This window comes from Sorghum bicolor, chromosome 4 (assembly GCF_000003195.3).
Source record: "Sorghum bicolor cultivar BTx623 chromosome 4, Sorghum_bicolor_NCBIv3, whole genome shotgun sequence".
Taxonomy (NCBI): Eukaryota; Viridiplantae; Streptophyta; class Magnoliopsida; order Poales; family Poaceae; genus Sorghum; species Sorghum bicolor.
In genome coordinates, this window is record NC_012873.2 from 10,030,804 (window position 1) to 10,102,892 (window position 72,089).

At 43.6% G+C, this 72,089-nt stretch overlaps 3 protein-coding genes and 2 long non-coding RNA genes across 6 annotated transcripts; 2 read left to right on the top strand and 3 right to left on the bottom strand.

Moving 5' to 3' along the window:
* Positions 173-2,018, bottom strand: LOC110434547. The gene is made up of 2 exons (XR_002452061.1): positions 823-2,018; positions 173-733 (listed from the first exon to the last, which is right to left on the bottom strand). It is a non-coding gene; the product is annotated as an uncharacterized LOC110434547 (long non-coding RNA).
* On the top strand, positions 4,470-7,080 carry LOC8085580 (cationic peroxidase 1). The gene is made up of 3 exons (XM_002451804.2): positions 4,470-4,769; positions 5,937-6,152; positions 6,282-7,080. Exons 1-3 carry the CDS (start codon positions 4,542-4,544, stop codon positions 6,801-6,803), a joined length of 966 nt encoding a protein of 321 aa, XP_002451849.1. The 5' UTR covers positions 4,470-4,541; the 3' UTR covers positions 6,804-7,080.
* On the top strand, positions 16,643-18,260 carry LOC8078308 (peroxidase P7). Its single transcript, XM_002451805.2, has 3 exons — positions 16,643-17,065; positions 17,142-17,336; positions 17,470-18,260. Exons 1-3 carry the CDS (start codon positions 16,841-16,843, stop codon positions 18,028-18,030), a joined length of 981 nt encoding a protein of 326 aa, XP_002451850.2. The 5' UTR covers positions 16,643-16,840; the 3' UTR covers positions 18,031-18,260.
* Positions 28,681-31,701, bottom strand: LOC8078309 (calmodulin-binding receptor kinase CaMRLK). Its single transcript, XM_002453549.2, has 2 exons — positions 29,865-31,701; positions 28,681-29,742 (listed from the first exon to the last, which is right to left on the bottom strand). Exons 1-2 carry the CDS (start codon positions 31,150-31,152, stop codon positions 29,042-29,044), a joined length of 1,989 nt encoding a protein of 662 aa, XP_002453594.1. The 5' UTR covers positions 31,153-31,701; the 3' UTR covers positions 28,681-29,041.
* On the bottom strand, positions 33,044-36,793 carry LOC110434673. Of its 2 annotated transcripts, XR_002452292.1 has the most exons (4): positions 36,372-36,791; positions 35,489-35,616; positions 33,842-34,679; positions 33,044-33,398 (listed from the first exon to the last, which is right to left on the bottom strand). It is a non-coding gene; the product is annotated as an uncharacterized LOC110434673 (long non-coding RNA). The 2 variants fall into 2 exon arrangements; XR_002452291.1 differs by having other exon boundaries at positions 33,842-35,616; positions 36,372-36,793.

Here is a 72,089-nt window from a genome sequence, read left to right on the forward strand (position 1 = left end):
CCTTCTTATTATTTTTTTATTTTCTTCCCCGAGTGGGGAAGCCACTTTGAAAATCTTTTTTATTATTTTTTGCTTTTCCATGTAAATAACAAAGCATATATATATATATATATATATATATATATATATATATATATATATATACATCATACACTACAAATCAACATTAATATATCACAAACCATATTTATATATATTTATATATCACAAACGACCAAATTTGTACGAAATTCACAATATATTACAAACCACACATTCAAAAGTACACATTATTCGAAGTTCACAAGTTCAATACATAAAAACGACTCCGAAGATGGCTCACGGTGACGGTCCAGTGTGCGATGCCGGCGAGGATTGGGACGCCCCAGCTTGTGATCCCGGCGTGTCGAAGCAGTGCAGGCATTATTTTTAGAATTAAAATACAAGATTTTTATCTTCTTGTAATTGAACACTTGCTATGGTAACGCACCTGTTGATCTCATCTTCTCTTAACCAATCTCTTACTATACGAAATCTGCACCAAACAACCAAGCTTATTGCAAGTATGTCTATTAGCTTTTCTGTTTTTCTGAAAATGACAAAAACAGCTGTTAAATTATAAAATTCATATAAAATTAAAACAATGTCTATGGAAGTGATAAATTTCAGGTTAGATAATTTATGATTCCTGCCTTGCCGCTACTCTTCATGGGCACGTGTGTTGCAATCGTATCCTTGAGCGTTGACTAGAAATCTGATGAAATAACAATCCAATTAACTTTGAGAATTACTTGTACACTAGACAAGCCATAGAATGATATAACTATATAAGTACTCAGGTACCTCGATATAATATCCTTGTAATGAAATTTTGAGGAACTGTTTCAACTTCTGATTATGCTTTTGCTGTGAATATTAATCATGAGAACTTAGTTCAACTTCAAAATCCTCATATATCATCAATGGATAATCTCTAAGTTCAGCTTTTCATTTTAAATGTAAGGACTAACTCCAACGTGCTCTAAAAAGCTCCAACATACTAAGTGTAGTAAACCTTGCCATAAATTAAATTTTAATACTATTAATTCATTTAATAAAATTTAAAGTTCAAATCTGGTACATTTATTAAGAAGGTAAAATAAAAAAAATAAGCACACACTCCATGGGGAGCGCGGCACCAGAATACACAACTAAAATTCAGAGCAACAGAGTAACCTGCTCAAGGGCCTGACATAAAACATAAAAAAGAGTGTGTAATTAGGAACTAGGCTAATTGACTAATTGACAGATTAGTTACACGAACTAGAGGGAACTGTAATCATGAAAGAACTAACTTTATGATTCCAATCTCTAAATATGTGAAACATAATATATACTAAACAAGTAGTAAATAAAATCACATGACGAGACGCCCTCCTCCTACACCATACACGCACGAGGCCTAATCCACACCGACTATAAACACCGGATTGAACATCATCCGAGTTCCCCAATGGCAAGATCCCATCAGCCAAACCCCAGTTTCTTAGTGCCCCAATTCAAATCGCCATTACCTAAATCGAGGTTTTTCATGCCGGAATCGAGATCCCGAGATCCTACTGCTGTAAATCCAAATCCCCATTACCTAAATCGAAGTTCTTTGTGCCGGGATCGAGATCCCGAGATCCCACCGCCGTCAATCCAAATCCCCATGGGGAGAGGAGGGCGCGGCCGTCGGCGGGCTGGGGAGGGGGCGCGACCGTCGCGGGCTGGAGACGGAGGGCGCCGAATAAGTGGCGGCGGCTGGCAGGGGCGCGGATCTAGAGGTTGCCGACCTGGTTGCGGCGGACGTCATGGGTGCGGACCTGCTGCTGCGGACGGCATGGGTGCGGAGCTGCTGCTGTGGACGGCATGGGTGCAGAGCTGCTGCGGCGGCGGGGCGGGCATGCGTGTGGAGCTCGGCGGCGCAGCGTGTGCGTGCGTGCGTGAGGAGCCGAGCGGGGGAGTCCGTGAGCGGTGCGTGCGTGCTGGTCGAGTGCGTGCAAGGGTGTTTGGGGCGGCTGGGGTGGGTCAGTAGTGTTTGGGGCTGGCTAGTTTTTTTAAAAAAAATTCTTCCCCGAGTTCTTTATCCTAACACTCGTGAAAAAACCTCTTCCCCGAGAGCCAGACAAGGCACTCGAAGAAGAATTTTTATTTTTTGGGTTTTTTTTACCCTATTTTTTGTGAGGTTTTCCCACATTATTTAAAACCACTTGTTCAATTTTGGGAAAATTTTAACCTTTTTTAATATATTTCATTAGTTTTTTCGTTCTGTTGATTTTTTTACATACTTCAAAATTGAACTACAGGTGCATAAATTAATAGAATTTCTTTATTCAAAAAATAATATTCATGATATTTGGTATATGTTGAGGCCATATCCAATAGCTCACATGAAATATCGAACATCTTGTTGTCATAACATGATGAACAACTTGTAGGAAAAGTGTTTTTAAATTATATAAAATTCGAACAAAATCTAAAAATCACGAAACTTGATTGGGTGTCATGTTATCACATCTATAGGCTATGGTAAAAATTTGAGAAGGTTTCAAATAAGGTGTCATGTTGGATGGTTAAAACTCAGACATCTCTGTATGTGATCATAAGTGATCACATGTAGAGATATCTGGGTTTTAGACATCTGATGTCACAACTTCTTCGAAAACTTCTCAATTTTTTACCATAGCCTCTACATGCAATAACATAACACCCAGACAAGTTTCATGATTTTTAGACTTCATTCGAATTTTTTATATTTAAAAACATTTTATCTATAAGTTGTTCTTCATGTTACGGCAACAAGATGCTCGACATTTCATGTGAACTCCTGAATACGGCCTCAACATACACCAAATATCATGAATATCATTTTTTGAATCAATAAATTCTATTATTTTATGAACCTGCAGTTCAAATTTGAAGTATGCAAAAAAAATCAAGGAAACAAAAAAAAACTAATGAAATATACTAAAAAAAGTTTAAATTTTCCCAAATTTAAACAAGAAGTTTTAAATAATGTGAGGAAGGCCTCAGAAAAAATAGAGCAAAAAAACAAAAAAATAAAAATTCTTCTCCGAGTGTCTTTCTTGGCTCTCGGGGAAGAGACCCTTCTCTGAGTGCTAGGCCCACGACACTCGGAGAAGCCAGCATTTTCTCCGAGAGCTATGTCATGGCACTCGGGAAAGGGCCTCTTCCCCGAGAGTTAAGTAAGGCACTCGGGGAAGATTTTTTTTTTATTTTTAGTTTAACGACACCGTTGAGTTAGGCCGCCAAGTAACACTTTTCTTCTTCTAGTGTGGCTCTTCCCCGAGTGTTACACTCGGGAAGGAGGGCCTTTACCGAGTGTTGCTCTTCCCCGAGAGCCAGGTATTTTGTGGCACTCGGGAAAACCTCTCTTCCCCGAGTGCAACACTCGGAGAAGATTGGCTTCCCCGAGTGCTCGATTTCTGGCTCTCGGGGAAGCCTGCGACACTCGGGAAATTTTGATTCTCCCGTAGTGCCTCCCTCACCTCCTACCACTCTACTGCTTCGGCATGACCGCACTCTGGTGCCCTACTTGCGCCTACCCGACCTACTTGTAGACTAAGGAGGCTCACCCTGTCCTGCCTATGCACGATGCTTCCTCCTCTTTCCCCGCAGGCCCTAATGCCCTATCCACGGCGGCCCCATCCTTTGTGCCCTTCGCCACAGCTCCCATACCCACGCCTCCCTAGTCAGGGCAAAAGGGTCTAGGTCCTGAGCTGTGACCAATGGAGCTATAGGGGAGCTGCTCTTTTTGCTCCATGCCATGCCGGTGCCTTGTGAGAGCGCAAAAAAGGAAACCTCAGATGAAAAACGTTTTAATTTTTCACCATTTGGTAAAAAAAAAGTGCTCCAAGCTGCTTCAAAAGTTGTTCGAGAATGGATCCTTACCAAAGCGCCTCTAATGTTCCACATATACGCGCACGTGCACATAGCCATGTCGTGGCAAGCGGATTGCAGCAGCCATGTGCGCTTTAGCAGCCAGAGAATAGCATTGCTGCCGCCAAGGCGTGCCTGCCGTCGCAAAAAGAAGGAACCAAAATTGGAGAACTATATTTGGTGGAAAAAGAACTTGGGTGGGTCGTGCACAAGCATGCCTGGTCGATCGTGAGTTCACGACTTCGAAATAAACAGAGTTTAATTAGCTGGCTAAGATTTCCTTCATGTACGAAATAATACGTGCTTGCGCTCGTATATATATTGTTATTTGGCTGAGCTGCGACGACATATATACTAGCTTAAGTCAAATGTTGTCATATATGGCCCTGAAGATCTTGTTCAGCTCAGCGCCAGCACAAGCCAAATATTGGAACATGCGAACACGTTGAAGGAAGCTGGAGACGACGATGACGACCTGCGGTGGTGCGCGTCTGCGTGCTGCCAGCAAAGGCATTTGTTCAAGTTCAATCAGGTATATATGCAACGAACTAATAAGTTGCTCTATAAATACAGAGACGTGTGAGCTCGTTCCAGCAGCCCCAAGGAAGAACCGATCCGTGCTAGCTAAAGCTAAGCTCGCCATGGCTGCTTCATCATCCACTACCACCACCGGCGGCCATTATATGTTCCTTGTCGCGCTCTCTCTTCTCTCCTTCGCCGCCTACGGGCAGCTCTCGGAACAATTCTACGCCGCAAAGTGCCCGTCGTTGGATCAAATCATCAAAGCAGAGGTGGATCGTACCTTGTCCGTGGATCGACGGATGGGCGCCTCCCTCCTCAGGCTCTTCTTCCATGACTGCTTTGTTCAGGTATTCTTTTATCTTATTATATTACTACTCCTTTAGCCTAATACCTAGACTCTTTTGTAATATATTTAAAAATAAAAATTTTGAATAAAAGATAGAATAAGCACTATATATATTTTCAATATAACACATGAAAAATTATAGCAATTAATAAGATTAAAAGTTGAAATATAAAGTATAGATTCATGGTGTCAAAGAAAATAGATAAGCTAGCTTATGTTTCAACTGGCTATATATCATGCTAGAGAAAAGTTAAATCCTAGATATTCTAACTAGAGATTCCAATAACAATAATGAAACCTCCACATTAACCCTCATGATACATGTTAGAAGAAACAAATCCTTGAAATTCTCACAAAATTATATTTACTCTTGACCTTCGAATTAGTGTACTCTAATAATTAATCATCATTGCGCTCGTGTACGTGAGTGCCTGTGTTTATAACTGGGTCTCGAAAAAAAAGGTCAAGCAATTATCCACCGATCTTAAGTGACATGGTGCATGTATAACTGTTACGCTAGCTATTGTAGTACTTAAGAGTGCAACCCTAGCAGCCTAAAATCTTTGATTTTAATGAGAGACAACATGAGAGTTTATAAAAGACACAGTATGCATAAGAGTTTGTCTAATTAACCTGAGGGGTAAACAAAATATGTTGCCACTAATAAAACTGAAATTTGTAAAAAAAACAAAATTTATTATAGATTCATGGAATCATAAGAGACATGGGCTGCAACATAAGCCATCATATATAGTTAGGCTAACGTCTATTATAACTAAAAAATGTATATTCTCAACAAAGAGCTATCTTGCAAAGGAAAAAAAATTGATACAAACGAAAAAGAACATATATATTGAGATTATTATCTACTATCTACTGATCTGTATATACAGTTTCATGCAATCTACCGATGATCTACCTATACATATATACGGCACTACAAAAATGGTGGAGTTCTCCTAGTGTTTTTAGTTAGTAATAAAACACTACCACTAGTCAAAACACTAGGGAATCCTCACTAGGAGGTATTTACTAGGGAAAGTTTATACTAATTTTTGAATGCTAAAACACTAGGAAAACCCCACACTACTAGGAGAAATTGAAAAATCTGGTTGTGCGGTATATCATGCACGAGCATGACGATGCATGGATGCCATTGGTCGTGCAGGGCTGCGACGCCTCGGTTCTTCTGGACGACGACGCGGCAAAGTCGATCACAAGCGAGAAGACGGCCGGCCCGAACGACAAGTCCCTACGCGGCTTCGACGTGATCGACCGGATCAAGGATCAAGTCGAGGCAGCCTGCGGCGTCCCCGGCGCCCGCGTCGGCGTTGTCTCCTGCGCAGACATCCTCGCCCTCGTTACCAAGCAAGCCGTCATCTACGTACGTAATTAATTTATGATTGTACACTAATTACAAAATAAACAAAAAAAATCCTATGTTAAATTTTAGCACCTCTAACCAAACACGCCCTATAAAACGGCTTTTGATGCATGCGCTATATATATGCAGCTCGCTGGACAACCAGGATGGGCTGGATGGTCGTTGTTACTCGGCCGGCGTGACTCCACGACGGCAAACAAGGATGAAGCAAACACCGTCCTCCCGTCGCCGAACTCAGAGCTCCCGACGCTCATCGAGGCATTCAAGAACAAGAATTTCACCGGCAGAGAGCTGGTAGCGCTGTCCGGCGCGCACACCATCGGCGTGGCGCAGTGCGGCAACGTCGACGAAACCCAGCGGCAGAAATGCATCGACGCCAATAACAACAACACCTTCCCGCTCGACGACGAGACGCCTGTGGACTTCGACAAGGGCTACTACGATAACCTGCTGCGGGACAAAGGCTTGCTGCACTCGGACCGCGTGCTCGTGGACAGCAACGATCTCAAGCTCCTCGTGCTGCAGTACGCGAGGAGAAAGGACCTTTTCTTCAAGGACTTCGCCAACGCGATGGAAAAGATGTCGTTGATGAGCGTGCTCACCGGAACTAATGGCGAGATCAGGCTCAACTGCAGTAGGGTTAACTATTAACTTTCTTTCTTATTTTGCCGCGAACCGGCACCGGCCGGTGCTACGAGTACAATGATCGAGTGTGTGCGCTTGAATTTTTTAAGTTTTTTTTTCGCGACGAAAGAAAAATCATATTAAATAATAGTAGGATACATGCATACGTTACAAGCACTCTGAATTAATTGTATCCATGCTACGGATAGTTCTAGATCTTAAAGCCAAACATGTACGACACTTTGCAGTATGGATAACCGCACAGACAAACACTCGTCAGAAGACTTCTTTGTGTTTTAGATAATGGATATTGTATACCCGGCTTCTTCTATCAAAAGATAGAATCAAACCAATTATTACAAAGTTCTGCCAGTGGGCACAAACACTTATGCAGTCTACCAGCGGAAAACCAAAACGAAATAAGGTTTAAACTAAACATGACCAAATATCTTGAGGACAACCACCCATTAGAACTAAAAAAATTGCAAAGCCGATGTCTCTAGGAACTGTCCAACTTGGACCAGTTGGTCCAGTTGGTCCCTCTGATCATCATGCCATTGTAGGATTGCCCACTGTCAGAGCCAGTACGTTTCCCTGAAGAGTACCAGCAAGAAAGTTTGAACAGATGCCTAACGAGCAACGGCCAATATTCATGTAGGTGGAGTTGAGAAATTTCTTCTTTCTTGTGTCCTTCTTCTTTTTGCCACCGAAGAATGAGGAAGACGGTTCCAAAACTTATTCTTCTTAGTCCTTCACCGTCCAGAAATAACAGTCCCTATGCTGTCATCAAACCGGTGAGGATGTCGACGCCGTAGTTGTTGCCCACAACTTTAAGCCGCCATGGAGAAAATAATTCCACCCTGCTCTCTAGCCGTCGCCGGAGAGAAAGAAGAGGAAATAAATCTCCAAAACCAAGAAAATTAGCATGGAGAGATCTTAATCCTAAAGACTCGATATACTAAGAAAAATTTATTAAAAACGATAGATCCCCCCTTCTTTTGGGCTCCGGCGATATGTTGGAGAAGGGAGGGAGGGGGACCAGTGGTAGTGAAGACGGGAGCGGCGGCGGCGGCATCGAGTCGGAGACCCAAGTGGCGGCTGGGTAGATCTGAATAGAAGGAAGGATGGGAATATCTTCTGTTCCCTGCCGGTAATTCCTGAGGACTGCAAGCGAGAATAATGATTTTAAGTCTTGGTGGGTGTTCATTCGTAGCTCTCCCAGGTCGTAGTCCTGTGTTTCCCCCTCCGTATAATAACTATATAACTGTGTGTCTATGGATGATGCCTAACACATTCTTTCATTCCCCAGTGATGAATAAATAGCTAAAAACTGTGTGTGTTTCCATTAGTTCCTTGAACTATTCAACCTTGCGAAACCCGAATACTCCTATGTGTATAAAACCCCATAGAAAAATGCAAATAACCTAATTATTACTAAGCAGCTTCAACCCCTGCCTACTTGCTTGGATGCAACAAAGAACAAGCATGCATATACCGATTGAAGGGTGCATGAAACCAAGTTGAGACCTTATTCTTACCATATACATCTATTCCTCTTTTATGTGATATTATGGAAATAAGCCTCTCCATTACTCCATAATCTACTTCTCCCTTTCTAGAACCAAATATCCCCCATTTTACTTGTAATCACCACAAATGTGAAGAAATTTTGATATTTGGTGATTTGGGTATGTATTGTAGAATATGGGCTCGTATATATAGGTCCACAAATCCCCCTTTTAGAATCAAACACCAAAAAGAAAGACATTAATAGCACACAGGATGATCAATTGTTGTGATTCTTTAGACGTGGAGTGAAATGAATCACAATAATTGACGCTCGCAATACATACTATAAGCTCACCCTAAGTGTATGCATACATATAGTGGAAGGCAAAGCATATGCATACCTAAACAATCAATTAAAGCATAAATAGGGAGTTTAATCTATATACTGCATGGAGACAACATATATGTATTGAAATGTAAACACTTCAAATTGATATCAAATTGAAGATTATTTTCTTCGAGTCCTTCCTCATCTCATTTTCCATACAATAATGGGATTAACACATGATAGGCTTAAAAATGTTATTAGTATAAAAATATCATATCATATATACTAACCTCTCCCTTGAAAGCCCAAGTTTGGTTTTGGTAACTAATGACACCAAGTTGCTAATGCCTTTGTGTGAAAGTGATTTGAGTTAGGCATAGCAACACAAGTGATGGAGAAGCATGTGACATGGAAAGGTGGCCACATGATCACAAAGAGATGGAGCATAAACATTGAAATGAAGTTCTTGGTGATCGAGCACTTGGTGACAAGGAGTAAAGTGATCAAGGCAAAAGGTATAAACATAGGGTTTGTTTTTGTTGGTCTAAGATAAGTAGAGAAGTGATTGACTGAATTTAGGATAGATAGCTGACTATCAAGAGGGGCAATCATGGTTATCTCGTGAATCAAGTGCTACTAGGTCAACATCTTGAGCATATGCATTAGGATCTAGTAAAGTGCTAACCTAACTCCTCTGAAGAAAATATTTGTGAAATGCTAACACACATGCACAATGGTGGTGTACACTTGGTGATGTTAGCACATTTGCAAAGGAGATAGAGTTTGAGGGGTGGAGAGGGGTTTGAGTTTCCATGGTGGTGAGCACTTTTGGGAAAATGAGATGCCTATTTTCCATTGTGTCATAGGAAAGTTTCGACAAAGTCACGTGGGCGAACGCTGAGGCCACATCCAATGAGTATAGTGCACTAAGGTGCAAACTGATTTGTAGTGCGTCTGATACTCACATTGTAGCAGAGGGGTTCTGTCGTTGTGTGCATCAGATAGTGGGGTGTGTCCGATGCCACACCATCAGACGTGTCCGGTGCAAGCTCAAAGGTCTTCAAACCTCTCTAAGTAGCATCCGGCATGAGCAGGCAGCATCTCACGCAGAGCATTTGCGTGTCCTACGTGTGCTGACTTTGGCTCGTTAATTTTCTTGTGACCATTGAAGATCAATGGTTCATGTTCAAAGAGCGACACATGGCAGCGATCTAACGCGCGTGGCAAGGAGCGTCATACGCCAGACCATGTCTGACGGTCAGGCGTCGGAGCATCCGACGGTCAGGCGTCGGAGCATCCGACGCCCCCAAGTTTGCCCTAATGGCTAGCTCTTGAGTGAATTGTTATAAATAGAATTTGGCCATGTTTGGGGGCTTCTCTCTTGCACATCTGAATACTTAAGGCATACTTTGAGCTAAAGAACTTTCACTCCGCTCATCTTCTTGCTTGATTGCTAATCCTAGTGAGATTAAGTGAGATTCAAGTGCATTACTTTGAGAGTTGCATCTAGTGGCATTTAATCCTTGAGTTTGCTGTAGATTTCTTGTTACTCTTGGTTGTTTTCCAACACCCTAGATGGTTTGGAGTAGTAGAGGTGTTGAGCTTGTGATTGGAGATTGTTTCGAGACTCACCAAATGATTTGTGAGGGTTCTTGTTATTCTAACTACAAATGATCATGTTGTTTGGAATAAGAGTTTCGTTGCCGTTGAAGTGAAACTCGCCGTTTGGATTGATCACTTGATCGCGGAGGAATCCTGCTATCGCCTCTTGAATAGCTTTGATGCGGTCTTTTTGCATGACCTTTTCCCTCAACCATTCCGTCTTCAATTTGAAATAAAAGAAAAAAGGTATTAGTTATCTAAGTTATTCAATATAATTCAAGAAATAATGAAAAGAGACATGTAATGTACTCTGAGGGTCTCTGTGGGTGTTTGATTGACGTGTACCATCAAGAATTTACAGACGTAATATCCACATAGGTTGTTTCCCCCTTCTTGTCTTAAACACCACTGTATGATATAGAAAAAAGATTTATGACCACGACAAAAAGAAAGCTAAAAGTTTGCGAAAGTTTGCTAGCTAGTAAAACTTACTTGTGGATGGATTGTATCAAGCGGCGCTTTACAAGCAATGAGATGTTCATAGTCAATAAATCTTTCCCAAACCCTACACAAAGTCATTGCGGATCGTCAATTAATAATTGTAGAGTTATATCAAGATATTCTTCTAGCTGAGATCGACATTACATACCTTTGAATAATGTTTACCATTTGTTGGTTAATTTTCTTATGGTTTTCTCAATGAGTCATAGATTATCAACCAGTTCTTGGGAATTTCAATGACCATGAGTATCCAGTGAAAACTGTTTACACATATATATAGTCAGGCTTATAACTATATAAAACCCAGATCGAGTAATAATAAGTAAAATAAAATGTGCATGCTCCAAATAACTATATAACTCACTCGAAGTTGTAGGAGAAGAGTATTTTTTTGTTTTCCTTTTTGGTTCACGAAGAACCTCACAAGATTGGTGCAGACTTCTGTCTCATAAGATGGTATCCACATTGCCTGCGGAGCCTTGAAAACAATATAGGGGTCAACGAACCCAATACTATTGTCATTTTTGCTTCTGAGCTCTCTCATTTGGTGTCTGCTGTTGATATTTACTACCGTCATCACTAAAAATAGAGATAGACCCTACTCCTTGTAACAACTCCAGAAATGCACGGTATTTAATTAACTTGTCAAATAGCAACTAACCACTCAAATATTCCTAAGCACAAAGTAGGTTGTCATCCCTAATTATATTGCTAAGAATTTAATATATATTCACATGTTCTACTGTAAAGACAGAATAACAAATATGAATATAACTATAAACTAAATAGGTTCTGCAAGCGAACAGATAATTATACCGTTGTAGCATTTTACATAGGGAAGTATCCAGGTTGTCGATTTATATTTATACCACTGGGAAGGCTAAGGGTTAAACTATATTCTACTGTATTGATAAGAATGAATAAATGATATTCCCTAGCTAAGTCATATAATCTACTCGTAGCAGGCAGAGATCACAAGATAAATATAGATAAATAATAATGATAGCATAATCATCAAGTATCATAAATAAGGATAATCATCAAAGCATCTACTAGTCATAATAATAGTTAGCCAATGGATAAATTAGGGGGTTGAATCTAAGGTAATTCTATAACTACACTAATGAATAACTCTAATTAGTGTAATTACATCTAGAAATCATCGTTAAGTCAACCCTATATCATAATTACATGTAAAGAGGCATCAACTAATGAGGGTTTTAAGACGCAACCATCACCTCCTTCGTGACTGTGTCCATGCTAGCCCTACGTATGGAGGGTGGACTACAGAGGAACTAACGCAGTTGTCACCTACGCGGACTACCACACGACCCGGCACGTCAGGGGGCACTCGCAGACAAACAAGATATTTAGACACCACGTCTACATATTGTCTATCATCTACCCAACGATCGATTAGGTAAAACGCTATACGAGCAATTACATGAATTCAATAAGATCAAACCAACTATCCTAGACATATAATCAAAGTAGACAATGACTAATGTAATCAAGAACATATGAATCTATTAAGAATAAAGTCTCCCTAATATACAATTAAATACTATAAAGTAAGAACTAGTTCTATTACCAAACTCTTGCGCTCCAAACCAACTCTAGGGGCTCCAGATTCCGATGAAGAACTAGATCTCCTCTACTTCTAATCTAACTAACTAGAACTATAAACTAGAAGGCTCTTGATGAACTTAAAGGCGCTTGATGCTTAATGGCTTGAGGCCTTGATGAATAATGAGGTGTTCTCTCCAGAGAGATCTACCCACGTATTTATAGTCCGGTGGGATTCACGTGCGCCGTCGGATCAAACTAACTCAACCAAGCGCCGAGATGACTCCTTAAAGGCGGTGGAGGAAGCTTCCAGAAGGGGGGAGCAAACCCTAGCAATAGGGGGTCGGCCGGCGCTAGAGTGGGGCCGGCCAGCCCCACATGGTGGCCGCTGGCTCCCCCCTCGCGTCGGGTGTCTTCTAGAGTGTTCTTGAATTCCCTCGCGTTATTTCCCGTGGCGGATACGTTTCTGTGTTTAGTTTGCACTAGAGTCCCTCTTTTCCAGCTTTCCTGAAATTCACCCTAAAAAATACAGAATATACAAAACTCGTGAAAATTGTTAGTTTAAACCACTAGTGTGTATTCCTGTTCTCCTTCAGTTTTAAAGTTATAATAAAAATTGACGTTATCGACCGTCAACACCTGCATATACACATATGTGCTCTCTGATTCCAAATGACCCGGATAGATGGGAGGAGAGGTAGCCGGCCTATAAACCGGACCTTTTAGCACCGGTTCAAGGCACAAACCCGGTCTAAAGGTGACCCATTTAGACCGGGTTTGTGCCCACCTTTAGACCGGGTTTGTGCCTTGAACCGGTGCTAAAGGGTTTGACTCGGCTTGTAGCACTGACCGGTGCTAAAGGAAACCCTTTGCACCGGTTGGTAACATGAACCAGTGCTAAAGGGTCTCTGCTCTGATAGCACTGGTCAGTAGCCGTTGGGCAGGCCCCTTTAGCACCGCCCCGTGTTACAAAGTGGTGCTAAAGGGGTCTTTAGCCCAGGCCGCAAAAGGGCCGAGGCTTTTGACGATTTTGGGCATCGACCAATGCCTCATTCTGTAGTAGTGTTCAGTCGTATTGTTGGGCAGGCTTCATAGTGGAGAGCTCAAGTGCTACTGTTTGAGAATTCTGGTGATCATCTAGACGCTATTTCTTTATATGTTTTTGTCTATCCTTCCGCCGCTTAATGACTTGGAATTCTGTCTTATTTGTCTTCTAGGGTCTTCAAAGAATTCTAGGCTCAAGTGCTACTGTTGGAGAATTCTAGGGTCTTCCGCCACCAAACACAGGCGGTTCGCCAAACCGCCTGTAAAAAGAGGTTTAGAACCGCCTGTATAGTACCTATGTGTACTAGTGGAAGCTTCTTAACCATTGCTTTGAGTTGTTGATGCATGGCATGATCATCACCGTCGCTCGCCCAATATTTAGTCCATCCTTGCATCATAGGACTAAATTAAAACATTGTATACTAGCGCACAACACTAGTCCCAATGTTCATGCTATCACTCAATCACAAAATCACTTAATGTCTAGGTGTCATTTTTCTTAGGGCACTCACAATGCAAGACTCTATCACATAGTCCAAGGCAATTAATTACATATTATTTATGGTATTTTGCTGATGTGGTAGCATATTTATTGAAGAAATAGGTAGAAAAAAATAAGACTCCAAGTCTTATTTAGACTCCAAGTCCACATTGTTCGAGGTAATAAATAACTTTAGACTCTATGACAGAGTCTGCATTGTGAGTGCCCTTACAGGTACTCTTTCCGGCCTGTAGCTAATTATTGACATTGTCAGCTCAAAGCCCAAGAAGGCAATGTTTGGCGATGACTTACGCTCAAAAACATGATCAGATTAGGAAACACATTTTTTTTTGGGTATTTCCCTATTTGAGATCTTGTATAGGACTTCTTCAATTACTTATGATAAACAAAGATTCGACCTTGCAAATGCTAAGACGGAGAGAATTCATGCTCATCACTATCTTTACTAGAGATGGATACTTTTCGTTAGGTGGTGATGAACCTATAATGTGGTGTAGCATGCACACAGGAGACGGATACTTTTTGGACATTATATATGTATCTATTTTTTAGATAATGGATTTTCATTAAATATATGTAATAGCACGTATAAAAAGTCAATGGATACATGCATGTGTAGTTCTTGTTTCTGGTAGGGAATTTAAGCACCATACATATTAACTTGTTAGAAAAATGTTGTGCGGGAGTATGTAGTCTGTACAGGCACTTGCTGAACATGGGTTGTAGAGGCAGTCTCGGTTCGTAGCACCATACGTGTTATCATGGGCGGATCCAGGCCTCGGGCTAGGGGGCTGTAATCCCGGGTGCAGTCCAAATTTCCTATAAATAAGTCTTTAAAGCCCATATAAATCTTTGATATTTAGCTCAAGATAGCTCATTCTGCAACCAGCCCAAGCAATCTTTTACTATAATTAGCCCCCCTAGATAATGATTCTAGATCCGTCCCTAGTGTTATTGATTTTTGAGTAAGAGAAATGTTAGATTGGAGTGCCACAACCGGATGGTGATATGAACCAATTAGAGTAATTATGACTTCACCTCTCCATTTTATAATTAGCTGGGGGCATCATCATCATTCCAACCAGCTAGCAGTTGAAATTTTATTGTGAAAAGGGGTTAGAGTTGTCGACCGAGATCTCTGTCGATCTCTGTCGATTTTAGCCTGGACATTCAACCAATCAAATTTACATTTTAACTTCAACACACAAGGTACTTATACATAAATAACTCATCATCAGTCATCCTAATATTATATTTTTTCCAAGGCGGCAGGACGGGAATAATCACGGCTGACGCGTTAGTGCGTTGCTGGCTTGCTTGCTGGTACAACAACGATCCGGCGCACGTTGTACGTTTGCATGTGCATGTTCCTATACATGAGGTGAGATGCCTCATCATACGTATTCCATGGGTATCCTATAATCAAGGTCAACGCCCCCCGTACGTAGCGTCCATAATAATGGTCTTCATGTTTAGCTGTGATGGCTTTAGCGTAGCGGGAGATCGAGCTACCTAGCTAAGCGGCCGTGCAGCGCAATGATTTTTCTTGATTTATTGTAGTATATATTTTACTAAAGGATTTATATACATTATTATTGGGTCAGCCGCCGGACCCCTATATACAGGCCTAAATGTAATAAAACTGTGTCAGCCCCAGCTCATGTACGTACCTATAGTGGAAAATTATGTGAATAGTAGGTAAAGTTAAATCTGCCTTAAGGGCATATGGTCTCATCCTCATATCATTGAATTCGTATTGTGCATAACTCTTAATGTGAATCCAATGGCTTGGAGAGTGAGACCATGTGCCCAAGATCATGGTCTCACCCGAATGCAGTTTTTTTGCCCTCATGCTCCCACTCTCTCCATCACTGAATTCGCATTGATAAGCGTGCAAACACACATCTTAAAGCAGATTCGTATTGAAATGTGTGTTTGCACACTTCTCAATGTGAATCCAGTGGTAGAGAGAGTGGGAGCACATGTCCATGAGGGCAAAAATAACTTTTCCGGTCTCACCCTCTCAGTTATTGAATTCATATTGTGCACACGTCAGTGAAGAGTACTCATCGCATAAGAAAAAGATTAGGCCGGAACCGAATATTAACCACACTCACACGTGCCCTAATGCACGACGTCGTACATGGAGTGTCTCGTCGATTTATAGTGTCCTTAGGATCAGGGGCGAAGCTAGGTAGTAGCTTGCGGGTGCCCAGGCACCCACAAAAATTTGAAAAACCACTATTAGAAACATATTTTCACCATTGTTGTGGATTAAATTTTCACACCTATAAAAGAGAGGCACCCTCATCCAATTCGTTCTAGCTTCGCCCCTGCTTAGGATAACACTACCGCTAAATGGCTATAGCGTGCTATTTTAAACAATGGTTAGTTTATTTCCAACGCTCTACAGAGTACGGACGACGACGTTACCCTTCCTCTCTCGATCACACCAGGCCAGCTAGCTAGGGCACTACAAATTAAACCTACAAGCTTATCTCTGTTGGCAACGACGACGTACATACACTATTTGAAGCTGTGGGAGAAGAATTATTAGTCTTTCTTTACAGATGTCAGCGCGCGGTAGATGGTTGCAGTTGCACGTTACAACCCAGCGACTGCCCGGCCCGGGATATAGGAATTCTGGACAAAATTATACTATATATATATATATATATATATATATATATATATATACTACTCCTAAAACGTACACAGATCAACAACAACATACACGGTATCGTATAAGCTTCCCTAGTACGTAGCAAGAGATATCAGATATGTCACATGGGTGGAGGATCGAAGACGAAGTTATATACTCCCCATCTATATATGTAATGTAACGCAAGATTCGAGAGAGCACTATAAATACGAGGTCACGTACACAGACGACGCTCTATCTCAGCTCTCGAGAGCCAGTCCAGTCGCAAAGGAAACCCTAGCTAGCAGCAATAGCAAAGGCTAATTAACCAGCTATAAGTAATTGTGCAATAATTGTGAGAGCTAGCTGAGATGACGACCATGGCTTCGTCCACGACGACCGGCCATTGCATGTTCTTTGCACTGATTCTCCTCTCTTCGGCGGCGTACGGCCAGCTCTCGACGTCGTTCTACGACACCAGCTGCCCGTCGCTGGAGTCCACAGTGCGCTCCGTCGTGTCTGGTGTCATCAATAACGGCAACCGCCGGATGGGCGCCTCCCTTCTCCGCCTCTTCTTCCACGACTGCTTCGTTCAGGTATTGCATGCTGCTTTGCTGAATCGATCCCATTCCCATTGCATCTGCTGTCCTCTGATCTCCCATGCATCATCAGGGCTGCGACGCCTCGATTCTTCTTGACGACGTGCCGGGCACCTTCGTCGGCGAGAAAAACGCCGGCCCCAACGCCAACTCCGTCCTCGGCTACGACGTCATCAACAACATAAAGACGGCCGTCGAGGCCAACTGCCCCGGCGTCGTCTCCTGCGCCGACATCGTCGCCCTCGCCGCGCGGGACGGCGTCAACCTGGTCAGTCGTCGTCGTCAGCGACCCAATAATGCAACGACAACCTGCGCCGCCTGTTGGCTGCAGCAGCTAGCTGTTTTTGTTTGCCTGCATCGATCAATCATCATGACAGATCGGCTGTTGATTTTGCATGCAGCTCGGCGGACCGACCTGGAGCGTGTCTCTGGGCCGGCGGGACTCGACGACGGCGAGCCAGAGCCAAGCGAACAGCGACCTGCCGTCGCCGGCGTCTAGCCTGAGCACGCTCATCGCGGCGTTCGCGAGCAAGGGCCTGAACGCGACGGACATGACGGCGCTCTCCGGCGCGCACACCGTCGGCATGGCGCAGTGCAAGACGTACCGCAGCCGCATCTACAGCGACGCCAACATCAACAAGCAGTTCGCCAACACGCTCAAGGGCAACTGCTCGGCGACGCAGGGCGGGAGTACCGACACCAACCTAGCGGGGCTGGACGTGCAGACGCAGGTCGTCTTCGACAACGCCTACTTTGGGAACCTGATGAAGAAGAAGGGACTGCTGCACTCGGACCAGGAGCTCTTCAACGGCGGGTCGCAGGACGCGCTGGTGCAGCAGTACGACGCCGACCCGGGGCTCTTCGCCTCACACTTCGTCACCGCTATGATAAAGATGGGGAACATCAGCCCGCTCACCGGAAGCCAAGGACAGATCAGGGCCAACTGCGGCAGGGTTAATTAACTAATTAATTAACAAGAGCTGAAGAATGTTGCCGGCCGGCCATCAACAATTGATTGATTGTCATGCATAGACTCACGCACTCACAGGGACACATGCATGCACACGCTAGCTGTTGGATTGTTCATGAAGAAGGCACTCCATGATTAATGTAATATATACGTGTTGAAGAAATATATGGGTATCCCATTCCCATTTCTAGTAATAAAAATCTGTACTAAACAGTGTTTGAATTTCAGTTGATTAACAACTCTGATAAATTTAGAGAAAACTATGCAAAAAGTCTACATAACCCCCAAAATTATCTATGGTGTACTATTTCACCTCCCGAACTATAAAACCGGATATTCTACCTTCTGAACTTTCTAAACCGGTCAAATAACCGTCTAGTGGTTCTAGAGAGTGGTTTTGTTTTTTTTCTTTTTTATTTATTTTTGCTGAATCTTTGAAAAATCATAATAAACCGTAAAAGGTGAACAACAAGCTTTTGACGCTGCCACAAGCAACTGCACTCACAAGAGATATACAAGTAAAGATCTAGTGTCGGAGATGCAAACCAAAATGGAGAAAGACATACGATTTTTCTGCCGAAATTCGAAGACTTAATAACCACCTACTCTTTATTATTTGGTGAGGCGAGTCAAAAGATCACCGCTCCTCAAGTAAGGTAGGCTCTAACATTAGCACTAGCCTATTGTGAGCGAGTTGATCAACAAGCTTGGCCTACCCGATCGAAGTTTAGCACGAGGCCTGAGGCCAAACGTTGCAAACACCTAGCACACCTGCTCCTGCTACCAGCTCGACTTTTTTTTTTTTTTTGACAAGAGCTACCAGCTCGACTTGACTTGGCTCCGCAGCATTAGCGCCCTAATCGTCGTCGCACGAACAGAGCTGCGCCACCGCCGTCCACGGTCTCAACCTGCACGTCGGCATATGCGCCCAGCCCGCCAAGTCTCGTGAAAACATATAAGATACGAACGGATATTATCGATATCATATTTGTTTTTATATTTTTGGTCGAATTTGAATTCAAATACGGATAATATTAATCATGACGGATAAGATGGGATTGGATGTCAACATCATAAATATACGATTTAACTATTCAGATACGGTATCGGACGGTGAATATTTGGACTCTAATACAGACAAATCTAAACTTCTCTAAACGAATTCGATCTCAAATACAATTAGAAAATATTTGTACCGTTTTCAAGCAGCTGTTGCAGAGGCGCAGAGCCATGCTGGGATGCAAAGCCCATCCAAAGTGAATGGGCTACAGTAGGCCTGTTACTGTGAAAATATACGAAATAGCTGAAAGGGCCAAGGTGACAAAACGGGTTGGAAAAGAAAATGGGCCACACGAAAAGTAAAATTCTGAGACAATTAGAAAAATTTTAAAGGGCTCATATTACTTTGAAATTTATACTTAAACCTATGTTTCTCATAGAAACTGCACGATATGTCATGTATTATCTATTACTAGCAAAATATGCCCGTGCGTTGCTACGGGAGCAAATAGACATTTGTAGAAAATGAGCACTTTGTTATATTTATTTGTGTTTTATCCTTTGTATTAAAATTGACAATTTTGAAGCTTTTACAACTGACTTTGAAGCAGACTGTCTATATATAGTTTATATACATGCTCTTAGACTTTTTAGGGCTTTTATTTCACGCACAATGGCACCTTATACTCTCTGGTTGAAAGTAGCCTAATAAACTTTTGAATTATAATTTTTAGATTTGATTTTGATTTTATATAGATTGTATAAGTTTCTGTCAATTTATGCATTGTTCGTGAAAAGACAAGAAGCTAACAATATACTTTTTATTGGTAAGCCGAAGTCTATATATATCTTGAGATTGATTTTTATTGTGCGTTGCAACGGGGGGAAAGCATCAAATGGCCATAGAAAGTTATGACATAATGTTACATTCTATTTATGTTTATGTTTTTTATAAAATTTGAAGTCTATAATTTATTTTATTGATAACCATGACATCTATGGTATTAAATAGTTTATATTTAAAATAATATATAGCTTGGAGATATATTTATTTAATAGTAAAAATAGAAATTAGTCAAACCTTCTCTTACTTTAATATTACCTCTTCATATACCTTAGTATTATATTAAAAATAAGAAGTTTGTTGGTAGCTTTATTTTTTATTTAGATTAGGATTTCTATAAAATATGATATATCAGTTAAATGTATGTAGATTATAAACACATGGACTTATAAAGTGTTCACATAACATAACAACACATCATGCAAAGGTAGTGTAAGCATCCTCAAGCATAAATTTAGTTAAATTAGTAAATCAGTGAGATATACAGAAATTATGCTAAAACTTTTACCACAAATCAAGCATCACATTAAATCTTGCTATTATAAAATTTTCATAATAATTAGAGCAAGATAACTACAATTTTAGTTTTACACTAAAAAGCATAGGCAAGCATCTACCAACAGAAAAATATACTAAAATTTATGATTTTTTTGTTTACTATATGGATCTAAATATGTGGAGCTGAACAAAATTTGTTTTATAATTTTTAGATTTTTCTATAAATTACTATATATTTATTAATTTTATAGAAGATTTTGCATTAGGAACCCTAAAAAAACTTCTATTCTTTTTCCTCTTCGAGTCTATCTATGGGCCGATTGTGGATGCGGCTCTTCCAGCAGTCTATCTACGGGCGGTCGGATAGATTGGCTGACAAATTTGCACTTACGCCCCTGTACTTTTTTTAATTTTAATATGTTCTAATATGTATAAGAGATTTTGCATTGGGAACCCTAGAAAATTTCTATTCTTTTTTTTCCTCCTCTACTGATTCCAGACGGAAACGGACATACGGAGTAGCGGATAGGTTGGCAGAAAAATATGGCAGACTGAAATTTTCTTCTTTTATAAATAGGTATAGATATGCTTTCACGAAATTATGGATTTAGGGTAACTTTGCAAATAACCCCTCAGAATTTTCTGCTTTTATAACATTTGTTAACCTTTTGACCGTAGACTAGATCCACTGTTTATGCATATTTACTATATACTTTTTCATATTCTGCATATATAAGAATTTTTATATAATATTAAATCAGTAGTTTAATTGTTGCTATCTCTAATTTTATTGCCCTGAAGTAAATAGTAGATTAATTCTAAAAACTTTTCTATATGCTGAATTTACTTCTAAATAATGCTAGTGCAGCCTTATATATATCATGTAATTGTGACAATACAATTTTGAATGACTACACTAAAAGCATGGTATAAGGTGTATGCTTCTCTCAATCCTACATATCTTAGACTTATCAACCTTGAGAGGCTTATATTATTTTTTTTTCTGGCATGATGATTTTTTAATGATTGTTTCGTACTCCCTCCAACCCAAATTATAAGTCATTCCAAGAATCTTGGACTGTCAAAGCATTTCAAGTTTGACCAAATTTATATAATAAGATAATAACATTTATGATATCAACTATGTATCATTAGATTCTTTATCAATTATATTTTCATAGAATACCTATTTGATGTCAAAACTCTTGATAATTCTCTCTGTAATTTTGGTCAAACTTGAGATACCGCTTGCTAAGTTTAGAGATTTGTGGTGATTACTTTGAAAGTTCAGGGGCTAGAATGACATCACCGGCCAAGTTTAGAGACTTGTGGTGATTACCTTGAAAATTTAGGGATCTAGATAACACAGTCTACCAAGTTTACGAACTCATAGATATCACTTTAGAAGTTTAGAGACCTAGATGACACCGCCGGCCAAGTTCAAGGACCGGCAGTGGATTTTACTCTTCTCATTACTATCAAGGAGCTGAGTGCATTGCTCTAAACTAAGGGGGTGTTTGGCACTGCTCCACAAACTCCACCATGGAACAGCTCCACAAAAAACTGGAGTTCGTGGAGTACCTTTTTAGGTGCTCTCACAACTCCACTATTTTTTTCTCGAACTGAGTGCGTGGAGCTGAAACTGTTTGGCTAAAAAACGTGGAGCGGAGCTGAAAAATGTGGAGCAGATCAGTCCCAAACGCCCCCTAAATGAATAGCACTTTTACTTCTAGAATGGAAAAAAATATATAAATGTTCAAAGTTTAAGACATAAATCCGATACACATTTTAATTACCATATAATCCCATAAAAACCCTAGTGGACTAATTGTTAGCCGTGTTTCACAAAGGGAATGGAAATTCGACTTTACCAGACCATGATTGGCACGGGTGCCATATTGCGACTTGATGCCGTGCATCTTTGGTGGTAGCTTCCAAAAAACGTGCAATCATGCACGCAGGCAGATAGGATAAAAATCAATCATGCAAATACTTGGTACTTCCAGAAGAACGTAATGTACAATCACCGTGCAGCAGGCATTGACTGGTGCGGGGTCAACGGATGGAGCCAGGGCGTTTCGCCATCTCGGATTCCAGGGGAGGAAGGGCACAAGGCGCAAGCGGACAGGGCAAGCGAAAAGGACGCGAGGGCAAGCCGACGGCGGCGAGACTGCGGGGCGATCGGGCAAGGCAAATACCATGGCGATCCCGCCGCCCGGAACGACGTCGCTTGCGTGGTTGACGCGGCACGGCCGACGGCAGACGCGCAAGCCGGCTGGTCTCCGGAACAGTACGTACACACGGGACACGTACGTGCTGGTTACATGTGACCAATGCGAGAGAGTGTGACACGATTGCCAGGGATGTGTTACACGGTATGACATAATACACATGTTATTCGTTAAATTTATCAGTTATTCAGTAATATTTTTCTCCTATAATAAATCAGCGAACAATATTTTTAATTTTAACTTTTTAACGAAACAAACCGAGCGTTGGCCGAATTGTGGGGCCGCATATCTATTCAGGAGGTAGTGCTAATTGTGTACTCCCTCCATTCCAAATTATAGCACATTCCAAAAATCTTGAAGAGTTGTAACATTTTAAAATTAATCAAAATTATAGAGAGAATTACAAAGACTTGTAATATTAAATAGGTGTACTATAAAAATATAATTATTGAAGAATCACAAAAAAAGAAATTAGTATAATAAATGTTATTATGTTATCATATAAATGTTGTTTAAACTTAAGATGTTTTAACTCTCCAAGATTCTTGTAATGTCTTATAATTTGGGACGAAGAGGGCACATATTTAGCCATGTGAATACAATATCAATTGAGGTCAACATCCTGGGTATGGTGCCAATATGTGGCCACTAATACTGTTCAAAGCAAGGATATATCAACTCTCTCACACAAAAGAAAACAAAGGACATTAAATAGCGAGCACTCCATTTGAAATTATAGATTTTTTATTTGTTCTGAATCAAATTTCTCTAAGTTTAACCATGTAAAAATACACCATCAAACTAGCTAGTTTCATTAAATTCTGGATGTTATTTATTTTTTCAAAAAAAATGGTTGAAGTTAGATAATATTGACTTAAGACAAAACAAAATTAACCATTAATTTAGAACCAAAGTAGTAGAAAATTATATAGACGGTTATATATGGATTAAGGCCTTGTTTAGTTCACCCAAAAAACCAAAAAGTTTTCAAGATTCCCCGTCACATCAAATCTTACGGCACATGCATGAAGCTTTATATATAGACGAAAATAAAAACTAATTACACAGTTTGTCTGTAAATCGCGAGACAAATCTTTTGATCCTAGTTAGTTTATAATTGGACAATATTTGCCATAAACAAATAAAAGTGTTACAGTACCGAAATCCGAAATCTTTTCGGAACGAAGGCCTAAATGTAGACATTGGAAAGTAGTAAAAAAAAACCCCCCGTAGGAGCAGAGAAGTCTACCAGGTCATGCTCCCTGGGAAGTATATATATATAAGATTATATAAGAGGCAAGACAGTTTCGTCATCATGCTTCTTGAGTCGTTGTATTGTACTACACAGTTCAGACTATGGTGATCGTAACTGTTTCAAAAGCGAAATTTACACAGTAAACAGTCGTACTTTTTCTACCGACTAGCAGTATTTTTCTCTTGTAATAAATCAGCCAACAATAATTTCAGCCTTAACTTTTTAGACCAGCGAATTGTGGGGCTTTTGCCAAAATGGGTTTATATCCCTTTATAAATTTTGCAATTATATATATATTGATGATGTTAATTGATCTAAAATCAATGAGCTTTGGCCTCACATGTTTTCAATCCTGGATCCACCACTGAGTGGCACACAACTATAGTTTGCAGGTGCACACAGGATCATCCATCGTTTAGTCGAAGCAAGCGAACAAACCATTTGTAACGGGAAAAACACATAGCGTATTGGTTTGACTGAAAAACAATGGCCGAAAGTCACGACATGGTTGCTGCCACTAGCATATACGTGATGGATTAATTCTCCTAAATTAATCACATGCATACATACCTGGGCCTTGTTTGGTTCCTAAAAAATTTTATAAAAAAATTTCACTATCACATCGAATCTTATGGCGCATATATAGAGTATTAAATATCGATAAAAATAATAACTAGTTGCACAATTTACCTGTAATGTGAGATAAATTTTTTACATCTAATTGATCTATGATTAGATAATATTTGTCAAATATAAATAAAAGTACTATCAATTTTTTTAAAAAATTGGAACTAAACACGGCCCTGCTCTGGAAGCCGGACAGTAATAGATCCGTCACTATAACGTGACGAGAGTACTAGTACGTCTCTTGACTTTTGCCTGCGTGCCTACATGTACTCCCTCTCTTTGTACCAAAGAATCAATTTCTACAATCTATATTTTTATAAAAAAAGTAATAATATCTATGATATAAAATATGTATCATATAAAAATATATTCTATGAGACGAATCTAATGATATTAATTTGATACCATAAATCTTAGCATTTTTTTTAGAAATTTGGTCAAAGTTTAAACAGTTTGACTTAGGACAACTCTAAAAATTGATTTTTTTCATAGACAGAGGGAATATTTCAATAAGGCCTTATTTAATTCCAAGATCAAAAGTTTTTGATGTCGCATCGGATATGCCGATACATATTTGAAATTTCCTTTTTAGCCGTACTTTTTCTGCCAGTCAGCAGTATTTTTCTCTCACAATAAATCAGCCAACACTAATTTCAGCCTTAACTCCCTCTATAATATAGCTCACCTAAGAGACGAATTCATTAAGACTAATTAATTTGTTATTAGCATATGTGGACTACTGCAGTCGTTAGAGCATCTCCAATGGTTTTGCATTTGAGGTTTATATTCTTATAATTTGCCAAAACAGTTTTGCATTTGGAGTTTGCATTTTGGGTAATTTGGCAAATGAGAGAGCAAACTTGGCATAATTTCCAAGCCGCGGACGGTTTGGAAAAAGCCTAATCGCACGCGTCTCCCAGTCCCTCGCGCGATCCGGACTTCTCTTCGTGCCATATATGCTCAACCGATCGCGACAGAAACCCCCCAGTCCTCCACGCGCTGCCGTCCGCAGCCGATTGAAGTCGCGAGGGACTCCATCGCGAGCACCAGCCCTCCACGCGTCGCCGTCCGCTGCCGATCGCGACCGACTCCATCGCGAGCACCAGCCCTCCACGCGTCGCCGTCCCCTGCCGATCGTGAGCAACACCATCGCGTAGAAACTCCCTCCATGCGCCGTTGTCAGCAGCCGATCACGACCAACCGGCGATAGAATTGGCGGCGATACGACAGGGCGACGCGGGTACCGGGGCGCGCAAAGAAGTCGACCGCGCGGGAAGGAACCGTGACCACGCGCCACATGGAAAAATATTTGCATTTGGGTCTACTTTGGGTAAATGCCAAGTCAATTATGCAAAACCTTTGGAAATGACCTATTTTTTGTATTTTGTTTTGGGAGTTTGCAAACAACAACAAATGTCAAGTCAATTATGCAAAACCCTTGGAGATGCTCTTATGGCTAATTAGGCTTAAAAGATTCATCTTCTAATTTACAACTAAACTGTGTAATTAGATTTTTTTTATCTATATTTAGGCCTTGTTTAGTTCCAAAAACTTTTGGAAAATCGACATTATAGCACTTTCGTTTATATTGACAAAAATTGTCCAATTATGGACTAACTAGACTCAAAAAATTCGTTTTGTCAATTTCGACGAAACTGTGCAATTAGTTTTTATTTTCGTCTATATTTAATACTCCATGTATACGTCTAAAGATTCGATGTGATGGGGAATCTGAAAAATTTTATAATTTTTTTTGGAACTCACCCAAAAAACAAAAAGTTTTTAAGATTCTCTATCACATCGAATCTTTCGTCACATGCATGAAGCATTAAATATAGACAAAAATAAAAACTAATTGCACCGTCTAATTGTAAATCGTGAGACAAATCTTTTAATCTTAGTTAGTCTATGATTGGACAATATTTGACACAAACAAACAAAAGTGCTACAGTAGTAAAATCCAAAAAAATTTCACATCTAAACAAGGCCTTAGGCCCTGTTTAGTTCCCTACCAAAATTTTTTTCATCCATCCCATCGAATCTTTGGACACATGCATGGAACATTAAATGTAGATAAAAAAATAAACTAATTACACAGTTTAGTTAAGAATCGCGAGACGAATCTTTTAAGCCTAGTTACTCCATGATTAGCCTTAAGTGCTACAGTAACCCACATATGCTTCCGACACATCCGATGTGACCTCAAAAAAAATTCCGACATCCTTCCGACACATCCGATGTGACCTCCAAAAAATTTTCGTTCCCAATCTAAACAGACCCTTAGGCCCTGTTTAGTTTCCCACCCAAAAATTTTTCATCCATCCCATCGAATCTTTGGACACATGCATAGAACATTAAATGTAGATAAAAAAATAAACTAACTACACAGTTTAGTTAAGAATCGCGAGACGAATCTTTTAAGCCTAGTTACTCTATGATTAGCCTTAAGTGCTACAGTAACCCACATATGCTAATGACAGATTAATTATGCTTAATAAATTTGTCTTGCAGTTTCCTGACGAGCTATATAATTTGTTTTTTTATTAGTTTCTAAAAAATTCTCCCGACATCCTTCCGACACATCCGATGTGACACCCAAAAAATTTTCGTTCCCAATCTAAACAGGGCTTTAGTATTTGTGTCTAGAGATTTGATAAGACAGTTGAAAAGTTTTTAGAGTATCGTTATGTCCAATCATAGTCGCAATCAGTCGCCATCTTGTCAACAGTATGTGTTCAACTCCTTCCGGGACACTCCATCCATGATCACGATATATGGAGAACCACGAATAAAATCTCCAGTGGATCTTACTGTTGTAATGGGATGATTAATTAGCTACTGGGATGGCGTCAAGGCAACGGCACTTGCAATGTACTGCTTCCTTTGTTCACACACAATTATATCCTAGGAATCAACGGAGTCAAACTATCTGAAGGATTTGACTCAAGACCAGTTTTGATGGGTTTCATTAAAGTTTCATGCATATTAAATATGTTAATATAACGTTTTATTAATAAAAAGAGAGATGATAAGAGTTTTATGAGAGTAGAGAGAATTTTATTCTCCATAAAACTTATGTACATTGTTTCTAAAATATAAATATATTAAAAACTAAGTCATAAAACTCACACTGAAGATGGCCTAAATACGCCGCTACATGTCTATTTTCAAATACCTATAATATGTTGAGGTTATTCATGTAAATAGACCAATCTCAGTAACGATTTTTATAACATTATTTGTAAGATTGTCATGTCATATGGAATGAAATGAAACATTAATGAAACGCCCACTTTTATGAAAAGTTTTATTATATGATTTCAACATTTAATTTTATGATTCATAAGAAATTAATAATCGTGCCAAAAGAGTATCATCCCCATTAAACTCACTTCGTCTCTCTCTTTTTAAAAGTTTTGCCATATTGTCAAAAGCGCTTATAGCTTATTAAATGCAAACAACTCTAGTGAAACTCCCGCTGAGATAGGCCAAATATGCTACTTTATGCATGTATTTTTTTATTATGCATCACTAATAATAATAGAAAAAGAAGATAAAATCTACTGAGAAAGATCTGTATTATTGCGTGTTCTCGTCATCTACAAAAGAAGTAATTCTCGCATTTTGAGAAATCAAATGCTTTCATACTCCCTCCATACCGATAAAAAAATCGTTTAGAACAACGACACGGTCTCTAAAATCTAACTTTGACTCCTTATTTTTATAAAAATATTTATCAAAAAAGTGGTATATGTATATTTTTATAAAAGTATTTTTCAACACAAATCTATTCATATGGTTTTTGTATTTCCAAATTCAACAAACTAAAAGTTATTCAGGATTTATATTCTTAATATTTGACTTAAACTTTGTCTAAAACGATTTTCTTTATGGATATAGAGGAGTATTTGACCAAAGTTTACAAAAAATATATTAACATTTATGATATAAAATCAATATTTTATTAAACTATTCATTGTAAACTTGATTAAATTTAAACTATTTTAATGAATAATGATACCGTAGTTATAACAGCCTGTTCGTTTGAGTTTATTAGCCGAATCTACCAGTCATTCAGCAGTGTTTTTCTGTCATGACTTATCAGCCAAACGAATAAAGCAGCTTTGGTCAAAACCCTAAACCCTATGTTGACATGGGCGTTCCCCATTCCGGTGAAGACAAAGCATAGAATGAATGTGTCAGAAGCAAATGTTGGTGCAATCAAAACGAACTCTCACTCCAGGCACCTCGTGTTCAATGACAGTCGCTCCAAACGTGTAGTCCTGCATGCTGTCACAAGCAAAGCTGCTGTTCGTACCAACCAAAAAAAGTGTCATCCTACCTTCAACGAACACAAGATGGAAACAACACACAACCCAACAAAGGGGACCCCCAAAAAGCAGCGCACAGAGAAGCGGTATCTCCCTGCCCCAAAAATCACCACGAATCTTCTTGGATTTGTGAGCTACCGTGCGAAAAAAAGCAGCCTGCAGCTACCACCACATTCCCGACCGTAGTCGCGTGCGTGCGCTCATCGCTACGCTGCATCTCATGAGACCCCGAGCGGCGGCACTCCTCCGGCTCCGGCGGTCGTCGCCGGCGGCCTGACGTCCTTGAGCAGCCCGACCACCTGCTGCATGGTGGGCCTCTTCTCCGGCGCGCCGGCGGTACAGAGGAACCCGACCTGCAGGCACTCGGCCATCTCCTTCTCGGCGTCCGTGCCCGCCGTCTCGTCCCGGAGCCGGTCGTCCACGAGGTTGAGGCCCTTGCGGTTCCGGATCACGCCGCGCGCCCAGCTCGTGGTCGCCGCGTCGCCCCACCTCGCCTGCCCCGTCACCACCTCGAACACCACCGTCCCGAAGCGGTACACGTCGCTCGCCGGCGTCGCCGTCTCGTCGCCGCCGCCGCCGCCGCCGGGGCGGTGCAGGAAGTCGGAGATCCGGGGCTCCATGTCGTCGCCGAGCAGGATGTTGGTCGGCACCAGACGGCCGTGCACGATGGGCCGCCGCCGCCGGCCGGACCCGGCGGCCGCCCCCGTCCACCCCTGGTGCAGGAACGCGAGACCTCGAGCGACGCCGAGGATGATGCGGTACCGAGTCGGCCAGTCGCCGGCGGGTTTTCTGTCCTCGATGGCTTCCATGGTGTCCATGCAGATGTCCTCGGTGTCCATGCTCCCCACTGGCAGCTCGTGGAGCCACCGGTGGAGGTCGCCTTTCTCCATGTACTCGTAAAGCACAAGTTTTTGGTTCCCTGTTGTTGTATGTATACATTAACAAGTGTTGTATAAAATCTTTACAAGAATAGGATGATCATATATTAATTGTTGTTAATTAAACGAAGTTAGTTTGATAAGAGTGTGTAATTAAGCTGACCTGCAATACAGTAACCAAGGAGCGGGAGAATGTTGGGATGCCTGAGCCGTGCAAGCTCCCGGAACCCGGCCTCGATGGCGGCGGCGTCGGCGTCCTCCGCAACTCCAGCCACGGCGCCCTCGACGACGCGGACAACGACGTGCAGGTCCCCGGGGAGCACGGCGCGGTACGCGGCCCCGCTGCGGCCGCCCGTGTCCGCGAGCTGCGACTCGCGCCCGAACCCGGACGTGGCCGCGGCCAGGTCCGCCAGCGTCAGCTCCATCAGCGGCCGCTCCAGCACCACCACCGGCGCCGCCGCGGCCACCTTCACCGCCCCCACCACCACCTCCTCGTCCTCCCACACCGCTGTTTTCCCGTCCTTGTCCTTCTTCTTCTTCTTCTTGTTCCGGCGACGACGCGTCAAGGCGCACGCGGCCAAGCACGCCAGGGTCACCGTTGCGCCGACTGAGATTAGCGCTATGGTGACCGCACGCCTGTTCATGTCTCCGCCATTAGACGACGGCGCCAGCGCCGGCGAAGAAGCCGGTGCGACGTCGTCGATCACTCGCAACGCGTTGCCGGCTTGGAAGAAGGAGGAGTTGCCGAACTTAAGGACGGTGGCGGCGTCAACCGCGCCGGAGAAGTTGTTGTGCGAGATGTCCAAGACCTGGATGCCGGCGAGAGGCGGCAGGTCGTCGGGGAACACCCCGGTCATGTTGTTCCCGGACAGGTTAAGCACGCGGACCAGCGTCAGGCTCCGCAGTCCCTCCGGCACCGTTCCGATGGCGTTCCTCGACACGTCGAGGTGGACCACGCGGGAGAGCCCGGCCACGCCGTGGACGGAGGTGAACCGGTTGCCGGACACGTTGAGCGACGCGAGGCGCGTGCCCGGGTCGTCGTCGAAGCGGAGGACGCCTTGGAGGTGGTTACGGGAGACATCCACGGCGCGGAGCAGCGGCGCGCGCCAGAACGAGGCGTCGTCGTCGATGCGGCCGTGGAGGGAGTTGTCGGAGAGGTCGACGGTGAGGAGGCTGGTGAGGTTGGCGAGCTCGGCCCAGTTCACGGCGCCCGTGAGGTTCCGCGACGGGAAGTGGAGCCGCCTGACGGGGCGGCACGACGCGCGGCGGCGGCGGCCAGCAGGAGCAGGCAGCGGCAAGGGGAAGTTGGCGACCTGGCTGAACGCCGCGCGGATGATGTCTCCGTCACGGAAGGTGCAGTTGGCGGAGCTGTTGGACTCGGCCGACGCTGAGACGGCGGCGGCCGTGGCGAGGAGCAGGAAGACGCGGCAGGCGGGCAAGCGGAGTGGCATAGCTCCAGGTAGTCTCTCGCTTTTGCGCGTGGTGCCTGCCCGGCGGCCTTGTCCGTGTGTGTTTCTCTTTCTCTGGTGGTTTTGTAGGAGAAGACCTGCGGACCGCGGCAGCGTCGTGGTCGGATGGGGATTGGGGTGGAAGTGGAATAGCAAGGCAATCCGTACTCCGCAGCCAGCGTCGGGGAACGAGCACAGGCAAAGGGAATTCGGAAGGCGCGCGGAAGATGCTCTGGAGACTCTAGTTTGTCCTCTGTGGTGGGCCGCAGTTAAGTGCTGCACGCAGATCGCGCATGGACGGCCCAATTAAGGGCACCATGGGATGCAAACTGCTGCGTTCGCACGTTAGTTGTGAGCGGTGGCGGACCCTAGAGATTTTCTAGCATAACAAGATATCATATCAATTGTCTTGTTATATACGTGGCACAAAAATTGATTGTGTGTTAAGTACTAGTTTACACCAAAAGTCTTCAAAGGATCGGAGACAGTGTCTTCAAAAGTCTTGGGTCGTGTTTGGTTGGGATGTTAAATTTAATATTTTTTTATTTGGTAATTAGTGTTCAATCATGGACTAATTAGGATTAAAGATTCATGTCGCAAATTACTCTCTAGCTGTGTTTTTAGTTCGTAAATAGTATATATTTAATACTTCATATATATGTCCAAACATTTGACGCGACAGAAGTTAAACTTTATTAGAGGACTAGGTAGCGTGCCCGTGCGTTGCTACGGGACAAATAAACTTTTATACTAAAAACACACAGATCGCACGATTTTATAATAATATTATAAAATTAAATACTGATGTTAAAGTGACATTTAATTAAAAATCCAAGTTAGTGAAATCACAGTTACAGAGAGCACAACGTTGCTGGCTTACAAACATGATGGAGGCAGTGAAGACACGGATGCGGAAGATGCGCCATGATGAACATGGGGCATTGCTTCCTACTGCGATGACACGTCCATTTCGTAAGGTGGCATTTTTATCTAGAAGCGTTCGTGTTGGTCCACGGGGAGTGTCATTTAGAGGGAAAGGGTAGGGGAGCGCCAGAGCAGGACCGCACCTGAGTTTTTATCGAACGATGTGGTTGTTCACCTGACCAAACCAATGCCTGTGGTATGCGAACTTCCATAACATCAATTTGTTTGAGCATACTGGCAATACCTAAGTGCTTGACGTGTGCAGAAAATTGTGTGGATGTAGATCATATCATTTTGTAGTGTTGCCACATGAAATTCTATTGTTCTCTTATATAACCCTTTCCCATGACATTTTTGCATTTAAGGTAAGTTTCTAGCTAATATTGATGAGATCATAATGTTTAGAAACCAATTACATTTCTTTTCTGTTACAACTTTAGCTAATATATATACAACATAAACCATCATGCTAAAGCTTTCTTAGGGAAACTGTCTGATGATTTCTGTTTCTTAGAGACTTTTAGATAACTGGATAATGTAAAAACTTCCAATGTGCCTGCTTAGAGCCTATTCGCTGATCTAAAAAGTCATGGGTGAAAATATTGTTCGCTGGTTTATTGTGAGAAAATAATATTGTTAACTGATAGAAAAAGTACGGCATATAAGACGAACGAACTGAACATAAGATCCCCAATCTCAAATGGCCAACACTATAGTAGACAAGTTTTTTTAATGTACCAACAATTTATTTGTGCATTGATCATTCAAAAACCTTGCATTCAGAATGACCAAATAATGATCTAGACGATATCATACCCCTACAAGACTGCTAAATCATTACCGGTGGGGTGCAGGGCACATTGAAAATGTACAGCTGCAGGACTATTCACCTTGTTTTTCTTCAAAGTTTAAGAAGTAGCATGAACATATCCTAACAACTGGTTAGTGGAAGGATCTGGAGCCAAACAAATTGTCAATTTTTTTCACACTTGCATTATTAATCTAATTTCCTAGACATCTGGATAGCAAAGCTTACTTTCTTTGTTATGTATGCAGCGTGTACAACCAACTTGCACATGTTTATCATCTAGACAAAAACATGCAGAAAAAACAAACAATTCCTTGTTCAGGAATGCCAAGAGTGATTCGACAAAAAAAAAACACCTTGTGAGGCTGTGGCCTGTGGCTAAGCAATAACCTTGTACATATCAAATTGGGTGTAGCGGCGGCACAATGGCCAGGTTCCGTCATCATAGTCCGAACGTAGTCCGTTTACTCGAGCAGCAACAGTAGCGAAATCCTGACCAGACCGATCATGAATTCACCTGATGAAACATATATAAAAAAGAAATCAAACGAGAATAGGGCGGGCATCTATGGATCGTGAATGTCTGGAGTGGCTCTGAGCTGCATGCAGGGCAGGAGAAAGAAAAAGAATGGCATGAGGTCTCGCATCAACCCAAATGAAATCACATAGCAGAAACTGATCTTTTGGCATTTGAATGAGCGGATAAGATGGGGAAGGGGAGTCCACTGCATAGCCCCCACCTACCAACTTGGCGTTTGAATGAGCAGATAAGATGTAGAACTTTGCAAGATGTATTTTTTTCTCTCACCTAGATCATCGATGTCAAGCGCAACAACATCCAAGTGCATAGCCCCTACCTACCCTCTAGCCTTTCATTCTAAATTTCTAAGTAATAACAGAGACGAAGAAGCTACACAAGCATCATAGAAAGCATATGAAGAAAAAGAAAAGAAAAGGCACCTAAGCTCGAAGGCCATAAGGGTCGTGGTGGTCGCACAGTGACAGCAGGTCCACCATGGGGATACCATCGTCCTCCATTGCGCAGTTGCAGTCTCGGCCTCCACCACAAGCGCCAGACAGACAACCAGACAGGGACGGGAGGTGACGGTGCTTGCGGATGGCATCCCATGCATAGATCTGTGCTAAATAAAATTATCAACAAGGTCAGTCTAACAAAAGATCAAGTTAGATCATCTAATGCCATAAGCTCGCCATAGATTAGTGACTAAAATTCCTAAAATGCTGGATCTGAAACTCTCACATGTGAGCATATGCCCATTTATTAGAAGCATACATTTTAAAGAACAAGAAATGACCATAAGAAATCCAAACATGATGATCAGCTTGCAGACCAATTGATGCCAGCAATGTTGAATGCGGACTGAATTTAATTTACTCTGGATGGAAGAACAATGCCATGTCTGAATACTGAAATTTAGTTCTGCTTACGTAGAAGCTTAATTGTAGCAGCCAGAAGTGTCTTTTATTGGAACTCAAATAATGGGACATGAGAAGAAAAAACCATATTTAATTTATAGCATATTTGGCCTTCAAGTTCTAGCAGTTCAAGCATAGTAGATCATGTAAGGAATTGAGATACCATATTTCATTCCATCTATCATACAAAGCTATCAGCCATGAAAAAAACAGATCTGAGTTACCTTTGTTACGAAAGCAGAGCAGAATCTGCTGACAAATGGTTGTTCATGTTTTTTCAATAAACAAAAATCTAATTTTAAATGCACAAGCAGTGCCCAGCTGAAGTCCAATTACTGGACCTCATCAAACTTGTCTGCTACTGCATTGTGGATTCAGAAACAGGTAAGCACACATTGCTGGTCTTCTCAAAATAAGTAAATTTACAAGAGATGCAGTGAAAAAAAAAAGAAATTAACTGAGTTGATGGCCAATGCAATATGAAATTCAAAGGGATTGAAAATTCTAAAAAACTTTGCTACTATAAAGTTTAATCACCATAAACTTAGTATTAGTAGAGAATATAACATCCATGTAAAGCTGTAAAGTAATAAATTTAATTTAATCACCATAATAGTAGAGTTGTTTGGGAAGGTTAATTTACAGAACTATCTCAACTGTTCTAAACAAGAATGAAAAAAGTGCAGTTTACTGGAAATGGGAGAAAATTACTTGAATTAAACAATAGGGAGGGATTAGCTAATTCAAGTGTTCAACGCATAGCCATGTACTTTTCATAAATATATTATCATTCATAAATATGCACTTTTCTTTGTTCACAAATAACCCATTGATTTTATCTATACAACTAACAAAACAAGAAAAGTGTATGCCTTTTGCCAGATTTCATTCATTCAAGCATATATCAAAACATTTTCGCAAAAAAAAAGCATATGTCAAAACTGCATCTGAATCTGAAAATCTGAAATAATTGAGGCTGCAATGCTAGAAAACATCCATGAAAGCTCTAGGAATCGTGATCAATGTACACAAAACATGGCCAGCTTGTGAGACAAAAACTCAACTCTACTGAACAGGGTCATCTTGACAAAACAAATAATTTAGGTATGTTTTTCAATTTATGGCTACACCCTATTGAGAAAGAACTCTCAAGGCAATTTGTAATTTCACCTAGAAGCTCTTAACAGATAGCAGCATCTGCTAATTCAAAGGCAAAGTATCATGAAGTCAACCATCATCCACTTATGCCAGAAGCCAAGACGTAGTAACAGTTTAGCAGAATTGGTACCCTGCAAACCCTGGAAGCCAAAACCCGAAATGAATATTAGCATCAGTTGCACAGGAATTTCACTGCAGCTTCAACAGAAGGCTACAACTATTTTGTTGATTACGCAAGGTCTGGTGGTATTGATCTAGTTCACCTATTGTATTGCAAGAATCTACCAGTACAATAGTGTAAATCGGCCTTACTTATGACGAAAGATAGAATTTTTTTCCTTGGTCCAACTGCACAGGTAATAGGCACGGAGGGTACTAACAGTCGCAGGAAGACGTGAGTTACTCAGATTCCATCTTCTCATTGCTCTAAAGTTTCAACTATCTGCTAAACGGCCTTTGTCAAGTGTCTGGACTCTGGAGTCACATTAGTAGTTAAAGTATAGTAACTGTTCCAGCCTAGTAAAGTATCCGCTCCAACCTAGATCCAGTTTCATTAGGGTAGCCTTTCAGCTTTCAGTCTGCACATTTGTTTCATATGTATATGGTAAAGAATAATGGGAGCAAGCAAGCATTTACACATATAGCGCCATCTAAGCGCAGCCAGCCTACCAACAACTGATCTTTGAAATCAGGGCATCTATATTTTTCTGATTGAAAAAAAGTCTAATCAGATTCTGTTCTTAGGCTGGAAATATCTACCCAGTAAGTCACAGGATGGAACAAACGAATCACATTGGCTGCAATAAGAATCAGACAAGGAATGAACGAATGTAAATTAAGGGAAGTCCATAAGGTTCGGGTGCTCGATTTCGCACAGCACAAAGGGGGGGCATACCTGTTGGGTCTTCGTCTTGGTCCTCGTCTTTGACGGATGAAACCGAGAGAGTGCTCCAGTGATTAATGTCAGAAGCAGAGATCTCACCTTCTAATGTGCCTCCAGGAAGAAATCAGAGAGGAACCGCACGCTGTGCTGGATCTCTGAGGCGAATGGTAACAAGCGGCGAGTCTGTGATGCGTCCTGGCAGGATTGGGGCATGGGCGCGTGGCCAGGTGGCGCTAATGGAGAGGGCGGCGTTGCTCCATGCTCGGTTGTGGCCTGTGTCTGCGCTCGCGCACGCTCTAGTCGTGGATCATGGCTGCCGAGGTGGGGCTGGCGGTTCCATGGCGGCGGCCAAACCCTGAGAGAGGATGCAGGACGGGGAGGTTCCTGGGAGCTATTCGCACATCTATGTGGGCCCACATGTCGGCGCGGGGGGATCGCACGTCGCGAGCAGGCAGACAGACGAAACTATTGTCGCACCAAAAAAATGTCCATCTTTTACTCTTTTTAGTTGTAGGAGAAACCAAACAAGGTCTTACGTGGATGTGCGCCAACTGCATTTTTTGATCTTAAGAACAACTTCAAGAAACTATCTATATCCTTTCAAATTGTTAGGAATAGTGATTTTGATAAGAAAAATGCCCTCTAATAACTTCTTTAAGTGATTATCCAAACATTACCATCATTAATTCTGGATTTCTCGCTAGCCAAAGATGGATAGCGAAAATAGCTCTCTAGAATATAAACAAGAAATAGAAATGTTGCTAGAGAGTTGAGATTTTATAAAGCAATTTTTATGCAGATGACTCTCTAAATAATGATTTAGAGAGTTAATTTTAGAGAGACTCTTAGAGATGCTCTAGTAAACCGTCGAAAAAAATGACTACTTCATCAAGTGATTTGAATACTTACTGGTCAATTTGGTACAAACATAAGATTTTATTTGAGCTAAATTTAAATTCAGTTACAATATTACCGGATTAATTTCTTATTGGCAGGCAGCAGTACAGCATGGCAAGGAATCTCTCGCTTTCCTTTTTTTTTAGGAGCAGAATCTCTCGCTTTTCTGAGAATCGTCTGTCGGCCAGTGCCTGAGTCCGACCTCAACTTCCCTCTCCACCGGACCGAAAGGAAGAAAAAGGTTTCGCCTGGGTAAATTAGGCCCAGAGAGTGATAGGTCAAGGATTAGGCCCATTCCAGTCTCTAACCACTCTCTTTCGTCACATCTTTTGATTGCATTGAGCTTCCTAGTTTGTAGTTTTGGTCGAAATGTACTTCACCCATCTCAAATTATAAAACATTTGACTTTTTCATTCTAAATTTGACCACTTTCAAAAATTTGTGCAAACTTAGTCAAAATTAAGTTATTTTTAAAGAACTTTTATTAATAAATCAAGCCAAGAAAAAAAAGATATTTTACACAAATTTTTGAATAAGAGAGTGGTCAAATTTAGTAGTATGGAATTCTTGGTTGTCTAAAGTCAAATAATCCTAAATATTAATCAACTTTATAGAAAAAGGTACATGTTAGATGCTAGTAATTTCAAGAGAGTTCCATTATGTACATTATGAAATGTACTTTTAATATTTATCTTTTTCGTATTAGCTATCAGTGTCTCCCCCCCCCCCCCCCGCTACATCATGGTCGTGGCGCCTCCTTGCATCGTGTGGTGTCACTCAGTGTCCTACGATGATGTCCTCGGCATCACACGATGCAAAATAGAAATAATAGCACTTTCGTTTGTATTTAACAAATATTGTCTAATTATTAACTAAATATGCTCGATTCGTCTCGCAAATTACAGATAAAATATATAATTAGTTATTATTTTTATTTATGTTTAATGTTCTATGCATGTGCCGTAAGATTCGATGTGACAGGTAATCTGAAACTTTTTGCAAAATTTTTTGGAAACTAAACAAAGCGAGTCAAGCACGCCGATGCCGGCGACATCCGCACACTCAGGCATGCCACCATCAGCAACATCGCCGGGGCTCGACCACTTAGGCACTCCGTCATCGGCAACACCACTGAGCTTCTCTCGAGTCGGTCATACCACCGCTGACAATGTCACTGGAACAACCTGAGTCGGTCATGCCGCGGCCAGCGAAAACACTAGGCTATTGTTTTTTTTTTAAAAAAAAAAGACAACACTAAGCTCAACCCGGTCCGGTCACGCCCTCGTGTAAGGACGGAATGACTCCAATTAATTTAAGCTTTGATAAAGATTTGTTTGAAGGTATTATAGTATACTGTAAACTATAACCATTAGAAGTACTTTCAAATGTGAGTCTAGTGATGTCATCTTTGCAAAACAAAATTTAGGTCGTCAGAGGATAACTATTGTTAGCTTAAAATGCTTGCATAGAATGAACACCACTATATAAATAATTTTGCAAGACACCTCCAAGACTTAACTGAGGCGGGCTCCTATTTTGCCTATCACAGTTAATGTCTCGATTAATGGATGCGGGAGTTTATTTATCGAGGCGGGTACTTTTGGTCGCTTCGGAAAATCAATTTACCGAGATGTACGATATAAAATGACCGTCTAAAAAATACCCTATTTTTGAGATGGTCACCTTATAATGCTCACCTTTCATAAATCAATTTATAGAGGTGGGCAACTTTAAAAGCCCACCGCCGAAAATGTCCTAGGCCCAACAAGCTCGGTAACCATGCCTAGTATATATATGCGGAGCGGGGTAACCACGATGGTGCACGGGGCCAGGCGGGACGCACTGCATGGTGGCTGACAGTCCTTCCTCTTGCAGATCCAACGCCACTCCTCCTCCCTCCGATGGATCCAGCAAGGCCCCTACTCCATCCCTCTGGTGGATCCGGCAGCCGGAGCGCCCTCTCCTCCCCCGAGCTGCTCCACCGGCGGCAGCGCTCCCATGGCGGAGCAACCTGGCGCGGCGGAGGTATGCGCCTCATCCTCTCTCCTCATCGCAGATCCACACCTCACCAACTCCCTCCCATGCAGACCCGGTGGAGGACATCCTTGGTTGTGGACGCGCTCACGGCGGTGGTGAATCTAACATGGAGGTGGCAGATCTAGTGAGGAGGAGGCAGATTCGGTCTCTCTCCATCAACAAGAGGAACAACGGCGGCGGCTCTCACGACGGCAGAGCAGATCTGGTGGGCATGGCGGCCTCCCCCTTCCCCCCTCTCTCTCTCTCTTCGGAAGTGCGGCAAGCTGGAGCTGTGGTGGATCCAGGCGATGACTGCGGACCGACGACAGCGGCGGGATCCAGGTCCAGTGCAGCCTAGATCCAAGCCTGTGTGAGCTTTTTTTCCTTTTTTTGTTTTTCCAAATGATTTACCATGGCAGGCTTCCTTAGGTGCTCGCCACGGTTAATCGCTTAACTGTGGCAGGCAAAGGAGCCGCTGCGGTAAGACCACGATTAACTGTGACCTTACAACCGCGGTGGACCCGTTTGCCTGCCTCAGTTAATCCAAAATGCCCGTCACCATTAAAGATTATGTAGTAGTAGAAATAGAGAGGTATAGACCTATTATATTGATTTATCATTGACTAATTGTTGGTAAAACATTTAAATTGTAAACCTTGAATAATAATAGCCCACCTTAAGAAATGGGAATATACTTCACGACTAAGGGTATCAGGAACATTTATAACCGACATCGCCCTTGACATCAAGCACTCTAAGGCCTACCCCTACGACATTTGAGACTAGAGCCAACCTTTAAAAGTGTTTAGTTCTAGGAAGGGTCTAGGATGAGGTGGGACGTCCCATCTAGTCCTGGTGTTTGGTTTTAAGACATGTGAGGTAGAACTATCCCTATAAGAGAACATTCCCCTAGAATTCAGGACATCTTTATCCCTCAAAAAATAACATACCAACATGTTTGCTCTTGACATTGATCGAGTTTGTTTATGCATACACATCCCCTTCATCTTCCTTTGCTTTGCATTTGGGCCCTATCATGTCCCCATGGGCTCTCCGACAAGATTTGACTGACAAGGGTGGTCACGGTGGGAAAGCCTCCTAGTCACGCCAAGGTAGGCAAAGGGTTGTCAGTGGCCATGCTGAGCGCGGATAGTGACCATATTGGGAGGTGGCGGCGATAGTCACGTCAGCGTGTGAAAGCCCTAGTTTGGTTTTGGATAATTGATAAAACCCTAGTACTAACCTCTATACTAAGTGTGTGTAGACTTAATGAGGTTGGTACATGCCAAGTGATGGAGCAAGTGATGATCATGGTGATGATGGTGATGACCACAAGGTGATCAAGTGCTCAACTTGGAAAAGAAGAAAGAGAAAAACAAAACCCTATGGAGATCAAGGCAAAGGTATTGTTTAGGATTTTGGTTTTGGTGATCAAGACACTATAGAGGGTGTGATCACATTTAGGATAGATAGCCATACTATAAAGAGGGGAATTCTTTGGCTAAGCAGTTATCAAGTGCCACTAGGTGTCATTATTCATGTGCATGCATTTAGAACCTAGTGAGCTAACTTAACTCCTTCAAAGAAAATGATTGTGAAAATGGTAACACACGTGCACATGTTGGTTCACACATTGTTGTGTTGGCACACTTTGAGAAGGAGGTGGAGTTTAAAGGGTAGAGAGAGGATGGGTTCCTCTCTCCCTCCCGCCGAGCTTGCGAGGCGGGATTCGGTGCTTTTTGAGAAAATGAAGTACATATTTTATATTGCGCCAGTGGGAAATTCGGAGAAGTCGCGGGAGTATTTTTCGCTAAGAAACACTCACCGAACGCTGGCCCAGGATGCACCGGACGCTGAGCTTGCGCGTCCGGTGTACTATCAGTGCCTGGCCCTGTTAGGGTTAGGCACCGGACGGCAGGCACCGGACGCAAGTTAGACCCTGTTGGAGCGTCCGGTGTTGTGAGTCTGGTGTTCTGCGCTTTTGCAATGCTCTCTGGGTATGAGACCGTTGAGCACCGGACGGTCCGGTGCTCAGCGCCTGGTGACCCTGCTCGTTTGTAGACCTCTCTGTGTTTAAGACCGGTGTGTACCAGACACGTCCGGTGCCAACTTGAGCACGTCTGGTGCTCTGCAGGTGACCGTTAGAGATCGACATGCAAAAGTGGATAGGGCAACACGTGGCTGTTCCTAGAGCACCGGACGCTGGGGTTGAGCGTCCGGTGCCTCCTGCTTAGCGTCCGGTGACCCTGTTTTTAGCCCAGTGAAAGAGCCAACGACTCTATTTGTTTGAGGGGGTTATAAATACGTGTTGGCCGGCTTAGGGCTCACCCTCTTAGCATTCTAGCATACTTGACATCCTTGTGAGCCTAAGCAAACACCTCCCACTCATCTCCTTCATAGATTTTTCATCTTTTTGAGATTGGGAGTGATTCCAAGTGTATTTGCTTGAGTGATTGCATCTAGTGGCACTTGGGGATCGATTTTGCTGTGGTTTTCTTGTTACTCTTGGTGGTTGCCGCCACCTAGATGGCTTGGAGCAGTGGAGGAGCATTGGCACGAGTTGGTGATTGTTCGTGGCCATCTCCCGGTGATTGTGAGGGGTTTTGTGCCTACCCCGGCAGAGAGCCAAAGGAAACTCTAGTGGATTGCGCATGTCATTGAAATACCTCACTTGTGGGTAGGTTCTTGCGGTGTTCTAGTGAGGACGAGATTTGTGCTACACCTCTTAGCCGCCGAACCACCAAGTGTTAGTCGACACAACGGGGACGTAGTGTGCCGGCAAGCATGTGAACCTCGGAAGAAAAATCGGTGTCTCAATTGTGATTGATTGGCATTCTCTCGGTGCTTGATTGTTGATATATTAGTGATTGGTTCATCCCCTACACGGCGGTATAAATATCTCTTCCTCTCCTTTTACTTACAGCAAAGTAGTGTAACTGTTTAGTTGCTAGTCTTGCCTTGTGTAGTTAAGCTCACTAGTGTAACTTGTAGAGACCTAGTGCTTGTGTGCATAGTGATCTTAGCAACTAGAATTGTTGGATAGGTGGCTTACAAACACCCTTTTAGAGCTAGAGCAAAAAGCTTTGCTTTGTTATTTACTAACCTCTTGCTCTAGTGAGTTTGTAGAATTTTTAAATAGGCTATTCACGCCCCCTCTAGCCATATTAGGACCTTTCAGCGTGGCTGCAACAAGTGAAGCCACCTAGTTGAACCAGAGCAAGAGGGAGCGGTATTGGTGGGCACACGGGGTAGAGGTTGTTGCATCTCTGTTTATGGATGGGTGCTGCTCTTGGTAGGAAGAATGAAAAAAAGGTGAAATAGAGTGGCATACAGTCCCCCACTTGATGGTTTTCAATCAGATCTAAAATAGCATTGCATCTTCATTCTCCATCCCTATCCCTAGTACCAAAAGCATTCATCTTATCCCATCAAACAAAGTAAGGGGGTGTTTAGTTCCCCATAGAATCCAAAATGCAAAATGCCAACTATTTTGGAGTGATGAAATGCAAAATGCCAAAATTTTTTGGGTCATGTTTAGTTCCATCCAAAATGTAGAATTTATTGCCCTCATGAGAGCCTCTGGAGGCCAGAATCCAAAATGGAGAATAACCACCTTTTTTCCAAAAAATTGCATGGTGTTTAGTTCCATTTTGCAAAATGATGGACCAAAATTCAATTTTTTTTTGGAAAAAAGGGGAACTAAACACCCACTAACTGATGGGTTCGTCCCATCTAAAGGGAATGCGATTGTCTTGGCCCATCTTGTGATCAAACCAAACATAACCTAAATGGGGTTTGCTTAAAAATAAAAAATGGGTACCAATGTTCTTGACCATCCTCTTCCCACTGCAATGGAGACCCTTTCACAGCTAGTACAAGTGATTTGATCTTGCTGAGTGTTCCTGAGATGACTTTCAACCCATCTCTAGCAACTAAATTCAGAATATAGTAGACACATCTAACATGAAAAAACATTCCATCACAAACTAGGGAACCATTACCATTGTTCTACAAATTTGAAATTATATCGTTGGTAGCCACTTCATTTGAACTAGCATTATCCAATGTTAGAGCAAATAGACTATTCTCAATGTACCACTTAACCATAACTTCAGTGAATGTTTGAGACAACTTTGCACTAGTATGCCTACCTTTTACATTGAAAAAACCAATAATTCTCTTTTGTATGTGCCAATTATCATCTATCTAATAAATAGTAACACACATGTATCCTTTGGTTGGCATGAGGTCCACATATCCATTGTTGCACTAAAGCGGCACTTCAAAGTTTTCAAGTGTGCAAACAAACTTTCCTTTTTAGCAAGATATGTGTCCATTATTTCTTTCCTAACAGTGACACAAGATTTTATTGGAAAGCTAGGACAGAGAGATTTGATGAGATCAACAAGATACTCATGCTCAACCATATTGAAGGGATATTCACGCATGGTTATTGTCAAGTTTAATTTCTTCAAGCTAGCTTCTTGGTCATATTTGTAAGGTTGAATATGAGCAATTTCAGAACCAGGGTGCTTACCAACTTTAAGGTGTTGTTGTCCCTTCACACTATTGTGTCTTATTAGAAAATGGTGCTTGAATGAAGTCGTCCCATTGGTGTCCTCAGCTCTCTATTTCTGGTCACACCTAGCGAAATTAGTGCCCCCACAACTCCTCAACTAGGTTTCCTTCCACCTCTATATACTCTTTTTTCTTGGTGAATTGCCAGACTCATGATGTGCATTTCTTAAACCTCTTGCCAGAAAGGCGAGCTTGATCTGGATCGTCATCCTCTTCATCATCATAGCCGACATCAATTAGCACTTGAGTAGGTGGAGATGTCGTTACTGGTGCATCACTATCAACTGATGCTGCCACTAATCCTAGCACTGATGTTGCTGTAGCTAGACTTTCACAAGTTCCACTAGATGATCCTACCAACAGCCAAGTGAAACATTGCTAAATCAGAAAAAATCTCAAATATCCAAGTAATCAAGAAAAAGATCCCAAATAGCATAGGAAGAATGGAAGGTGAACCTGTTGTTTGAGGCGATGTTGTTGTCGATGCTGGTACGAGCGGCGGCTCCACAAGGTCACCCACGCTCTTTGTCTTGGGCTTCCTCCCCTTGCCCTTCGTTCTCGGAGCGGAAGCACGGTCTCCAGCGGGCGCCATCGACGTGTGGATCGGCGGATGGTGGCGCTGCCTTGTGGAGCCGTGGCCAGAGTCGCTGGCTGGCGGCCCGGCGGTGTGGCGACGTTGAGGAAGGAGGCACCTGGTGCCGGCGGTGTGGCAGCATTGATTGCTGAGGATGGCGGCCCTAGCGTTTGCTTGGAAGAAGTCACGTTTGTTGGGTATTCTTAACATCATTACCAAAAGTAGACAGTTTTCTAATTCTAGTAACGGTGCCAAAAATGCCAAACCTATCCCTCATACCACTTAAGCCAAGTTATCATCCCCAGCATGACATGAGAGACGCGGTATTGAAATATGCAATTGCTCATCTTAAATAAATAACAAATGGGATCTGCAAGCGCACAGATTAATACCGATGTAGCATTTTAACCGAGAAGTATTCCAGGTATCGTTATTTATATTTTTACCACTGGGAAGGGATTAGTAATCATCAATATTGATTATAGAATGGAATATTAGATTGAGTATCTATCATTGCATGTATAATTGAGAACATTTATCTAACTCTTTCATACAGAGATAAGTGTCACATAAAGGATATATAAAGTAATGAATAGTGACAAAGATAATTAATCTGATCAGCATAACTTAGCCACATATAAATATGATAAGCACCTCAATTAGATATTCTAGAAAGTCATTAGCATGGTATTAGAACGAACTACAAGAATATTTCCTAAGTTATTCTCAACTATATAGTCTAGCATATCATAGTTAGTGCAAGTATACTTAGCAATCATTGTAAGACAAGACTACGCCCATGCATAGTGATATTAGCAAGGAATATGAGAAACATCGTAATCACTCCCGTGTAATAATGTTGCTCTGCCAGCCCAATACACGAGAGGGGGACTATATAAGAATCAATGAAGCTGTCACTATCACGAACTACCCCACGATCTGGCATATTGGGTACAATCGTAGATAAATACGATATAAGCACCACGCCTACACAATATCTATCATTTACCCATGGATCCGATGGATAAACGCTATATGATCCTAAACATGTATATAAATCCAATCTAACTAAGCCAAGTATATAACTATGATAAACTAAGAACAATATAATCTTGAATATAAACAAGTAGAGCAAAGTCGTAAGCAATATATTGAAGTAGAACAAAGTCATATTCATAATATTGAAGAACAAAGATGAACAATTAGAAGAAGAATTAGAGAATTACCAAGAATCCTCTTGGTAGATCCGGAAACCAATCGAAGATTGACTCCTTCTAGTTCTAATCCTATGTAGCTATGCTAATCTAGATGCCTAATTGATGTGGTGGCTCTAGGCTTGATGAGAGGCTTCTTCTCCCTTGAGGAATAATGAATTAGGGTTGAGAGGCTCTCTCCTCCAGGGGCCAGGGGGTCTGGTTTTATAGTCCCTCCAAGTGAATATGGGCCGTTGGATCAAACCGACATTGATTGAACGGTTATCCTTGATCCTTTAGGTCGGTGGAGATTGATCCCAAAAGAGAGTCCTGATTGGACTCAGAAGGGGGGCGGGCGCCCTGGTCACCTGGGCGGGCGCCCAGGGCCAGGCCCCGTTCGGCCTCCGCTTCCTTCCCGTGGCTTCTGGAGTCTTCTAGATGTCAGATAATTGCACGAGACATTGATATCTCTATGTAATCCCGACGTGTTGGCCTTTCTTCCATATTTCCGGATAACCCCCTGCAGAAATAGACAAACACCAAAACTCGTGGGATTCTGTCAGATAAAACCCTAAGTCTGGATGTTGATTTCATTTGGATCCTTTTCTTTGTTTGTTTGATAATTAAATTTGATACTTAAGGATCGTCAACAAACTCCCCCAAGCTTACCTCTTGCTCGTCCCTGAGCAAAGATAATCTCAGCGATGGAGCAGAAGTTGTTGCAATATCTTTAAAAATTGACGGTACACATGCTTTAAATAAGATCGCATCTCTGAACTAGAGTAAACTGTCAAGACTTAAAACTTACTTATTTTACCTTTCACCATGGGACTTGTAACCGTCTCTTCTGTCTTGAGTAGTTAAAAGATAGAACAGTCTAGTCAAGTGCCATGTTTCTTATTCTTGATCAGCTATAGCTCTGGAGTTTTTGCAGATTTTCAAATAAAACTCAGAGATTCCTTGTATGACTCTCTCAAATCTCTCTTTTCTGGTATTTCTGGATCCTTACCAAGGTAGTGATGGTATATGCCTTCTCTCAAAAAGTATGTGGCATTTGTAGTATAAGGCATAGTGACATTGCCTTCTCTCTCACCCTACTCTAATAAGGCTTTAATATCTGGAGCTCATAGATGGGAGATAAAGTATACATACTCACAAGACATTTATTGTATAGTCAAACAATGGATCCAAAGAAACAAATCAATAAGCCAAATCAAGATGTGCATGTGTGGCGAATGAATGGTGTATGGTGATGATGGTGATAACAATGGTGAAAGTCTAATTCTACTTTTGCTCTTTTAGGGGATACATACCTTCCTTGCTTTTTGAAACTTTGTGAGGAGAATGAGATGCTCTATATTTTCTTTTTCTTTCCTCTCAGGTGGGTATCTTGTACCCCTAATTCTACTGTCGGACACTTGTCCATTTTTACCTCTCGTCTCACTTTTTCTTTTCTTTCGAGGTTCCGGGCACTTGCCCCTTTTTATTTCCTCGTATTTCTTTTTTTTCTTTTTTTTAGAGCACTCATCTCTTGAGATAATATAGCAAGTGGTAGTAACAAGATAACTTGAGCATTTATTTCACAGGGGAAAAACAGAAATGTTTTTGGCTATTCTCTCCTGGATTAGGAGTAGAATATTTTTGGGTGGTTCTGGAGATGGAAATGAGTGAATATATGTGGATGGTACTTCCGGAGTAGAAGCAACATGTGTGAGTGAACGTGCAAGTGAATCTTGATTTAACCACATGACAAGCTCCTAAGGGTCTACACAGCTTGACCACACTCAACGCTCATAAGTAGTAAAAAGTAAATATGTGGCTCAAAGTCTAGCAAGCATGTATATATGGTTGTGGTAGGAATTTAAACTCTCATCATACAGGAACTCATCATGCAATATTTTAAAGATTTTAAAAGATAAAATTCTCCAGAATTCTAGCATCTCTAGGAACAGTTATGTCTAAACTTGAGAGAGAACTCAAAATTTAAAAATTAGGCAGAGCAACTATTCATCATATCCATGCTAGAGTTTTATTATTATTCAGTTTAGCATAACCACTTTATTTATTTATTAAACACACTAAGCAAAAGATATATATAAGTATAAAATCTTTATTTGGTTTTCCATAATTATGTATAGTTATATTTTAATATAGTATAAGTATAAAGATAGATAGAAATACTTAGCGAGATAAATGGGGGTGCTCTCCCCCAAGCTGAATTTTGACGTAATTTCTCTTGATGTAGCTAGTAGGTGGCAGAGGTGTATTTGAAAGTCGGCAGCATTCTGACAGCGATTAGAATGTCCTCCGTCTGCTAGTCTTCTTGATTCTCAAATTCTATGGAGCTCAAATAGACAACAAAGCTTTGTGGAACTCTTGGCAAGGCGTTCGGTGTTTTTAAGTCCTCCGAACGGGACTCTCCGTTTTCTCAATTGTCCTGGGATTCGTTGGGTGGCGTAGTCGGTACTTCCGGCGGCGCCTCCTCTTCATGTATAGTTATCTTCTCTTTCCACACCTGACTCGGTGCTACGGTCTCCTCTGGATAATTCTGTTTAAACTGTATGTCTTCTGACCTTATCACTTCTCCTTCATAGTCTGCCCATCCGTCCTTGATGATCTGTCTCCTCTGGTTGCGGTTGCATCATTTTCTGACCTGCTTAGAGTCTTTAACGATATAGTTAGGGTCAGTAAAATAGCGACGTACCTTCTCTGAGGGGAAGTGCATATCGACTTCTCCAGTTCTAATGTAGATGATTGCTTTAACGGTGCTGAGGAACGGTCTTCCAAGGATGACGGGTGGATCGTATTTATCTTCTCCCATGTCAATAACCTGAAAGTCTGTGTAGACAAAATGATCGTCTATTTTGACAGGGACATCAGTTACTATACCTTTAACTTCTTGAAATGTCAGATCTGCCATCTGGAGTTGAATATATGTTGGTTTTAGGGGCATGGTTCCGAACAAGAGCCGATAGGTGACTGCGGCCATTATGTTGACGCCCGATCCGGTGTCGCAAGTCATCTTGTAGAAGTTGTATCTATTTATGGAGCAATAGATGCTTGGCATTCCTAGGTCGTCCTTCTTGGTCAGAAACGGTGACTTAAGTCGATGATCTTGGCCTCCATGAACTGCAGTGACCATCTTAGCTGACTCGGTCCACACTTGCTTGTTCCCGTTCCTCCTGTTGGTCCTCTTCCTTGATTCACGTCTAGATTGATCTAGAATTTGTGTAGTCTTGTTCTTGAAGGAAAACATCTCCTTTCTCCCTTTGATGTAGAAACTGATCTTGGCAGCACTAGCGTAGATGACAGCTCCCGAGGTGTTTAAGAATGGCCTCCCTAAGATGATGGGTGCCCTCTCATCATTACCGGTCTCTATCACCACGAAGTCTGTTGGGGCGTATAAGGTACCAACTCGGACACAAAGGTTCTTTAATATTCCTTTTGGAAAACTTATTGCCTGATCTACAAACTGCAAACACATGGTTGTTTCTAATAAAGCTTATGTAAAGAATTTTTCATAGAGTACCTGAAAGATCCTAATATGGCTAGAGGGAGGGTGAATAGCCTATTTAAAAAAAACTACAAAGCACTAGAGCAAAGGATTAATATAACAAAAGGCGTAAAGCAATTTTGCTCTAGCTGTACAAGAGATGCAAGCCACCTATATGAAAATTCTAGTTGCTATGATCACTAAGCACAAGCAAAGGCTATGTCACTACTCTCTACAACTAGTTACAACTAGCTAAAACTAGGTACTACTAGTTACAACTAGTTTGCAAGAAAGTAAAGAGATGAGAGATAATTATACCGATGTGTTGAGGATGAACCTATCACAATGTATATCAATATATTCACCGGGAGAATACCAATCACAATATTGACACCAATATTTTTCTCCCGAGGTTCACGTGCTTGCCGACACGCTAGTCCCCGTTGTGTCGACCAACACTTGGTGGTTCGGTGGCTAATAGGTGTATCACAAACCTAGCCCAACAAATGGGCACTACAAGAACCTACCCACAAGTGAGGTAGCTCAATGACACGAGCAATCCACTAAAGTGGCTTTTGGCACTCCGCCGGGGAATAAGCCCAAGAACCCCTCACAAATATCACCTTGATTGGGGGCGGACACAATCACCAAATCCCCTCACCAATCAATAAATCCACAACCGTCTAGGTGACGGCAATCACCAAGAGTAATAAGAAATCCACAATCACAATAATCACCTAGTGCCACAAGAATATACAATTTCAAATGCACCTAGGGTTTCCCTCAATCCTCTCTCAGATGAGCACCAAGCTATGAGAGGAAGAGGAGAGGGAGGAGATGCTCACGAGCTCACTGGATCAATCACGCAGGCCTCTCAAAAATCTCTCGAGGGATTAGCACTTGGGAGAGATGGGAGAGGGGAGCTCGAGTTCTCTATTCTCTGGAAAGAAGTGAAGCCTTCTGTTCTGAATGCACAAGAGACAGAGAGGGAGCCAGGAAGGGGAGCGCTCGGCCTAAATTTTCTTGGCGAGCCAGCTCTCCAACGGGCAAAACAACAGTGCCGTTTGCCTCAACGGGCAGCACAGCACTGAGTGACCCTCTGCATTTTCTCAGCACTGGGTCCCATCAAATAAATGAGTGAGCAGCAAAGATAGCGCATGCACTCCTGCTACTCTCCACTCTGAATGGACAAGCAGCACCTCAAAAATTAATTAAGTACCTTCTTGTACTTGAGTGGACCACTCTAAGAAGAGCAAAGGTCAATGGCTGCCTCCTTTTATCAAGGTGTGTTCACACTTGCATGCAGCCATGCAAATAACCTTTCTCATTCTCTCTCTCATTTAAAGTGGCAAGAGCTCCACAACATGCAACGCATGCAAGTATGGTCTCTGCCATTTCCTTCTTACGCACGAGACAGACAACACGCAGCAACTGTAAATACTTTCAACTGGTTCCAACTGGCTGCAACTGCTTTCAACTTTCTTTCTCCTGCTTGCTGTTGGACTGCACACTGGATTTAACTGGTTGCGACTGGTTGTGACTGCTTCCAGCTTTTTGCAATTTCTTTCACTTTCTTGCTGTTGGGCTGTGCACTGATTTTAACTGGTTCTAACTAGTCGCAACTGCTTCCAACTTCTTGCAAAAGCCTTCACTTGCTTGCTGTTTGAACTGTTCACTAGTTTTAACTGATTGCAACTGCTTCCAACTTGTTTCAGCTACTCAAAAAAACTTTTCAGCAGCTTGCAGTTCTTTTACGTCTGGACAGCAGCTCACATTCTGTGAATTTTCAGCACCTTTTCAAGTAGCTAATTTTACCAAAATATTCCAAAATAAATTGGATATTTAAATTAGCTTTTCACAAATATTTTTCCACGACTTTCTTATGTAGCTCACCACGTCACTAAGCGCTAGGTATATGCAAATAAGAAATATATTCAGTGGCACTAGATAACCATTGCAATTAAAATTTTCCCCTATTTATAGTACGGTTATCTATTGTGGGGGTATAAACCCCTATACCCTTACGGCTAGACTTGGGCCAGTAGGCTTGGCCCATCACGAGACGAGTTCGAAGCTCGATCCGACAGCTCGGAGTTTCGCGCAAGGAAACAAGATGTGGAGATCAAGCAGGATTCTAGTCGGTTAGAATAGGAATTGATATTGAGCTATCTATGGCAATTGTAACCGACTAGGATTAGTTTCCACATCTGTAACCCTGCCCCCCGGACTATATAAGGAGGGGCAAGGGACCCCCCTAGGACATCATTATTCTCTCAACACAAATCAATACAACCAGACGCAGGACGTAGGTATTACGCCAACTCGGCGGCCGAACCTGGATAAAAAGCTTGTCCGTGTCTTGCGTCACCATCGAGTTCGTAGTTTGCGCACCGTCTACCGACAAACTACTACTGTGGGTATACCCCAAGGTAGACTGCCGACCAGCTTTCGTCGACAGTGGCGCGCCATGCGTACAACTTCTCCGGCGAACAAGATGGTCATCGTTCCAGCTTCCGCGGCCGTGCCTGAAGGCCTCACGTTCACCGTCGGCCAGATCACGTGGACGACGCACGGCGGCGGTCTCACGACCACGGTTTCGGAAGGAACCCAGATCCAATCTGGGATGATGGTGGCATCGGCTCCGACCACGCACATGCTGGCACCGAGCACCCGACCACCGCTTCCGCGCTACAAGGGAAAGAAGATCGACGGCTCGGATCTTCTCCGAGCACTCGATCGCGCCGATCTCAAGCTTCTCGAAGCTTCCCGACTAATAGATGGGATCTCGCGCCAGCCTGACCAAGCCACGTCGACGGATTTCCACAACTCCCACCGGCCAACTCGTGTCGTCACACATGAACAGCTGGAAACGTCTCTGACGATAACCTCGACCCCCTCAGGACGATCCGTCAAACTCGAGGCTGGTCCAGATCAAGGCTCTCCTTATGGGCTGAACAATTCGGCCATTCACTACTCACGGCACATCCAATCCCTCTTCAACGGGGCTGGTTGGTCGCCAAAGCAGAGCAATCGACCAGTTCGTCACTATGTCAACATGGTGACGATCCGAGAACTACGGGACGGCCAGGCTTCCAGCACAAACTCTAGCACTGACTCCATTCCTACCGAAGTCATAAATTCTGAGGACGAAGACTACGACCTGGATTTACCACCGTATCCTCCGAGTTTCTCTCGCCTCCCGGTCTTTCCACCTCGGCGTGGAGACCTCGTTTTCAATGTCAGCGATGACGAGCCGGTCGTTGACGGAGAAACAGACGAGCAGAGGCAGCTCCGCGAGCAGCGCAATGCTGACCACGCCCGACAACGCGCGGACGAGGAACGCCAACTCCCGCCGCATAACCTCACCGACGCTTTCGACATGGTCGGGGATCAGCCAGTCTACAAAACGCCAAGCGCCAACATGGCTATCGCCATGGCCAACTTAGATCGACTCCCTGATACTTCCGAATGCCAGGGCGTCCGATCCAGCGTTCGAGCACACCTGATCGCCGCGATGGGACAGACAGCCACCCTGCTCAAGAGGGTCCAAGCTGTCTCCTATACAGAGGTCTCCTCCAACCAGACTCATCGCAGCCGGACCTCACCACAACCCAGCAGGCACCACCACAGCCGTTCCCCCAACAACCGTCGAAAAGATTCACGGCGTGACGATGGCGGTCGGGATGCTGGCGGCCATCGCGAGCAGAATCACGGGCGTGGTCAATAAGTAAACCGGCACAGGGATCTTCGATACAACATCCCTCCCAAAGACGCTCGGGACCACATCAACAGGCGCGCCATGGAAAGAGCAATTCACGAAAACCTGTGTTGTATTGAGTACGATGCAACGCACGGCCCCCCGGGTCTGAGACAGTTCTTCTCACACCTACACCAAGTCGTGTGGCCTCGCAATTTCAAACTCGAGAAACTCAAAAAATACGATGGCAAGGAAAACCTAGAAAACTGGATCACTCTATACGAGATCGCCGTCCGGTCAGCAGCAGGAGATGAGCACGCCATGGCCAACTACTTCCCGATCGTCCTCGACCAGGCCGGTCACTAGTGGCTCCTAGGCCTGCCCCAGGACTCGTTCGACTCCTGGGAAGAATTACGCCAAGCATTCATCGACAATTTTATCGCTACCTGCGAACAGCCCGGGAACAAATACGACCTCGAAAGGATACGGGACAGGAAGAACGAGCCACTGCGTGACTACATCCGACGATTCTCGGATATGCGCCTTAAGATCCCGAAAATTTCCCATGACGAGGCCATATCTGCTTTCATAAAAGGGCTGCATTTCCACGAAGCACTGCGGAACAAGCTACTACGCAAAAGGCCAACAACGATGGCCGAGCTTCTTGCCACGGCTAAAAACTACGCCGACGCCGACGACGCAGAAAAACTCATCCGGGATGATGCGAGAGGACCCGACCAGCCTCCTCGACGAGACGATAGTCGTGATCGCTTCGACAATAGGAATCATCATCGCCCCGACAACCGCGATCACAGGGAAGGTTGGCGACACGACAATCGCGACGACTTCAGAGGAAAGCGCCCCCGCGACCATGACCACGAGGTGAACACAGTCAAGCGCCCCAACGGGCGGCGAGATTACCAAGAAGACTACAACAAGACATTGAAGGGACCATGCCAACTACATCCAAAGTCCAACCACACCATGGAAGAATGCCGCGTCCTCAAAAGCTTATATACACGGCGGGCTGCTCAAGACGACCCCGCCAAGAAAAACGGGAAACAAGACGGGTGCGATCACGAAGACAAGGACGAAGACCAGGATAGGGACCCACGACACCAGTATGTCAGTCCTACTGACGTGGTCCACTCCATCTTCGGGGGCAAGGTTTCCATCGAGTCTAAACGAGAAAGAAAGCTCTTAAAGAGAGCCTGCCTCAACATAGACAGCACGGATGGCCTGATCTCCGATCCGAAATTTCCTCCCTGGTCGCACAGGGAAATCTCCTTCAGCAGGAAGGATCAGTGGGCCGCTATCCCGGAGCCAGTCGCTTCCCTCTAATCTTGGACCCTTGCATCAACAGCATCAGATTCGAGCGCGTGCTCGTGGATGGAGGAAGTTCCATTGACATCCTCTTTCGCAACAGCCTGCCCGCCCTCAAGATATCTCCGACACAGCTAAAACCCTACGATGCTCAATTCTGGGGAGTCTTGCCAGGTCAGAGTTCAGTGCCCATCGGACAGATAACACTGCCTGTCCAATTCAGCACGTCCGACCACTTTCGAACAGAGTTCGTCAACTTTGTGGTCGCCGATTTTGATGGGACTTACCACGCTATACTGGGCCGACCATCGCTGACAAAGTTCATGGCAGTCCCACATTACTCATACCTGGTCCTCAAGATGCCTACGGAGAAGGGTGTCCTAACCGTCAGGGGCAATGTCTACACTGCCTATACTTGCGAGGAGGAGAGCTTCAAGATCACTGAAGCAATCGATCTTTCAATTCGCATGGCAGAAACAACAGCCCAAGCCGCACAGCTCCCTCACGACCAGCTCCGACTGCCCGAGCAGGAGACCGCCAGGAAGAATTCAAAATCCAAGGAGTACAAGGAAGTACAGCTGGTCGAAGACAGCCCCGAGAAGACGGCCCTCATCGGGGCCAACCTGGATCCCAAATAGGAAGACGCGCTCGTCAGGTTTCTAAGGGACAACGTGAGCGTTTTCGCATGGAAACCCGCAGACATGCCCGGCGTCCCACGAAACCTGATCGAGCACTCCTTAAATGTCTCGAAGACTGCAAGACCCATCAAGCAAAAGCTGCAACGGTTCACTCGTGACAAAAAGGAGGCTATTAGGATAGAAATAACACGGCTTCTAGCAGCCGGATTCATAAAAGAAGTGTATCATCCAGATTGGCTCGCCAATCCGGTTCTTGTACGCAAAAAGAATAATGAATGGAGAATGTGCGTTGATTACACTGATCTCAATAAACACTGTCCTAAAGATCGTTTTGGTCTCCCTCGCATCGACGAGGTGGTCGACTCAACAGCCGGATGCGAACTCCTCTCTTTTCTAGACTGCTACTCTGGTTATCACCAGATCTCGCTAAAGGAAGATGATCAGATCAAAACGTCTTTCATCACTCCTTTCGGCGCATACTGCTACACGACTATGTCCTTCAGACTCAAAAATGCCAGAGCCACCTATCAACGGGCCATCCAGCAATGCCTCCATGACGAGATTCGTGATGACCTCGTCGAAGCTTATGTGGACGACATCGTCGTCAAAACAAGGGATGCAAGCACCCTAATTGACAACTTAGACCGAACCTTTAAGGCGCTAAACAAATACAAGTGGAAGCTTAACCCCAAAAAATGCATCTTTGGTGTCCCGTCCGGTCTACTACTCGGCAACGTCGTCAGCCGCGACGGCATACGACCGAATCCTTCAAAAGTAAAAGCAGTACTTGACATGCGACCACCTAAGAATGTCAAGGATATTCAGAAGCTCACCAGACATATGGCCGCTCTCAGCCGCTTCATCTCAAGACTAGGAGAAAAAGGCCTCCCTTTCTTCAAACTCTTGAAGGCGTCAGAAAAATTCTCCTGGACAGAAGAAGCTGACGCTGCGTTCACCCAACTTAAGACCTTCCTCACCTCACCGCCTGTTCTCACAGCGCCTCAGCCCAATGAAAACCTACTTCTTTACATTGCGGCAACCGACAGGGTTGTCTCCACGGCAATAGTGGTCGAGCGAGACGAGCCAGGTTACATCTACAAGGTCCAGAAACCCGTCTATTTCATAAGCGAAGTCTTAAACGAGTCCAAGGCCAGATATCCACAAATACAGAAGCTCATATACGCCATCCTAATAACGTCGAGGAAGCTAAAGCACTACTTCGACGGCCATCGAGTCTTGGTAACCACCAGTTTCTCTCTTGGGGATATTCTGCGCAATAAAGACGCCAAAGACAGAATTGTAAAATGGGCAATGGAATTATGCCCATTCTCCCTGGACTTCCAGAGCCGCACCACAGTCAAGTCCCAGGCCCTGGTCGATTTCATCGCAGAGTGGACGGATCTCAACGAGCCTCCCGTTTCCAACGTCTCCGACCACTGGTCAATAGTCTTCGACGGGTCCCTCAACATCAACGGTGCCGGCGCTGGGATACTTTTCGTGTCGCCTAACGAGGACAAACTGCGTTACGTCCTTAGGATCCTTTTTCTAGCATCAAACAACGTCGCCGAGTACGAAGCATGCCTGCACGGCATACGATTAGCCGTTGAGTTGGGAGTCAAACGCCTCTACGTCTATGGCGACTCCGCCTTAGTTATCAACCAGCTCAACAAGGAATGGGACGCAACCCACGAGAAGATGGATCTCTACTGCAAAGAAATCCGCAAATGGGAATCCAACTTCTATGGCATAGAGTACACCCACGTGGTCCGGGATAAAAACCAGGCAGCGGATGCGCTGTCAAAGTTAGGGTCATCTCGGGCCTAGATCCCGCGAGGTGTCTTCGTCCAGGACATCCATGAGCCAAGTGTGGGCACAGACCTGGTCGAAAAGCAACCTATTGAGGCAATGCTCATAGACGACGCTACTCCGACAACCAGCAGCCGTGATTGGCGCACCTCGTTCATCAGATATATATCGGACGGGTCAGGCTTTCAGGATAAAACGGAGAACGAGCGCCTCATTCGACGATCAAAGAATTACATACTGGTGGATGGCAAACTCATGCGAAAAAAATGCAAGTTCTGAAGTGCTGCTCAAATGCATATCCCAGGATGATGGCATCAAGCTCCTAGACGACATACACGCCGGATCCTGCGGCAACCATGCTGCCTCCAGAACGCTGGTCGGGAAGGCTTTCCGAGCAGGTTTTTACTGGCCAACCGCGGTCACCGACGCAGAAAAACTGGTCCGACATTGTGAAGGATGCCAGTTCTTCGCCAAAAGAACCCACGTACCTGCTCATGAGATTCGAACTATCCCGTCATCCTAGCCTTTCGCCTGCTGGGGTCTTGACATGATCGGGCCATTTAAACCGGCTCCCGGCAACTTCAAGTTCGTCTTCGTGTTAATCGACAAATTCTCGAAGTGGATCGAATACATGCCACTGGTCAAAGCAACCTCCGAGAAGGCTGTGGAGTTCCTCAATCAAATCATACACAGATTTGGGATCCCCAACAGTATAATCACCGACCTGGGTACTCAGTTCACTGGTACTACATTTTGGGACTTCTGCGATGACAGAGGCATAGTCATAAAATACGTGTCAGTAGCTCACCCACAGGCAAACGGTCAAGTCGAGCGCGTGAACAGAATGATCATTGATGCCCTAAAGAAAAGGTTGTACACCGAGAACGACAGAGCACCTGGTCGATGGATGAAAGAGTTACCGGCTGCGGTATGGGGTCTCCGAACACATGCTAGTCGGAACACGGGGGTGTCACCCTACTTCATGGTTTACGGCACCGAGGCAGTGCTGCCGTCTGATATAGCCTTCGGGTCTCCAAGAGTTGAAAACTTCGACCAGTCAACGGCCGACGACGCCAGGGAACTCGAAATCAACTGCATGGAGGAAAAGCGTCTAAATTCATATCTTCGAACAACAAAGTATCTTGCAGCCATCAGACGGTACCACAACAGGAACGTCAAGGACCGTTCTTTCGTGGTCGGTGATCTGGTACTCGGGTGGAAAACAAGCCAGGAAGGAATGCACAAGCTATCCACCCCCTGGGAAGGACCCTTTGTGGTCGCCGAAGTCACACGTCCTACATCCTACAGATTGGCTTATCCAGACGGAACACGCGTGCCTAATTCTTGGCACATAGACAAACTGCGCCGTTTTTATCCATAACTTCCAGTAACTTTTGCTTGTAAGTTTCTCATAATTGGCAATAATAAAAGTTTTCCTTTTTCGCTATACTTTGTTTACACGCAGAGCTTTCGACGAAGCACAACAATACCCTCTGCGACGGAAATCCTTAACGACTATCAATCAAACACAGTGATACATCACTCAGATAACTTTACATTGCTCAAAATCATGGTCATGACAAAATCAAACTTTATTACAAACTTTACATACAAAGTTTACAATAAACACCCTGACGGGCGGTCACTAGTCTACTCCTACAGACTATCCTACTGGCCGACTGCTCGGGCTGATCACCCGCCTGGCCTTGCTGCCCGAACGAAGGGGTCGGGGCCACCGGCGCCTGGCTGGTCGAGACCGCAGTCGTCGACCGCCCATCTCCGGCAATGGACGCCCCCAACAACTCCGTGGCCGACCTGTTTGACCCTGGTTGGTTGGGGGGAGTGGCCGTCCCGCATAGGTTGATGTCGCCGATCACCGTCGACGACAAGTCTAGCAGGCCAGCTCGAAGGTCGTCCGCCTCCTGCGGGCCGACTTCCTTGGGGGTACCCCCTCTCCAGCCTGGACAAGTCGACTAGGGGATAGTGGGCACGCACCATGCTGAGGACATTTGCGCCGGCGAACTCCCCGGCATCCTTAACGAACTGCTGGAGCCAATCCCACGCCCGTTGTGCCTTCTCGACTGGCGTCAGCTTCGGCGCGCGGGGCTGGTCTTCAAGAAGCTCGGGGCTGATCAAGTCCAGGACCGGGGCTACTCCTTTCCAAAGCCTAATACAGTTAGTCTTCCAGGAGTCCCGATCCTTGACCAGCTCGTCTAAGTGCTTCTTGGTATTCACCTTGAGCACTACAAACCAAGCAGGAGGACAGTTTAAGAACAATGAAAGGAACATTGAGCAGCCAAACAAAAAAGGAGGGGGCGACACGGTTATTACCAGATAACTCCCGATTCCTCTGGCCTAGCTCCTCGCCTGCTCGCCGTCCAGCCTCTAGCGCCCCAGCAAGCTCTCGGCCGAGCTGCTCCTTCTCTTGTCGGAGGCGTGCAACCTCTTCCTCCAAGTCTACAGGAACACTCCCCTGGTCAGTAAAACTAATCACACGGCTATATACAGCTACTCGGAGTATGCGACTGACCCGTCCTCTGCCGATATTGGTCGGCTAAACGCCGAGTAAGCTCGAGACGGTGCTCTTCCTGAGCACTCATCGCGGCCACCTTCTCCCCAACTTCCGACCACAGCCGGTCCACCTCCGCGGACAGGGCCTTGTTCTCGGCCACAATGCCCTCGATTTGGTCGAAGCACCTCTTCCGGTACTTCGCCGTTTTCATCGCGCCCTGCAAAGAAGAACCTATGTCAAACACAGGAACACTGCACATAAATTTCGAACAGTACACAGGACCACTTACCTTAACCTCGTCCACGAGACGCTTGGCCGCACGCTCCACCCTCGCGGCCTCTTCCGTCTCCGCGAGCTCCTCGTGGCCAATAAAGTGGTCCCCGCGTTGGCGCCACACGTAGACGTGCTGGCGGCCGTCACCGGGACGACCCTGGATCTCCTCCACGTCATCGTCAGAGGCCGCCTGGGGCTCCTCGTTCGCCGCACTGCCTCCGGCCGCGGTCGCGGGCATTACTGGCCCCTGGCCCAGGCCAGGGGAGCCTACAGGCGAAGAGGCCCCTGCTCGGGGCGGTGTTGGGACTCTCCCTTCTCTGGCTGGAGGAGTCGGGACTCTGTCTTCCTCCCCCACAACATTACTCGGGGGAGGGGTCCTCGCTGCCTCTTCATCCCTTGTTGGGGTGCTCGCTGTGGCACTCGCCGAGGCTGGTTGTTCCCCGGCGCTCATAGCAGCGGTCGCCGCCGCAAGCTGCTCCGTGCCTTGCGGCGCGACGTCTCCAACAGCGGCGATAGGCTCGGCTGACCTCCGTTCAGCGACCTGGTCGGGGTTGACGTCCGACGCCGCCCTAAACAACGAAACGACATTTAAACAATGTCAGAAACGGCAAAAAAAAACAGAACGTCGCAGTACGAAAATTAAACACTTACAAGTCAGATCGCCGGTGTGTTGCGGTGAACCTCCTCCTGGTGCTACCGATTGGCGCCGGCGCTCCCGTCTCTGCGACGCGCGGTGCAGGAGGGTCGCTGGCCACCCGATCAGTGGTGGCCGGAGCTGTGTCCGGTCGACTGCGCGGTCTCCGGACCAGAGAAGGCGCGGCCTCCTCCTCCTCGTCGTCGTCATCAGTGATCCGGACGAGTCGACGGCACTTTGGCACCTGGCTGCTCTCCGCCGGCAGCGCCTCTACGGGGGAGGGGTCCGCTGCCATCGGCCTTTTCCCCACCACCCTGTCCTCGGTGGTCGGGGCGGGGTGGGTCTGCTCCTCCTCACTGCTGGTGTACCGAGCACACCGAGCAGCGTCGTCCTTCGGCGGATCTTCCCCCGCGGGATTCTCCATACCAGGTGCCAGTGATACGTACACTGTGCACCGGTCAACGTCTCCGATCTGCAACAGTAACAAAGACAAGTAAGCAGCTGGGAAGAATTGGAACTAAGGAGATACAATCAGTCAGTAACATTACCTTAGGAGCTGGTCGCCCCAGTTTGAAGGCCTGCACCCGATCACTACCATGGATGAAGCTCCCGTCCACAAAGTTGAACAGCTCGTTTAACAGCTGCTGCACTCCCGCCTTCTCCAAGACCTCAGGCCTCATCCTGGTCGGGTCCTAGCTTCCAGCATACTCGTACGCCGAGTGCACCCTCTTGTGGCAGGGCATCACCCGACGACAAATGAAGTTGCCGACCACTCCTAGCCCGTCCAAACGCGACCAGTCGATCAGCTTCATCAGGTCCGCTACTTGGCCGTCGAACTCTGGGCAGTCGGTCCAACTGACCCTAATCTCGGGGATGTATCCCACGTCGCAGAATGTGGAGCTGCCCGACTCTTCCCTGACATAGAACCACTTCCTGTACCATTCGGTAAGAGACGTGTTCCATGGGTAGCTTAGATACCGGTTCTTCATCCCGTCACGAAGATTGAGGTATACTCCACCTGCAATCTTGGAGCCTCCAACCGCCCCCTTTTTCCTCAAATAGAAAAGATAACGGAACAGATCGAAGTGCGGTTCTATTCCAACATAGGCCTCGCACAGATGAATGAAAGTGGAAATGAGAAGGATTGAGTTTGGGTGCAGATTGCAGATCCCGATCTCATAGTACAAGAGAAGCCCCTAGAGAAAAGGATGGACAGGAACCCCAAAACCCCTCTTGAGAAAATCTTCGAACACTACAATCTCACCGGCATGGGGGTTGGGGTAGCTCTCCCTCTCTGGCGCCCTCCAGCCGCCGAGCTCTGGGCTATGCAGTAGCCCCATGTCGATGAGGTCATTGAGGGACCTCACACTGCTTCGGGACTTTTTCCATTCCTTGGCCATCAGCTCGGCCCTCTTCTTGGAGTCGCTCTTCGCCATTGGTGTTGCAGGAGTGACTGCGAGCTAGGAGGATTGCAGGTGGTTGTAGAAGGCAAGAGCGGAAAGCTTGAAGGCAATGGCAGGATAAGCAATGCGGAGGTACAGTCAGGCTTTTATAAACCACAACTCCACCCCTCCCACTTCCCGCATTCTTGGGAAGTGGGCGGGCCCAACGGCGGACGTGGCGCTTCAGTTTTCAATAATTATCGGCAGTTAATACGGTGGCCTCTTTCGTATAATTGATGGTTTCCTTTTCTCAAACCGCGCAAAGGGCCGCCGCACAGTTACCAGGTGCACCTTTTCACGCAACCATCTGACAATACGTCAGGAGGTCTCGTCACGTCAATCATTTACGTGGTAAGATATTTTTTCAAAATGACAGACAAAAATTGGTGGAGAGTCAACATTCATGGGAACTGTGCCGACCACCGAGCACTGCATGCTCGGGGACTGGTCGCCCAGTCTACCAGCTCGGTAATCTGGGTACTGCACCGACCACCGAGTACTGCATGCTCGGGGACTGGTCGTCTAGTCTGCCAACCTGGTGACCTGGGGACTGCACCGACCACCGAGTACTGTATGCTTGGGGACTGGTCGCCCAGTCTGTCAGCGTGGGGATCTGGGGGCCGCACCGATCACCGAGCACGGTACGCTCGGGGATTGATCGACCAGCCCGCCAGATTGATAAGTCTATCCGATAGCAAACGAGTATGAGATGCTCGGGGACTGGATAATTTTTATTTTTTAGACCTTGCTACAAGGTTCATACTTCGCCTTCCAGCAAGCCCGGGGACTACATCGGTACGATGCATCTGGCGATGCATCTCAGTTTTGGAATTTCTATGAAGACTTTTTGAACCTGGCACCACGTGCCTACGTCACCTACTACCAGGCTCGGGGACTAAGTGGGCACACTTCACCTTGCAGTGAATATGTTTTGAAAGTTTGTACTTTTCAGAAAAGTAAAGTTGGCACACTTCACCAGGAAAGAAATCTTTTTTGATTAAGAGCACCATGCATTCTTCGAACAACCTGCTTCTTCGATATCAATGTTGATCAACTATTTTTTGAGTTGGTCAAAATACCGTTGCAACTGTTTGGACGACTTTCCTACTTATTGAAGACGTCAAGCCTCACTGATCGAAGAAGCTCAAGACGGCGTGTTACATCACAATACATGGTGCTCGGGGACTAGCTGTGGGGGTATAAACCCCTATACCCTTACGGCTAGACTTGGGCCAGTAGGCTTGGCCCATCACGAGACAAGTTCGAAGCTCGATCCGACAGCTCAGAGTTTCGCGCAAGGAAACAAGATGTGGAGATCAAGCAGGATTCTAGTCGGTTAGAATAGAAATTGATATCGAGCTATCTATGGCAATTGTAACCGACTAGGATTAGTTTCCAGATCTGCAACCCTGCCCCCCGGACTATATAAGGAGGGGCAAGGGACCCCCCTAGGACATCATTATTCTCTCAACACAAATCAATACAACCAGACGCAGGACGTAGGTATTACGCCAACTCGGCGGCCGAAACTGGATAAAAAGCTTGTCCGTGTCTTGCGTCACCATCGAGTTCGTAGTTTGCGCACCGTCTACCGACAAACTACTACTGTGGGTATACCCCAAGGTAGACTGCCGACCAGCTTTCGTCGACATCTATCCTAAATCCACTCACACCCACTAGGTGTCTTGAGTGGCAAAACAAAATGGCCCTATTAAAAATACCTTTGCCTTGAGCCCTTTTTGTTTTTCTCTTTCTTCTTTTCCAAGTTGGAGCACTTGAATATCATCTTTTGGTCACCTCCATCACCATGACCATCATCTAGCTCCATCACTTGGTGTGTACCAACCTATCTTTATATTTCACTTATGACAAAGGTTAGTACACATAGGTTTCATCAATTATCCAAAACCAAACTAGGGCTTTCAATCTCCCCTTTTTTGGTAATTGATGACAACCTTTTCACAAAGATATTCAATAAAATCCTTTTAGGTTCATGTTGCTTGCCCAAGCATTTTACCATGTGTAAAGGATATGGACAAGTTTCATAAACCCAAATTGGTAGCATTGGCTCCCTCTACATATGTGCTAAGAGTTTGGATTTGAAAGCTTGCACATATGCTTAGATAGGAAACATAGGAGACAATGACTACCAAATGATGCTAAGGTGTAAAGAATGGACCTTTGAAGCGTGATACCAATCGGAGTTGCCATTTGAATACCATCCGTAGCACCATGGTTAGTTAGATAGCTCTTGCAAACATAAACACTAGATACCTCGTGAGATCAACATTATAAACAAGGCTCTAGTACCACTTGTAAAACATGAAATATGCAAGGTACATCTAACTATTATCCTATGCATGCTAGTTTTTCATTTCATCAATCAATTTTACAACTAGCATACATCACACAAGCATGTATTAAAAAAAATGTGCTATGCAAGCAAGCATATGTAATGCACATCCAAATGCAACATACAAGTTTATGAGCTTGCTCCCCCTACTTGTGTGCTTCAAAATAATTTGATCCCCTTATTTTAGCAAAACCTATCTTTGTGAATTATTTCTCCCCCTTTGTCATCAATGACCATAAAAGGTGAGCTCAAATTTTAGATAGGTTGTATGTGAAACCATGTTATGAGAGGATCATTTTCCCAAATTTGGTTCAATCTAGATTACTTGCCTAAGATATTTAACTCGGTTTGATCCAATGACAAGCTTTTTCACACCTCATTTCAAGGGTTATCTTGACAATGTTGAGTTAAACACTTATAGCTCATTTTCTAGATCAAACACTAGGATTGCAAGCCCACAAACATGTCATATGCTACCACTAGATTATTTCAAACATAGAAGCAATAGTGGTACCATACAAGCATCAAATTCATTTTATTTTCATGAATGAGCCTAGGACATGTGAGGAATGACTAGATGCACTAAACAAGTCCTTAGCAAAGGATGTATGACATGTCAATCAATTTTACCTTACTTTGCTTGAAGGAGAGGCATGTCATATAAGTGAGGGTGCATCAACACATATTTGAGAAATCCAATATGTTCAATTCATTCCTTAGCTTGCAAAACCTCTTTTCATCAAGTGGCTTGGTGAATATATCAGCAAGTTGATCTTCGGTGCCCACACTCTCAATACAAATGTCCCCTTTTTATTGATGATCTCTTATGAAATGATGACAGACATCTATATGCTTTGTTCTTGAATGTTGAACTGGGTTGTTAGTGAGCTTCACTGCACTCTCATTATCACATAGCAATGGCACTTGTTTGAACTTGATTCCAAAATCATTCAAAGTATCCTTCATCCAAAGTAATTGAGCACAACAACTACCAGCTGAAATATACTCTGCTTCGACGGTTGAAAGTGCTACACTATTTTGCTTCTTTGAAGACCAAGATACAAGTGACCTTCCCAATAATTGACATGTGCCCGATGTGCTCTTTCGCTCAACTTTACATCCCGCATAATCAGAGTCAGAATAACCAATCTACTCAAAATTTGCTCCTTTGGGATACCACAATCCAACATTTTGTGTATGTTTCAAGTACCTCAATATTCTCTTGGTTGCTTTCAAATGACTTTCTCTTGGTGAGGCTTGAAATCTAGCACACATGAATACACTAAACATTACATCCGGCCTTGACGCAGTCACATAGAGTAGGCTTCCAATCATAGACTGATATAACTTTTGATCCACCATGTTGCCACTAGCATCACTATCCAAGTTTCTATTAGTTCCCATAGGTGTACTAATAGCTTTAGCATCATCCATTCCAAACTTTTTGAGCATATCTTTGATGTACTTGCCTTGACTCACAAATGTACCATTCTTCATTTGCTTAATTTGAAGACCAAGGAAGTAACTAAGTTCTCCAATCATGGACATCTCAAACTCATTTGCCATCATATTTCCAAATTCTTTACAAAATTCTTGATTGGTTGAGCCAAATATAATATCATCAACATAGATTTGCAACACAAATAAGTCCTTGCCTATCTTTTTAGTGAAGAGAGTGGTGTCAACCTTACCCATAATAAACCCTTTGGAGAGTAAGAAATCCCTTAACCTCTCATACCATGCTCTAGGTGCTTGTTTCAAACCATACAAAGCTTTCTTCAACTTGTAAACATGGTTGGGGTACTTGTCATTTTCAAAACCGGGAGGTTGCTCAACATAAACCAACTCATTTATGTACCCATTCAAGAATGCACTCTTCACATCCATTTGATATAACTTTATGTTGTGGGCACAAGCATAGGCTAACAAGATCCTAATAGCTTCCAATCTAGCAACCGGGGCATATGTTTCACCAAAGTCAAGACCTTCAATTTGTGTGTATCCTTGTGCTACTAATCTTGCTTTGTTCCTTATTACTATCCCATCTTGATCTTGTTTGTTTCGAAAGACCCATTTAGTTCCAATCACATTATGATCCTTAGGCCTCTCTACTAACTCCCATACTTGATTTCTAGTAAAATTGTTTAGCTCTTCATGCATAGCATTTACCCAATCAACATCTATCAAAGTTTCTTCTATCTTCTTTGGTTCAATGGATGATACAAATGAGAAATGTTCACAAAACGATGCCAATCTTGATCTAGTTTGCACACCTCTTGATATATCACCAATGATATGATCCAATGGATGATCTCTTGCAATATTGGTTGGTTGGAGTATTTGAACTTGATTGCTTGCACTTGGTTGGTCATTTGTTTGAGATGATGAACTAGCTACTTGTTGATCTTTTACTTAAGCACCACTTGTACTAGGTTGAGATATATCATGAGAACCACTAGCTTGCACACTTGAGTTAGAGAGCACTTGATTTTTGTCATCTTCAACATCAATCATCTCTCTAGGCCTTATATCACCAACATCCATATTCTTCATAGCATTGACCAATTGAGTACCTCTCACATCATCTAGATTTTCATCTTCATCTTGAGAACCATTTGTTTCATCAAATTCAACATCATGAACTTCCTCAAGAGTACCATTAGCCAAATTCCAAACTCTATAAGCCTTGCTAGTAGTGGAGTAACCAAGCAATAAGCCTTCATCACATTTCTTCTCAAATTTGCTCAATCTAGTGCCTTTCTTCAAAATATAGCTTTTGCAACCAAAAACTCGAAAGTATGCAATATTGGGTTTTCTACCATTTAAGATCTCATATGGGGTTTTCTCCAACATAGGATGACAATAGAGGCGGTTGCTATAATAGCAAGCCGTGTTGATTGCTTCGGCCCAAAAAGAATGACTAACATTGTATTCACTAAGCATAGACCTTGCCATATCAATGAGTGTCCTATTCTTCCTCTCAACAAGCCCATTTGATTGTGGAGTGTACTTAGCCGAGAATTGATGCCTAATTCCAAAATCATCACATAACTCATCAATTCTTGTATTCTTGAACTCACTACCATTGTCACTTCTCACTCTCTTGATGGTTGTTTCAAACTCATTGTGTACTCTTTTGACAAACGATTTGAAAGTTGCAAACACATCACTCTTGTCAACAAGAAAGAATACCCATGTGTATCTTGTAAAATCATCCACTATCACAAAGCCATATTTATTTCCACCAATGCTAGTGTATGTTGTTGGCCCAAATAAATCCATGTGCAATAGCTCAAATGCCTTAGATGTGCTCATGATGCTCTTCTTAGGATGTGTGTTACCAACTTGCTTTCCAGCTTGACATGCACTACATAGCTTATCTTTCCCAAATGTGACATCTTTCAAGCCTCTAACTAGATCATGCTTCATCAACTTATTCAATTGTTTCATTCCAACATGACCAAGCCTTCTATGCCATAACCAACCCATGCTAGATTTAGTGAGCAAGCATGTTGATAATTGAGTTTCACTAGCATTGAAATCAACCAAGTATAGATTCTCATATCTAAATCCTTTGAATATCAAGTTAGAGCCATCTACACTTATGATCTCTACATCATCCACACCAAATATGCACTTGAAACCAAGATCACAAAGTTGAGCTACTGACAATAGGTTGAAGTTCAAGCTCTCTACTAGTAGCACATTGGAAATGCTCAAATCATTGGATATTGCAATCTTACCAAGCCCTTTGACCTTGCCTTTGCCATTATCGCCAAAAGTTATACTATGAATTCCATCATTATCACTTGTGTTGATTGAATTAAATATTCTTGAATCACCGGTCATGTGTTGAGTGCACCCACTATCAAGAACCCAATGCCTTCCTCTGGCTTTATAATTCACCTACAAAAGAAAATTAATTCTTTTTAGGTACCCAAACTTTCTTGGGTCCTTGAAGGTTAGTGACTAAGATCTTTGGTACCCAAATAGCTTTCTTCTTTGAGCCCACAATTGGTGCACCAATGAACTTAGCTTGCACTCCATTAACACCTTTGGTAAGCATATAACAAGAATCAAATTTAATTGAGGATAGATTATTTGGTTTGTTCTTGTTCTTGCAATATTGCTCTATGTGCCCAACTTGCTTGAATCTAGTGCAAAACCGACCATTGCCCTTCACAAAGCTAGCTTTATGAGTAGCAAAGGCCGCCTTGCCTTTCTTGGGGGTATAGCCTAATCCCTCTTTGTTGAGAGAAAATCTTTGGCTACCCAAGCACTTTAGCAAGCGGGCCTCACCACCATAGGCATTGCCTAAGGCGCGAGTGAACTCATTGACCTCCTTCTTGAGGGTCTCATTTTCATTAATTAATGTGGCATCACAAGTGAAACCATCACTAGTAGATGAGGTAGAAGTGGAAGTGCTGCAAGAAGAGTTAGTGGAGGCAATAATAATAGGCTCAAAAAAAGATTCATTAATTAAATCACAAGTACCCTTGTCACAAGTCACAATAACTTCCTCCTTCTTAGCTTGCTTGAGGCGTAAGGAGTGAGCCTTTTCAAGCTTATAGTGAGCATTGCCAAGCTCCTCATGGTCTTTCTTTAGACTCTCATGAGACTCTTGGAGCTCATCAAAGGATTGCTTAAGAGCTTTAAGCTCTTTCCGCAACTCTTTGCACTCCTTTCTCTTCATCTCAAGACATGTGTGGGCATTCTCCAACATGTCCATGAGTTCCTCCTTTGACTCATCATCACTATCGTCATCACTCTTACAATCATCAGTTTCACAATCATCATCACTTTCATCATATTGTACCTTAGTGGGTTTAGCCATGAGGCATGTCGAAGGAGTGTTGAAGAGAGAAGTCTTGTTGTTGATGGCGATGCTTGCAAGTGCCTTCTTCTTGGATTTCTTATCATCATCATCACAATCACTAGAATCATCATTATACGAAGAAGCATCACTATCCTAAGTCACCACATAGCCGCCACCCTTCTTCTTCTTTGGAATATCATTTTCTTCTCCTTCTTTTCTTTCTTTTCCTTCTTCTCATTCTCATCATTATCACTATTATATGGACAATTTGCTACAACATGATCCTTGCTCTTGCATTTGTAGCATCTTCTCACATATTCTTTGCTCTTATTTTGATCTCTTCTTTTTCTTGCACCATAGCCCTTCTTCTTCATAAATTTGCCAAACTTGCGCACAAAGAGAGCTAGTGCTTCATCATCAATGTCACTAGCTTCGTCATCTTCACTTGATTCTTCTTTCTTTGCTTTGCCCTTGCTCTTGGATGAACTAGCCTTGAATGCCACACTTTTCTTTTTCTTGTCTTCATCCTTCTTCTCATCTTGGTCAACCCCTTCCCTTTCCACACGGTATGTCTCTTGTGTCATAACATCACCTAGTACTTGGTTAGGGGTAAGCTCTTTCAATCCTCCTCTTATAATGATTAATCTTAGTGTCTCAAATCTTGGAGGCAAGCACATCAAGAACCGATGGGATACATCATCATCACTTATCTTCTCGCCCAAGGCCTTCAAATCATTCACAATTACTTGCAATCTATGGAACATCTCTGGAATGCTCTCATCATCCTTCATCTTGAAGCTTGTCAATTTATCTTTGAGAATATACAATTTTGCACTCTTGACCGCCGGTGTGCCCTCATATGTTTCCTCTAATCTCTTCCACACTTCACTTGCTCTATCACAATCCTTGATTTGCTCAAACACCTTTGAATCAATTGCATTATATATAGTGTTGAGAGCCATAGTGTTGCATTGCTTGTTTGCTTTATCTTGGTTGGTGAGATTGGTGGGATCAAGAATCACAAAATCACTCTCGGTCACATCCCACACTTGATCATTGATTGAACCCAAATACATCTTCATTTTTCTCTTACAATAATCATAGCATGTACCATCAAAGAACGGTGGTTTGCCCCCCACATGGTTGAACATAATTTGAGCCATCTTTTGACACCGAAGGTTGTTAAGCCTTGATTAAACGGTGACCACGGCTCTGATACCACTTGAAAGGTCCTAATATGGCTAGAGGGGGTGAATAGTGTTGACGGTCCTTAAGTACCAAATATAATCATCAAATAAATAAAGAAAAGGATCCAAATGCAACCAACACCCAGACTTAGGGTTTTATCTGACAGAATTCCACGAGTTTTGGTGTTTGTCTATTTCTGCAAGGGGTTATCAGGAAATATGGAGGAAAGGCCCACACATCAGGTTTACATAGAGATATTAACGTCCCGTGCAATTTTCTATCATTTAGAAGACTCCAGAAGCCACGGGAACAAAGCGAAAGCCGAGAGGGCTCAGGGACAGGGCGCCCGCCCACCTATTTCGGCCAATCACGCTCAATCTTGCGGATTATGCTCCACCGACCTAAAGGATCAAGAATAACCGTTCAATCAATGTCGGTTTGATCCGACGGCCCAGGTTCACTTGAGGGGACTATATAAGCAGACCCCCTGGCCCCTAGAGGAGGCAACCTGATGCGAACCCGCTAGGGTTTTTGCCCGATCTTTTGATGAGAGACGGGGATAACTCGATTGGTGGATGGAGATGACGTTCACGGCCCGACTACAGCCCTCAAGACCGCGCCTTAGCAACCGATACACCACGTCCAATAGTCGTCACGATCTTGTGGAGCGCGACAACCAGCCCCTAGGGCTCCCGTCCTGCAAGCAATCGAAGAACTAGCAAGAACGAGGAAACAAGCCCTAAATTTTCAAGATGAATTGAAGGTTTCAAACTGAATCTGAATCAACAATGGGGTTCCGAAGACAAGGAGACGGGCAGCTGATCCTGCACGCGCGCCTACAAGCAAGTAGCGAAGGCTAAACTTGATCTAAACAAAACCCAACGACCATGGTGACTCTAGAGGGATATAAGTAGATGGATTGACGACCAAAGAGGTGTTGGGGTCGTCCTCCAACCCTAGAACGCGTCCCTAATGGACCCAAATTGATACATGGGCCATCAGCCCAAAATGAGGTGACGCAGCACCCTGGACAGCAAGACCTATCGATGGTAATTGGATCATTGCCGCTGCTGCCGAACAAGTATTGACGTGGGACTTGATTCATATAAAAGTAGACTTGATAAGCTTTCCAACAAGTCCTTAAGCGCTTGAATCCGAATCCGTATGCAACCGTGGTAACGGTCACCAGTTGGCGCTTTGCTGCTGTCCGAATCCAGCGAGCGTGAGTCCTTCTCCCTTTCGGTCTTCTCCTTGGTTCCTAATCAAAACAAGAGTGCACGCGTTTCCATTGTCTAAACAAGATGGACATGAGCTTATCAAGGAACTCACTTGATTATTAAGTTGACGAACACGAGCACGAGTAAGAGGACCAGCTATAGGTTGTGTCGGAGAGGATGTATCGCTGGTGTTGATGTCCTCATCATCCTCCCTTTCTTGCATTTGAGTCGTCCTCGACTCAAGCTCATCTTCCTCACCCAAATAAGGCTTCAAATCTACAATGTTAAATGTGGGACTAACCCCAAAATCTGCAGGAAGATCAAGCTTATATGCATTCTCATTAATTCGTTGCAGCACTTTAAAAGGACCATCAGCTCTAGGCATCAATTTGGATTTTCTCAGTTCTGGAAATCTATCTTTTCGCAAATGCAACCAAACCAAATCCCCAGGTTCCAGAATCAATTGCTTTCTACCTTTATCTCCAGCGCATTTGTACTTAGCATTCATGCGCTCTATGTTTTGTTTAGTGGCTTCATGCAATCTTAACATCAATTCAGCACGTTGCTTAGCATCAAAATTTATTTTTTCAGAACTTGGCAAAGGCATTAAATCAATAGGAGCACGTGGCAAGAAGCCATATACAATCTCAAAAGGACACATTTTTGTAGTAGAATGCAATGAATGATTATAGGCGAACTCAATATGAGGCAAACATTCTTCCCACATCTTAATATTCTTCTTTAAAACAGCCCTTAACATAGTGGATAAAGTTCTATTAACAACTTCAGTTTGACCATCAGTTTGGGGATGACAAGTGGTGGAAGTTAAGTTAGAGCGTAGATCAGTTCTCCCGTTTCCCTGTGGATACGATAAAACCTTTAACTGGGTAAAAGCTTCAACGGTATCCGTGCGCTTGCGGATTATCTGTGTGCGTATAAATATCATAGTACACTCTAGTGCCATGCTGGGGATGACAACCTAGTATTCAAGTGGTGTTAGCAAGTGTCAACAAGCATTTTTGGCGCCGTTGCCGGGGAAACAGTTGCTGAGTTGACTACAAACTAGCTTAATCATTTTCT

Coding starts and splice junctions, on each gene's coding strand:
- LOC8085580 (XM_002451804.2), top strand. CDS start 4,542: ATGGCTGCTTCATCATCCACTACCACCACCGGCGGCCATTATATGTTC. Junction 4,770..5,936: donor TCCATGACTGCTTTGTTCAG/GTATTCTTTTAT, acceptor TTGGTCGTGCAG/GGCTGCGACGCCTCGGTTCT. Junction 6,153..6,281: donor CCAAGCAAGCCGTCATCTAC/GTACGTAATTAA, acceptor ATATATATGCAG/CTCGCTGGACAACCAGGATG.
- LOC8078308 (XM_002451805.2), top strand. CDS start 16,841: ATGACGACCATGGCTTCGTCCACGACGACCGGCCATTGCATGTTCTTT. Junction 17,066..17,141: donor TCCACGACTGCTTCGTTCAG/GTATTGCATGCT, acceptor ATGCATCATCAG/GGCTGCGACGCCTCGATTCT. Junction 17,337..17,469: donor CGCGGGACGGCGTCAACCTG/GTCAGTCGTCGT, acceptor TTTTGCATGCAG/CTCGGCGGACCGACCTGGAG.
- LOC8078309 (XM_002453549.2), bottom strand. CDS start 31,152: ATGCCACTCCGCTTGCCCGCCTGCCGCGTCTTCCTGCTCCTCGCCACG. Junction 29,743..29,864: donor CCTTGGTTACTGTATTGCAG/GTCAGCTTAATT, acceptor ATACAACAACAG/GGAACCAAAAACTTGTGCTT.